At 50.2% G+C, this 71,074-nt stretch overlaps 2 protein-coding genes across 3 annotated transcripts in view; one reads left to right on the forward strand and one right to left on the reverse strand.

Annotated features, from left to right (window-relative positions):
- Positions 1 to 21,351: 21,351 nt before the first annotated feature.
- Positions 21,352 to 57,032, reverse strand: CALY (calcyon neuron specific vesicular protein). Of its 2 annotated transcripts, XM_039481428.1 has the most exons (6): positions 57,017 to 57,032; positions 55,737 to 55,848; positions 38,094 to 38,243; positions 30,189 to 30,308; positions 25,938 to 26,051; positions 21,352 to 23,189 (listed from the first exon to the last, which is right to left on the reverse strand). In XM_039481428.1, the coding sequence occupies exons 3-6, from the start codon at positions 38,229 to 38,231 to the stop codon at positions 22,986 to 22,988; spliced, it is 576 nt and encodes a 191-aa protein (XP_039337362.1). In that variant the 5' UTR covers positions 38,232 to 38,243; positions 55,737 to 55,848; positions 57,017 to 57,032; the 3' UTR covers positions 21,352 to 22,985. The 2 variants fall into 2 exon arrangements, with proteins under 2 accessions (XP_039337362.1, XP_039337360.1); XM_039481426.1 differs by lacking the exon at positions 57,017 to 57,032 and having other exon boundaries at positions 38,094 to 38,246.
- A 10,898-nt stretch (positions 57,033 to 67,930) lies between these two features.
- PRAP1 (proline rich acidic protein 1) overlaps positions 67,931 to 71,074 on the forward strand; it is a 13,334-nt gene continuing 10,190 nt past the window's right edge. Inside the window, exon 1 of the mRNA XM_039482916.1 lies at positions 67,931 to 68,220. Within this exon, the coding sequence (XP_039338850.1) occupies positions 68,213 to 68,220 (8 nt within the window). The 5' untranslated portion in view covers positions 67,931 to 68,212. The remainder of the gene's footprint in view (positions 68,221 to 71,074) is intronic.

A 71,074-nucleotide genomic window follows, 5' to 3' on the forward strand; every position in this document is an offset into this window, starting at 1 on the left:
CTCTGGAACAGGGCGGAGCAGATGTTATTCAAGGGTAGACGACAGTATCGATAAAGCCCCTTATGAGTCACAATAGTCAACAGCTCTTGGGACTTTTCATCGACGTGCATCTGTAAATATGCTTGACTCAGATCAATCTTACTGAACTTTTGTCCCCCAGCCAGGCCTGCGAAGAGGTCATCGATGCGGGGAAGTGGGTATTGCTCTGCACACAACACTGGGTTGACAGTGACTTTAAAATCACCGCAAATCCGGAGAGAGCCATCTTTCTTCACGATTGGAATGATAGGAGTGGCCCATGAGCTATGGGTAACTGGTATTAGGACTCCATTGGTGACCAGGCGCTCCAGGTCTGCTTCAACTTTTGGCCTGATGGCATATGGCACAGTTCGGGCTTTCAGATATTTTGGTGGACTGCCAGGTTTAATGTTCAATGTCACAGTGATTCCCTTCATACTTCCCAAATCATCTCCAAAAACAGCAGCATGTTTCCTTAGTATAGGGGTTAGACTGGTTTCTTCTTTAGTCATCCGGTGCACTTCTGCCCAGTTCAGTTGAATCTTCCCAAGCCAAGGTAGTTACCTCTCACCACAAACAGTGGCAATTTAGCCACCTGTCCATTGAGCTCCACCTTAACATCAATAGTGCCCAGCATAGGCACAGCTTCTCCCGTATACGTCTTCAGAACAGTTTTTGTTGCCGTAAGCGGAAGATGCTGTAGCTTTTCTTTATACACAGTCTCGGAGATCAGTGAGACGGCTGCACCGGTGTCCAGTTCCATGCGTATACGTTTGCCATCCAATAACGGGGTTACCCAGTATTCATGTGAGCCCATTGCCAAAGACAAAACATGCAGTGGCACTTCCTCTTGCGATGAGGTGTCACCTTGATCATCCTGGGTCTGCTCTAGGGTATGCAGGGTTCCTCTTTTTGTCGGCCAGACCACAGGCCTCTTTTTCTTTTGTTTACAGGCACACTGAATGTGTCCCTTTTTGCCACAGTGTCGACACACCAGGTCCTTACACCAGCATTCTGATGCCTGGTGACCCGGCTTACCACAGCGGTAACATTCTTGACTCTGCACAGTTTTGTGGGTCGGTTCTTGTGACACTTTTTGCACCCTAGGGGGTGCACCGATGTATTGTGCCTCCCTTGTAGCCAGTTCCATGGAGACAGCAATATCAACAGCCTTCTGTAAGGTAAGCTGAGCCTCTGTCAGTAGGCACTTCCAGATAGCTTCACTGTACAGGCCACACACTAACCTGTCACGCAGGGCATCATGTAACATTTCTTTAAATTCACAGTGTTCTGCTAGCTTTTTTAAAATGGCTACAAATTGTACAACTGTTTCATCTTCCTTTTGGTCTCTTTTGTGGAACCTATATCTTTCAGCAATTACCAGTGGTTTTGGGGAGAAATGAGACCCCAGGATTTCCACAATGTCACTGTAAGATTTAGTCTCAGGCTTAACAGGGTGTAGTAAGCTGCGTAGCAGAGAGTAGGTTTTAGCCCCTACAACAGTTAAGAATATTGGCACCTTCTTCGCTTCTGTAATGTCATTTGCAATACCAAAAAGCTCAAAACGCTCAGTATAAACATGCCACTGCTCTGTATTCTCATCAAAAGGCTCCAGGGGCCTGGTCAGAGTAGCCATGATTTTTAGTTTCACTTTCACAGTCAGTGCAAAGAAGCAGCTTTTTTCCTTTGTTTGGTCTTTACCTTGACTTCTACTTCCTTCTGTTACTGGAGCAGCACCGGAGTCCCATCCTCGTCGCCAGTGTTATATCCTTGGGGCAGCCGGTGTAGGAAGCAATCACTTGAGGCCAGAGAACAGGCAGCTAACCAAAACCTCCATTTTATTTACATATATACAGAGCTCCTCAACCGGTTGAAACCGGTTGAGCTAACCCATAATAATCTAACTCAGTTGCCATAGCAACAAAACCATGACAACCAAATACACAACAGTTCCTCCTCGCACTCACATATACTCTCAGTCCTCAAAGAGAGGCCTTGAGAAGGAGACTTGCTGAAGCAAAGCCACAGGGGTCTCTGAGGTTTCCCTGGCCCTGCACCCCTGTCCTGCCTGGCTGATGTCAGCATCTCTCTGTGAGGTCACCACCTCCCCACCACCTCTGACCAACAGGCTGAGGTCCTGCAAAAGGTCTTTGTGATGTCACTGCCACACCCACCCCTCCCCTGCAGTGCTAATGTCCTGCTGCTGGACAGACACTTTGGGAGTCTGAGCTACTCCCTGTGGATCACCTCACTCAATGAGTGTTCATTCTAGGAAGCAAGCCGGCTAGACAGTAAAACATCAGAGGCTGCTCCCAATGCCACACTCAGTTTTTCAGAAATTAGTAGACTTTATGGCCAGAAGAGACCATTAGAGCATCTAATCTGACCCCCTGCATATCACAGGCCTCCTGTATACCACAATAGCTACTTTTGGGGCAAACATCCCAGAAAGGCATCTAGTCTTCATTAAATGACATCAAGAGGTGGATTCTCCATCTACTTCCTTTGGTAGCTTGTACCTGTGGTGAATCATCCTCGCTGTTGAATATTTGTGCCTTATCAGTAATATGAATTTGTCTCTTCAACTTCCAACTATTGGGTCTTGTTATGCTTTTCTCTGCTAGATTAAAGAGCCCTTTAATATCCCAAATTTTCTCTCCATTAAGGCACTTCAACATTTCAATGAAGTCACCTTTCAATCTTCTTTTGATAAGCTAAACAGGTTGAGCTCTTTCAATAGCTCACTAGAAGGCATTTTTCTCCAGCCCTCAGAACATTTGGTGGCTCTTTGCTGCCCCAGCTCCAATTTCTCACATCTTTTTCAAATGAAGATACCAAAACTGGGTGCAGTATTCCAATATCAGTCTCACTGATGCTGTGTCACCTCCCTATCCTACTCATGGCTCTGCTCACATGTCTAATGATGGCTTTAGCCCTGTTCATCACAGCATCACACTGGGAGCTCATGTTGAGTGGCTTCTCCACTATGGCCCCTAAATCCTTTTCAGAGTCACTGCTTTCCTGGATACACTTCCTCATTCTGTAGGTATGGCCAGCATGCCTTGTTGCAGGTATAGGACCTTGCATTTGGCTCTGGTCAAACTTGTTTTCTTTGGATGGGCCGAATGATCCAGCTCGCTCTGTATCACTGCCCTCTCCTCATCAGTAATTACCACTCTGCCAGTAGTTTGTCACTCACCAATCTTATCAGCAGTGAGTGTATGTTTTCTCCCCGTTCATTGACACAAATTATTTAAAAAAATTAGTCCTTGAGAGCTTCTTCAGACCCTTAGTACCCAGGACCTTCTCCCCACAGCACAGTGAGAAAAGGCCGTCCGGCCCTGCTGGTACATAGAGGATAAGCACAGAACACACACACATTTAGGAGCTGTGTTGTCCATAGGCTTTGAACAACATGTGGGGGTCAGCAGCTTACAAATGTTCTACAGACCTGTAGTGTAGATAGGTCCCAACTGTGTCTTGGTTTCCCACCCTGGAAAATGGGGAGAACAAACAAAACCTTGATTAGCTCTTTTTGATAGTCGGGGAAACCAAGGCACCCTGCTGTGAAGAGACTCGCTCATGGTCCCAAAGCCAGGAATAGAAAATGGCAGGTTTTCTGATAGCCAATCCTGGGACCTAGCCCCGGTTATCCTGGCCTCGGTACTCTAACTTTAGTCACAGTCTCCATGTCTTTTCCTCCATGTCCCTTAATCCCCAATCACTGCAGAAGAAAGATTTTCTGTTAGTCAGCTGGCTCTAATGCATGTGGATGTCGTTCCAAAAGACATGCTCTGGCTCAGTCCATATTATGGTTGACTGAAGGAACCACTTGGTGACATTCTAGGGCCTGAGTTATACAGGAGGTGCGATTAGATGCACATAATGGTCCTTTCTGACCTGAACATCAATCTATACATTTTCTGCTGCTAGGAAGATAACTCTGGACCTATTTTCTCTCATTCACTTTCAGTTGGAATAATTTAAATCCAGGTCAAAGAATTTCCTCTTCCATTGTGTCTTCAGCACCTTTGAGAGCAAACAGTTACTGTTAGCCTGGAGATTTCCAGTTTCAATCTGTCCCAGGGTGAGATGGCCAGGAAAGGGGTTGGAGCTCAACTGCACATAGCCCAGGTTATGCACCTCCCTAGGATGGAGGGAATAAGTGTGGGGGTCATGTGATAAGAAGCAGCATGTGACTGGGACCCAGGGCTGTGCTCAGCCAGGAGAGAGACCCCAAGGGAAGCAGGCATGGGAGGGGCTTGGAGAGTCCTTTAAAGGTCAGATACAAGCTGGGAAGGGGCCAGGCTGAGCACTTAGGACAAGGCCCTGGGAGGGAAAGAAAGGGCAGTTTAGGTGATGGAGCAGATAGTCCTGCTGGTTTAGGCTCCCAGGGCCAGACACCCACAGGTGAAGGTGATTGTCAGGGCTTATGTCCTTCTTCCCCAGGGTAGATTTGATAGTGGAGAAGACTGATGCCATAAGGAGGAAGTGACTTAACCCCAAGGTCACCAGTGAGTTTATCTCACAAATGCATACTCGGAAGGATCCAATAGAAACATGGATTTTCCAGTCTCTTCTTTCTAGGAGTCCCCAGGGCTAAGGTAAAACCCCTGCTGCCCCTCCCCATTCTGCTCACCTCCAAGATGTGCTGGAGTTTGTCTGTGCTGTCAGCAGGATCTAAAGCTTGTCATCTATGTTCTCTGGGCAGGCCTTGCTCAGAGCCTGCCAGCGGAGGGAGACCATGAGTCAGGGTTAAGGAACCTGGGGCTACACCTGCCAGGATGACAGCTGGCTCTGCAGTCCTTGCCCAGAACAGCTCTCTGCAGATGGTCTGGTGCACAGCAGGGTAGGGAACCATTGAACTATCCTCTTTTTAATAGTCCTTAATATATTTGAAGACTTATCAGCTCCTCCTCCCCTCCCCCTCATCTTCTTTTCTTGAGACTAAACTGCCCCTTTTAAAAAAAACTTTCCTCACAGGTCTGGTTTTTAAAACCTTTTATCATTTTTGTTCAAAGATTCACAGATTCCTAGGCCAGAAAGGACCACTGCAGTCATCTAGTCAGACTCCTTGTAAAGCACAGGCCACAGAACTCCCACAAATAATTCCTAGAGCAGATTTATTTAGAAAAAAACCCACTCAATCGTGATTGAAAATTGTCAGTGACAGAGAATGCACTCTGACCCTGAGTAAATTGTTCTGAAGGTTAGTTACCCTCCCTGTAGAAATTTATACCTTAGTTCCAGGCTAGATTTGTGTAACTTCAACTTCCAGCCATTGGATCATGTAATATCTTTCTCTGCTAGATTAAAGGGTCCATCATCAACTATTTGTTCCCTATTGAACATTGAAGTTACTTCTAGACTGAGCAAGTCACCCTTGGACTTTCTTTGTTAAACTAAATAGCTAGAGTGATTAAGCTCTTGGAGTTTAAGGCGGGTTTTCTAATCCTTCAATCAGTCTCATAGCTCTTCTCTGAACCCTCTCCAATTGTTACTTTCCTCTGCACTCTCTCCAATTTATCCACATCTTTCCTAAAGTGTGGTGCTCAGGACTGGACTCAGTCCTCCTGTTTGGGCCTCCCCAGTGCCAGCTAGAGCACGACAACTACCTCCTGTGTCTTATATATAACACTCCTGTTAATAAACACCAAGATATTAGACTTTTGTGCACCTTCACCACACTATTGACTCATATTCAATTTGTTTTGCACTATAACATCCAAATCCTTTTCAACAGTACTACCATCTAGCTAGTTAATCCCCATTGTGTAGTTGTGCATTTGATTTTTCCTTCTTAAGTATAGTATTTTGCACATCTGTTGAATTTCATCTCATTAATTTCAGACCAATTCACTAAATTTGTCAAGATCATTTTGAATTAATCCTGTCCTCCAAAATGCTTGCAAACCACACTCCACCCAGCTTGGTGTTATCTGGGAATTTTATAAGCCTACTCTCCACTCCATTATCCAGGTTGTTCATGAAAATATTGACCAGACCCAGGACAGACCCCTGCAAAATCCCACCAGATACGCCTTCCCAGTTTGACAGCAAACCATTGATAACTACTCTGAGTATGGTTTTTTCAGTTAGTTGTGCACCCACTGACATTTTAGGGTTCAACCCAGACCAGTGTGAGGTTGTGGCACTGTCTGCCCTGTAAACATTGGTGCCTGAAAAGCTCTGCTACTGTGGTTCACAGCCTGGACACCAACAGTCAGCAGATGATCATGCAGTTTCTTGAGTGTCTGTGGGCTGTGCAGTGCTCCGACCCCAGCAGCCTGCCTACAACACAACAGCCCCACCTTGCTCTCCACCAACCTGGGTTTCTACTTGTGGGTGACCCCAACATATCCCCAGTCCTGAATTTCCTCAAAACCATATTTCCGGCTGTGTCCAGCCTCCTTCTGGAACACTCAGAGAAGTAACAAGCATTAAAGAGACCAAAGCTTGGAGTTAACAATCAGGTCAATTCAAACAGCACTGGGGTGGTTTAGATTAACAGTAAAACGTCCATTAACAAAAGCAAGAGGTTTTAAGTGTATTTAAGTACAAGGGATAAAGAAAAAAATGGTTACAAGCAAATAAAAGTGAAAATATGCTTCCTAATGGCTAAGACTTAACTCAGGCTACAGTCTGATTCAAGGTAGATTCCTTACCAACTTTTTTCTTTCCAGCCATCACTGTCTCTCTCTCACATGGGACCATCCACAGAAGTACCAGGTGCTGGTTTCTCTGGTCTTCCTAGATGAAAGATGCCAAAATGACTCTGTTTCCCCTTATCTCTCTGAGATTTCATTGAACTTGTATGAAGAGGTGTGAGGACCTCCTGGTGTTCTTCCCTTCCTGTGGGCTTCCCACCCTCCTGCTGATTCACATGTAAATGGGGTTTCCACTTCTCTGATTCCACCATGCTACCTTCCACACCTGTCTGGGAGAAACCTGTATTTGGTCACAGATTTCAAAGCATAATGTCAATGCTTTTCAAAAATTCCTCTGGAAGTATTAAAAATTGATATTTCACAGATATTTATCACCAGTGTGTCACCAGCTTTCAGAAAAAGATGTTATTTGAAACACTTTACTACAGTTTATTGTATATAATCAGTTGATTCAATTGCTTATTCTCTGCAGTCCAGACCCCCTGGCTTTATAGGCCAGTAAACCTTTGAAATGTATCCTCAAATAAAGTTCCTTTTCTCCTGCTAAGAAGAGATGTCATGTGGTCTGGTGAAGACTTCAGACTAGTTCCTTCCCTGCTAGTAACAGCTGAGTGATTACCTCCTCCCCAGTTAGCTTGATGGCTTTGTTTACCTTTTATGTAAATGCCACCTTCATGGTCTCTGCCTGATGACCAGGCTGGTCAGACAAGCAAATACACATTCTCTTATCCAGGGGCATTGTAAGGAGGTGGCACCCACCTCTTGCAAGTGCCCCCTTATTTGGGTATGTGTCTGCACCTCTTTCCGTCTGTGGTGAACCCTTCTGGCAGTTTCTCGTGTCTCAGCCCTCTGGCTGAGTCACACATAGTCTGCATAAAACACAACCCAAACAGACCCCTTCTGGGGTATTAGTTCAAAGTCTTTAAGCACTGCTGACCCTGGTAGGGGGCTGTGCTCCCAGGGCTTCCTCCTTGGAGACTTTTCACCCACTCTGGCCTGTTCTGGCCCCAGCTCTCCACCTGGGCCTCTTACCAGTTCAGATCACCTTTGGGGGTTTATCACTGGCCAATTGTAAGCCACTTCCCCAGTGTCTTATGGGAGGAACCTGGGCCCACCCACTACTCCACCAGTGCAGGGACCCTAAGAATAGCAGCCACAGGCCACCATGTCCCTTTAACTCAACTGCTTTCAGTTCCCTGGCCACTCCCCTGTGGCTCCAACCTTCGCCAATGCTTCATCCTTACCTCAGGGCTGTTCTACATTCAGGCCCAGCAGAGAGCAAGGAGCTCTCTCACTCCCCCAGTCCCTGCCAGCACTGAGCTGTCCATGGTGTTGAAGTCCTTCAGCCCACTAATAGCACCATCTTTACTCCTCAGGCTCCAAGCAGCAACTGCCTGACTCTGGTTCCTTTTATATGGCCCTGCTTGGCCAAGATTGGCTGCTCCCTGCAGCCTCTGATTGTCCGCTTCCCACGCAGACTCTCTATGAAGCTTGGAGGACTCTTCTACTCTTTTCGTGGGACAGGTGTGGCAGGACCCTGAGGCCTCCAGCACAGATCCATAACTTTGTACACATCCCACACAAGAATATTAATGATCAGAGAGTTATTAGTTTTCCAGGCCATCTTTTGATATATATATCATGACAACAGCGTGTTAAGTGTAGATTGCGTGCCAGGCCTGACAAGAGTTGCTGACAGAATAATGAATCACCAATTGACCTCTGTGTTGCACTCACTTTATAGTAATTAGATCACAATTCCTTACTTTGCTCATGAGAATATCATGTGGGACTGTGGTCAAATGCCTCACTAAAAATCAGATAGATCACATCTACTGCTTCTCACCTATCCACTAGGCCAGTAAACCTGTCAAAGAAAGAAAATAGGTAGGTTTGACATGATTGGTTCTTGACAAATCCATATTGGCTATTATTTAACACCTTATCATCATCATCTAGGTGCTTGCAAACTAATTTTTTAATAATTTGTTCCAGTATCCTTCCAGATATCAAAGTTAGGCTGACTGGCCTATAATTCACTGGGTCCTCTTTGTTCCCCCTTTTAAAGGTAAGTACTATGTTTGCCCTTTTCCAGTCCTCTGGGCCCTCACTCATCTTCCTTGAGTTCTCAATGATAATTGCTAATGGTTCTAAGATTACACCAGCTACTTCTTAAAGTACCTCAGGATGAATTTCATCAGGCTCTGCTGATGTGAATGCATCTAACTTACCTAAAAGTTCTTTAGCCTGTTCTTTCCATGTTTTGGTTTGCATTCCTTCCCCCTTGTTGTTAATATTAATTGTGTTGAGTATCTGGTCACAATTTTTAAATGAAGATTGAAGCAAAACAGGCATTAAACACCTGAGCCTTCTTGATGTCATCCATTATTAGCTCTCCTTTCCTGATAAGTAGAGGTCCTACATGTTTCTTCAGCTTTCTCTTGCTTCAAATGTATTTAAAGAATATCTTATTGCCTTTTGTGTCCCTCACTAGATACAACTCATTTTGTGCCTTAGCCATTTTGGTTACCAAGAGACTGATGAACCTGGCCTGGCTGCTAGTCCTGTCCAACATTGCCCCTTCTCACATCAGGTGACAAGTAACCTTGCAGAATCTGTTCCTTAAGGTACAGGACATGCCACATGTACCCTAGTTTATAGATGTGTCTAACCCACTGATCTACCATCTTAGCACAAGACACTCCATTTGGATAATTCCTGTAATGAGTTTTCAAGTCACCTCCAGATGGTGTACTAGGTGGCAAGAACAAGCTTCAAACATAGCCAATGCCTATCTCAGACAGGCCCGATAGTCCAGCCCCCAGGTTTTGACCTTGCACGCCATCTGTGGACAAAGATCAATCACTTCAGATGTAGAGTGATCATAGATATGACAAATGACTCTAAGTGGGACTTTCGTGATTCTCCCCTTTGTTGCTGTGCCTGGTTAGAAGATATAGGCCACATTCTTGCAGGCTGCACATATCGGCAAGATTCCTTCATGATTTGCACAATACCCTTCGAGTCCGGCCCTGCACCCCTCTTCCTGGGACTTACAGTGACTCTCAGCCAGCCAGTAAAACAGAAGGTTTATTGGACAACAGGAATACAGGCTACAGCACAACCAGGTCCCCTCAATCGAGTCCTTCTGGGGGTTCAGGGTGCTTGGATCCCAGCATAGGATTCCCTGAACTCTCACCCCCCAGCCCCAAACCGAAACTGACTCGACCCCCTCCAGCCGGCTCCCTGCCTTTTTTAGTTTCCCGGGCAAAGGTGTTGACCTCCCCTCCCCCCTGCCTGGCTCAGGTTACAGGCTCAGGTCCTGTCCCTCACCTAAAATCCTCCCCGGCTCTCCCAACCCCCACACAGACAGCCCCTACTCCATCACACCCTTCCCTCAGCTATTGACTGGTTAAGACACTTAGACTAACATGTTTGACTCAAACGTGTATGTAAATGCAATCACAATACCAAAGTTACATGAACTAATCCAAACTGTGGGGTTAGTCCAGTTTTCCAACTTTTTAGTAATTTTAAGGCTATATTAAGATATTTAAAGTATCTGTTATTATGGCATAGGAATTCTGCTGATTGTGTGTGGGGGTGGCAATAGACAGACAATGAGAATATTTTTTGGGGGGGCGGGCTAAATTATTCACCACTGTGTGTTACTTCAGTTTTACACCTATGCAACTGCACTGAAATTTAGTGAGTAACAGAGATGAGTCAGGCCCAATATTGGTTATAAATTCAAGCCAATTCTCTGTTCACAAGTTGTCTGCCAATCTGCCCTGATTTCTGCAAATCTCTAGTTCTAGTGCTCACTCCTCCATTCCAAGCTCCTGTCAGGGGAAGGATCTATGACAAGGCAGCATTTGATTTCCATGGGAGCTGGTGTCCCAAATACCAGCCCCGTTTTTGCCTCCCTCTGCAGTCATGGCATACTGGATCCCCCTCCAGAACAGGGGGCCTTTGCTGGGGAGCCCGCAGGCAGCCCCTGACTCTCCACCTGAGGTTTCTGCATGAGCATTGACTTTAGGCCAAGAAGTAGGCTCCATCTGGATTGGATGATGTTATCCTTAAAGCAGCTGGCAGGAGTCATTGGCCCCGCCACGATGACTGTTGGGGGGGAACCCTCACTGACTAGCTGCCATGGTGGGATTGATCAGCTCTGACTGGTTCTTTCTGCAAGCTGCATCTCATGTGGGATCTGACCCCGACCTGGAACGGTCAATCCTGGGTTGTGACTCCAGTCGATGGCCCCTGCATACAGGCTAGGGCATGTGATCCTGAGGTTCTTGGGAGACCGCTTTTTGCCTCCAGCAACAGCTGAGCCAAAAAGCACTGGTGGGGCTGCAGGTAGGCCCAGCTCTGGACCCTGATCCAACCAGCTGCCCAGGACACCCCACTTTGCACACACCCCTCCCTCTTGCAGAGCCTCTCCATGCCTGGGTGCTAGATCTGAAACAGAAGCAGAGGTGGCTGGGAGGGTTTATGGGAACAGAGTGCCCCATGCCCTGAATCAGCCCTTAGAGTGGCATTCACTGCCCTGTGCTTCCTCTCTCTGCTGCAGTCTGAGAGCTCCCACTCCTGCCCTGGGGCAGCAGGTAGCAGTGCACCCTGCAGTAGATCAGGCCTCTACACAGCTGGGATGTTTCAGACAGGTGGGGGAAGGGGATCAGCCCCATGAACCCCTTAGGCCAGCTGTTCCTATCTGCATCTTATTCTGAATATGTTAAATTTCAAGTGGGTTAACAAGTGAATATCAACCTACGCATGGGGCTGAGACCAGGCAGAGCTCGCCTGTGACTGGCTTCCTGACAGCCACTCATTTCTTCTGCTCCAGAGCCTGGCCCTGAATTTTCTGGGCGTCGTTTGTCTGAAATCCTTGGCTTGTGACATGCTCCATAAATACTGGCTGGGCAAGGGTTGTTCCGGTCTCTTTCAATGAGCAGCAACCCAAGTAACAGCAACGGCAATCCAGGGACAAATATTCTGCCATTTGGAACAGATGAGAACTGTAGCTCTCTCTGCTGCAGAGGTCCATGCTGTGAGACAGATTTATAAAGCTCAGCATTCAAAACCTTGCACCTTAAAATGAGGCATTATACTTAGGAAACCTAAAGGTAGCATTTGTACGGAACAGAGAGGCTGCCAGCAAAGCATGGATCTCCTCAGGAGAGCCAGAAGATGAAGTAAATGATTGATCTTTTGAGTTCTGAAATCCATATACGTAACAGTGCAGCTCTGTAAATTGTAGGGGTGCTAAAGCATTTCACACAATCATCATCTTTCATAGTGCACAGAGGCCTGTTCGTTATCTGGCCTGCAGGAAGATAGCTCCTGAGGATTATGAAAACGCTAACAGCTTGAGCCAGGAAATGAACCAAGAAAAACACTGAACCTTTGAAAAAGCTGGAAGCGTTTTCCCTTGTTTAGAGGTTTTACTGAATTATTCCTCACAGTCCAAGCTAGTTGTACAGTAGAGTCTGCTCTGGAAGAATAGCTTGCGAGGCAGCCCTAGTTCTGCACTTTCATAGGGTAGCTGAGTTAACATAGTATACTACAGCCGTGCTCAAGCACTATAATCTGGTCTCGTTTGCTTGGCCTTTTGCACCGGCATATTTATGCATATTTTATAACTGAATAATCCACCACTGCAGCATCACACTCAGCAGGTCAATGATAGAGGCCCAAAATGGGCAGACAATCAATTTCTAATGTAAAATGTCTTCCTACTAAGTAGACTCTCATGAAGAAATTAATACATCTGTCTTCAGAGCAGGGTTTGAATAGTGAGCAGTAAATATGGCCTAGAATCATACACTGAACAATAAGAATAAAACAAAATATTGAATAGCTGCTCTGTAAGTGAGCACCATCCACCCTGTGCACTGAATGAAGCAGGGGTCCCATGGAAAAAAACAGTATGTGATTGTTGTATGCAGTGTAGTTGTAGCCATGTTAGTCCCAAGGTATGAAAGAGACAAGGTGGGTGAGGTAATATCTTTTATTGGACCAGCTTCTGTTGGTGAGAGAGACAAGCTTTCTAATCACATAGCTCTTCTTTGGGTCTGGGAAAGGAACACCTAGCTTCTCTGCAAAAAGCAAGGTTACTCCTGGCGGAATTCTGCGCCACTGTGCAATGCAGAATTTTGCAGAAATTAATGCTGTGCATGCAGAATTTCCTTCCCCCACAGAAATGGGCTGCAGTGTTGCTGGCCACCACTAGGGGCCACTGGACCCAGCAGATCCCAGCTCACACACAGAAGACACTGCCGGGAGGGAGCTAGGGTTCCTGGCCACTGCAGTTCCCAGCATTCCCTGAGGGAAGGATAGGGCGGCATGCAGGAAACTCCATGCAAGCCTGGGACCGAGCATCAGGCTGTTTCTTCGTCCGGATCCCTGGTCTCTGGGGCAGGAGGGGGTGCATGTCTGTGGCTGTGCTCTGGGAGGGAGTGGGGCAGGTGTCTGGCCCCCTGGCTGGGCTTGGAGAGGTAAGGGGGACAGAGAAACAGGAATTGGGTTGTCATAGGACTTTCTTTAACTCTACTCGTGCAGGGAATTTGTGTGTCTATATTGCTACAGACATACTTGCTGACAGGTATTTTGAAATAAATTACCAAAATAATTGAAACTGGTGTGATTATATAGTGTTATTTTAACAAATAAAATTTGCAGAATTTCAAATATTGTGTGCAGAATTCCCCCAGGAGTACAAAGTGGAACAAATTGTCTAGCATAAATAGTTAGCACACATTGTAAGGGACCATTCCAGGCAGAGTAGCCCATTAACACCTATGCAATTATAGGACAAGAAGAGTGACTATTATAATACACACCTAGGTGGTGTAATGGGGTACACTCCCCTCTCACAAGCACCCCATCTCAGTGTGTGCACCTGCACTCTCTCTCTCTGTTTGTGGTGGGTCTTTGATGACTCAGCCCTCCAGACAAGTCACACAATCTGAATGTGAGATAAAAATCAAACCCCTTCCAGGATATACATCCAATAGGGGGCCTATTTCAGCACCTTCTATAAGGTCCCTCAATCTTCAGCCCTATCTCTGGGCTCACCTCTCAATCAGTCCAGCAGGACCTATCAGAGTATCCTGGTCTGAACTGTTTCTCAGCCCGTTCTGGGATCTCTCAAATTGTCCCTGCTCTGCAAGCAGTCCCAACCCTGGTGTGGGGCTACATCCGCCACAGCTCCCTCCCTGGAAACTCTTCACCTGTTTGGGCCTTTTTGGCCTCAGCTCTTCAGCTAGGCCACTAAAAGAGTTCAATTCCCCTTCTGGGGTGCTTCAAATTCCAAGCCACTTTCCCAGTGGCCAGTGGAGAGGACCTAGGCCTGCCCTCTACTCTGGGTCCCAGCCCAGGAACCCTATAGATAGCAGCCACCCACTATGTGTCTTTAAATAAACAGCATCACTGCTACAATTCCCTGGGCCACTTCCCCATGGCCCCAGCACATTCTTCACCCTTACCTCAGGGCCTTGTCCTGGTTGAGTCCCAGCAGCCAGCCGAGAGCGCCTTCAGGTCCCTCCCTGGCCTCTGCCAGCACTGCTCTCTCTCAGGTCCTATAGCGCCCTCAGCCAGCCAGCACACCATCCACTCTCCTGCAGCTCCTTTTATAGGGGCCTGCCGGGCCCAGATTGGCTGCTACCTGCAGCTGCTCTGATTGGCTGTGTCCCACCTCACCACTCTAGGCAGCATTTGCTTCTCTCCCTTCAGTGTGAACTTCCACTGCTGTCAGGGGGATGTCAAGAAGGACATCCCTGAGTCATGAATGAGTCTGAAGCCTGAGCTAATTTCCCAGCACACAGATGCATCAGACTTACCATGCAGTATAGTCACACCCTGCCAGGCCCTGAGTTTCCATGAGCATTTGCTTTCGTATTGTCCCGGTTCATATTTATGGATCTCACTTGGCTCTTGGACGGTCCATTCTTTCACTGTAGTAAAGTGTCCTAGAATCATCAAAGTTAGCAGTGGGAAAAGGCCTAGAGAGAGCAATTTCCAAAGACATCCTCTAAGATTGCTCCTGCAGCTGCACTCTCACAGTTCCTGCTGGCTGCAATTTTTGCAGGCACGGTCATTTGAAGGCAAGTGCAAATATTCAAAGTGAGGCTTCTAACTACAAATTGCTCCTTTATACCAGCTAGCTAGACATCCTGGCTGGGATTTCCAAAGACACCTAGGGGATTTAGGTGCCCAGTTTCTATTAATTCCTATCCTTAGGCAGCTTTGTAAATCTCTTTCCTGCATTCTGTTATTTGCATATGTGACTGTATGTGCAAAATCACAGCCATAAATAGTTACTTGTGCAAAATTGCAGCTGCAGTCATAGAAGCGGCAGAATTGAGGCTCTTTTGAAAATGTGGCCCTTTATGGTATGTCTACACAGCAAAGAAAAACCCGGGTCAATGGCAGCTGACTCGGGCTTGCGGGGCTTGGGCTGAGGGGCTGTTAGGGTGGACTTCCAGGCTCAGGCTGGAGACAGGGCTCTAGGATGCTGCAGGGGTGGGAGGCTCCCAGAGCTCGGGCTCCAACCTGAGCCCTGAAGTCTGCACAGAAATGAAACAGTCTTGCTGCCAAAGCCCTGTGAGTGTGAGTTCGCTGCGCTGGGTCAGCCGCGGGTTTTTCTTTGCTGTGTAGACATACCCTTAGAGCATTTACTCTGATTCCATTAGCATTAGCTCACTGTTCTCTTTAGTCATCTACTCCCTACCCCCAATTTGGAGTACTGGTCAGAATTTTCTGTGCAGAAAACGTTTCTGATGGAAAATATGGTTTCATCAAAAACACAATTTCCCGTGGGAAAATTGGAATTCCAGCAGGAAAACTCCACAGTGAGAAAAAGTGTGGGCAACCCATTTTCTTCCACTTTCTGACTGATTTCCAACTGGTTATGGTTGCAAAGCAGTAAGAAAATGTAGGTTTGATTCGTCTTTCTTACTTTTTCAAATTCTCCTGTGTAAGACTTGGAAACTCACAATCAGAAAATCTTGAAAGGGGATTCAAAAATCCCCATGGGAAAAATTCCTGCTTTCCAGGCAGCTCTATGAATGTGTTTCAAGATCTGATGCAGCTAGAGTCTCAGGCCTTGTCTACAACACATTCTTTTGCCAGTCCAGCTATCATCTATACTAGCTGTACTGGCAGAGCCCTCTAGTGTAGAGACAGCTTATGCCAACAGGAGGTGGTTTTGCCCAGCATAATAACACCATTCTTATGACATTGGATATGCTGACAGAAGCCCTTTTCTGTTGGCACAGCTGCATCTATGTGGAGGTTTTTGATGGCATAGATATAATGGCTAGGGGTGTGTGATTTTTTTCACACCCCTGACCGAGGTAGCCATGATAAAAATACTTTGTAGTGTAGACCTGGCCTCAGAAATCTCAGACAACAGAAGCTGTGAAGGTGTGGTTGGTTTTCCATCTGATGATTATAGGAACAATGAGGGTCTTATGTGAAATGGCCAGAGGCTTCCTGATGTTTGGCCAGTGTTAAATTAAATATTTAAACAGCTGACCCGTGCTCTCGATTGTTCAGCTCTCAGTCATTATGAACCCCGAGGATTAACCAATAAAGGTGGGCTGGTGTAGCTAAGCCAGATGTGCCAAAGTCAGAGCTTTCCCTTGTGGCCTCCTTCAGCAGTAGTTCAAAGAGTAGCCAATGTTTGCTTGTATTGCAAATGCACCATTTCAAATTGATTTTTCCTGTGCCTCAGCCCCTTCCTTGCATTGTAAATCTAACAGCCTGCCTTCTCAGCAGCATTGATCTCCATGCTAAACAGAGCCCTGAGCATGTCCCTCTAACTCAGTCCAGCATGGCTGTGTGATGCACATGGAGAAGTGAGTTCTCCTCGGCACTTGAAGGGTCTGTTTATTCTGCTATGCAGCCTACACCTTAACTGATTTTCCCCAGTGAACTTTTCAGATTAATTTGTGCCTGACCCTGCACTCCTTACTCTGCCAGGCAGTTCTTACTCATTTCATTGGCCTAGTGGGACAGCTAAGGTTGCCAACTTTCTAATCACACAAAACAACCCCCTAGCCCTGCCCCTGCCCTAAGGCCCTGTCCCCTGCCACGCCCTCCCAGAGGCCCCACCTCTACATTCCTCCTCCCTTGGTGGCTGGCTCTCCTTCACCCTCACTCACTTTCACTAGGCTGGGACAGGGGTTGGGGTGCTGGAGGGGGTGAGGGCTAACTGTGGGTGCTGGCTCTGGGGTAGGGTTGGGAATGAAGGATTTGGAGTGCAGGAGGGGGCTCCAGGCTGGGGGGGTGGGGCCAAGGGATTTGGAGTGCAGGGCTTCAGGTTGAGGCAGGGGGTTGGGGTGCAGGAGGGGTACAGGCTCTGGGCTGGGGATGGGCGTTTCAGGGTGTGGGAGGAGGCTCTGGGCTGGGGTCGGGGGTTGGGGTACCGGGGGGATGAAGGATCCATCTGGGGGTGCAGGCTCTGGGGTGGGGCCAGGGATGAGGGTTTTGGAGTGCAGGAGGGGGCTCTGGGTTTGCGGGGATCTCATGGCTGGGGCAGGGGCTTGGTCGTGGGCTTACCTAGGGTGGCTCCTGGTCTTCAGCACAGTGGGGCTAAGGCAGGGTCCCTGCCTATCCTGGCTCTGCACTGCGCCCCAGAAGCAGCCAGCAGATCCAGCTCCTAGGTAAGGGGTGGCTAGGAGGCTCCGCTCGCTGCTTTCACCCACAGGCACCCCCCACCCCAGCTCCTATTGGCCGCTGTTCCTAGCCAATGGGAGTGTGGAGCTGGTGTTCGGGGTGGGAGCAGCGCGCAGAGCACCCTGCCCCCACCCTCCCACTCAGGAGTCAGACCTGCTGGCCAGGGGCGGCTCTAGGAATTTGGCCGCCCCAAGCACAGCGGCATGCCGCAGGGGGCGCGCTGCCGGTCGACGGTCCCGCGGCTCCAGAGGACCTCTTGCAGACGCACCTGCGGAGGGTCCGCTGGTCCCGCGGCTCCGGTGGAGCATCCGCAGGCATGCCTGTGGGAGGTCCACCCGAGCCGCGGGACCAGCGGACCCTCCGCAGTCATGCCTGCGGGAGGTCCACCCGAGCCGCGGGACCAGCGGACCCTCCACAGTCATGCCTGCGGGAGGTCCACCGGAGCCGCGGGACCAGCGGACCCTCCGCAGTCATGCCTGCGGGAGGTCCACCGGAGCCGCTGGACCAGCGGACCCTCCGCAGTCATGCCTGCGGGAGGTCCACCCGAGCCGTGGGACCAGCGGACGCTCTGCAGTCATGCCTGCGGGAGGTCCACCGGAGCCACGGGACCAGCGGACCCTCTGCAGTCATGCCTGCGGGAGGTCCGCTGGTCCCGCGGCTCCAGTGGACCTCCCGCAGGCATGACTGCGGAAGGTCCGCCGGAGCCGCCTGCCGCCCTCCCGGCAAAATGCCGCCCCAAGCGCACGCTTGGGTCTGGAGCCGGCCCTGTTGCTGGCTGCTTCTGGGGCGCAGCGTGATGCCAGGACAGGTTGGGACTCTGCCTTAGCCTCGCTGTGCCACCAACCAGACTTTTAACGGCCCCGTCGGCAGTGCTGACCAGAGCCGCCAGGGTCCCTTTTCGACTGGGTGTGCCATTCGCTTGGCAACCCTAGAGACAGCTCATGGAAGCATGGACTACATGCATATGCAGCAGGAAGGCTTTCATATGTGATCCCCATTCTTACAACATTCTGTGGGATGAGTGGGACAGAGCCTGTGTATAACAGGGTGATGCTCAGAGAGGGAGGAGCCCCATACTCGAAAAGTGAATAGTGTTCCGTGTTAATGTCCCTGTTTTCTGGAGAGGGAAGGAAGTGTAGGAACTGCATGATAGAGAGCTCAGCTGCAGTGCATGGCTCTTCAGCTATAAGGGACTGGATCTACTTTGTCTGTTCGGAGTATGTTTTCTTCTTAAAACCCAGCATTTTCCCAAAGAAAAGAATCAGTAGATATCTGAGTACAAGGTGAATAACAACGCCTGTAACTCCAGTGCTCTAAGCTCTTTGGAGTAGTGACTTTATTATTTAGTTCCATGAAATACAGGGACACTGATCACAGTACAGTTTCTTTGTAATTCAGGGTGGTTCTAATTTTTGATACCTGTAATTAACACTATTGCACATAACAAGAAACGTCACTTTAATGCCTGAATTACTTAATGTTACCCCTTTGGTCTCATATTGAACACATATTTGTAAGAATCCTGGTACATTACCTACATGGCAGCCAAAGGGTAATTACTGCTGAGTTATTCTTTTTGATACATGTATTTATCGCAAAATCCTACAAACCAAAGTTTGATCCCATGGCTTAACTTGGTTCATGGCAGCCAGTGCCTGTTAATCACCCTCCCACCACACTTTCCTAGACTGACATGGAATTCCCAGGCAGATACTTCAATTTCCTTTGTACAGACGTGGTCCTAGGCACAGATAGAGAAACAACTCTGGGAAAAGGCCTGATGTTTAAGTGTTACAAGGCCCCCTTGGAAATGTACAGCAGTTGAAAGTGAACCTTTGTTCCTGTGTAATTCCTGACTGAGCTGTGTACTCACATCTATAATTGTATTCTGTCAGTGAATATTTCTGAGCAGAGTACTTCAAATTGGTTTCTTACTGCACTCATGTCATTACATGGAGTATCAGGTACTTATTGCTATTTCCTGTCTATTTACATGTAAATGTAACTGTACATAGAAAGAAATAGGAACATAAGAACAGCCAGACTGAGTCAGACCAATGGTCCATCTAGCCCAGTATCCTGTCTTCTGATAGTGGCTGGTGCCAGAGGCTTCAGAGGGAGTGAACAGAACAGGGCAATTTATTGAGTGATTCATCTGCCACTTTAAGAGCAACAAAGAATCCTGTGGCACCTTATAGACTAACAGACGTTTTGCAGCATGAGCTTTCGTGGGTGAATACCCACTTCTTCGGATGCCACTTTGTTGTCTAGTCACCCAGTTTTGTGAGACCCCTTTGTAACTCTTCACAGTCTGCTTTGGACATCTACAAACTTTGCCACGTCACTGTTTACCCCTTTTTCCAGATCACTTACGAATATGGTGAACAGCCCTGGTCTCAGTACAGATCCTTGGGGGACCCTGCTATTTAGCTCTCTCCACTGTGAATTATTTATTTATGAAGGCCTGAAATTTGTGCAAGTCCATGGAATTTCTGCAGAAGAGAAAAAGAAGGGGAGATTGCTGGGAATTGTAGCTATAATCTCTGCATACAGGACAAAATGCAGCTAGCAGCATTCATCACTTCTTGGTTCTCCACCAGCCCTGAGGTTCAGCAAGATTATCTGTATCCAGTGCAGAAAACTCCTCATTCACCAGCCAGCCCAGAGGACAGAGCACAGACTCATGTGGATTGTGCCTGGAACTCCAAAGGGGAGCCACTTCCTAGTCACAGCCCTTCTCACGGCACCTGCATGGTGCTCTTCAGAGAGTAAGAAGTGGAGACTTCTGCAAGCTGTGCATATCTCCCACCTGCCTGAAACCCCCCTGCTCCCAACTTCTGCATGACTGTACCAGCTCAACCAGCATTTGGCACAAGCACGCTGAACTCTGCTTTGGGGACAAGGAGTTCAGCAGATGCTGGGAGCAGGGTTATCCATGTAAACATGAAAAATACCAAACCCTGTTGGGGAGGGACATCCAAGGCAGCTGGCAGACCAGAGAGCCTCTCAGGGAATCCTGATCTTCACTCATCACTGTAGAGAGTGGGGTGTCTCCCCCACAGGTGAATGACGGGCCCAGAAGCCCAGAGTGAGCTCTCCCTGGCTGCAAGCCCAGGGCAAGATGATGAGGGACTCTCTTCTAGGTTACCATATGGAAGGACCAATGAAAACATGCAAAATCAAAAGCAGATTCAAGAAGCTGGGCTCTTTTACCAAGACTTGGAAAGTCTTTCTGCCAAGTACAGCTCAAAGCCTTTCTGTCTGCGCACGGGGAGAGATTGCAATTGGATTGGTCTGTCGTCTTTGGCAAAGGAAGAAAACCAGACGGAGAACCCACCGACAAACTCCAAAGGTGCAGGAAGTGACTTTAGCAGCTGGCTGAGGGAGTGTTTGTTCTTTTCCTGCCGTACTGTACTAGGCCCGAGAGGGCACACTGATGATTGGAAAGGTCTTATGTTACTGCATTAGCTGTTACATGAGTCAGCGCCATGGAGCTAGGGGTTCTCCATTGCTCCAGGGAACAGCCAGATAACACGGGCAGCATATGGGCCAGTGGCTAAGGCAGGAGACGTGGGTTCGAGTTCTAACTCTGCCACATCCCCTCTCTGTGAAACAGGGTGACAATACTGGGCTCCTTTGTACAGTGCTGTGCAGCATCAGAGCCAGGAGAGTGTCACAGTCACGGATGACTTTTGTCCTAGTGCCAAATGAGGAAAATAACGAACGACGCCAGAGGTTAGTGAGAGAGACAGCCCACACAGCGGCACACACTGAAAAACCTTGACAACCCTGCAGTATTGTGAACCTTCTCTATGGCGCCTGGCAGCCTCAGAGGTGCCAAGAGCCTGTTGCTATTGCAGAAAGGCTGGGGAGGTTGGTTCTCTTTGGGCCTTTTCCCAACCACTCTGTTTTACAAGCAACTCCCACAGCAGAAAGGGAGTAAGGAAGTGTTTTAATCTAGATTAGGCCAAGGTCTGGGCGCTGATTTTGAGGCTCAGTCTGGACAGAGTCTGGGTTCAGACTCCAAATGAGCAAAATTGGCCCTTTTCAGATTTGCTTTGAACCCAAAACCAAGATCCTGTGGGCGAGCTTAGAGCTGTGGATGCAAATGAAATATTTAACAGCACAGATGTTTCAACAAGGAGGTCAATTGTGTGGGGCATTCCTTGAAATCAGACATGCCCTAGCTCAGCCAGGAGTTCTGGGCTGGCTGCAAGAGTCTCTGGGTGCGGCTCTCTGCCCTGTGCTATACAGGAGGTCAGTCTGAGTGATCAGCATGGTCCCATCTGGCCTTAACATCTAGGTCACTCTAAAGCTATTAAATTCCGTGGCACTTTCCCCCATGCCAGAGCTATTACTGCACTGGGCTCCTGACGCAGGACCGTGCTCCAGTGACGGTGCATTTGATTATCACTTTTTACACTTCCGTGTTAGGTGGCTGGACTTGGCACAGCTGTCAGCATTGCTGAGCTCTTGCAAAGAAAGACTCAAAAAAAAAACCCCAAAACCAATTACAACCAGGAGAAGAATGAATAAGCCATGGTGAAGATGTACATTTATTTTTACTTACAGGAAAGCTGCTGATCACCACATTCATTTTGGCACTTGGAGACACTTGGAAGTGCTTTGCTGCAAGGTGACAAATCACAATCTCTATAAAAATGTACAAAGTGGTGTAAAATCGCCAATGATGTTCCACAATGCGAGGGCCTAAAAGCAGTACACACACACACACACACACACACACACAAACACATGGTGCAAACGAGAGTGGCACAGTGATTTCACACCAACCAGATCCTACAGACTTGAAGATATGTTAATGACGAAACAAAAAAGGTACCCTAGCCAGCAGCAATGTAATTAAATGGTGTCAGATTTAGCCTGGTAATTAGCAATCAAATTGCAACTGAGACTAGCGAAGCATAAATGACATTTAAAAGCTTACTCAAATTAAAGTGCAATGCGTGTTAACATTTGCCTCCATACAGCACTGGATAGCAACACTGAAGCACTTAGCTGCTCTAAAAGGTTGCTATTTTTGTGGTCTGCCCATAGCCTATTTTCTTCCCTCCTGACATGAAGAAGGTCATGGGCACTCAGCAACCACCGTGTCGAAAAACCATTAACGAAACACTACTGGACAGGGACCAAAAGGTCCTTCTGGGGTTAATGCAATGTGTGCAGACAAAAGCTAACCCCTGTATAGCACGAAGAAGAGTATTACTTCAGTCCACCTCAAATTATCCATGGAAGTGCAGAAAAACACTATCTCAGCCTTGGCGTGGCATGGCGTTCTAATGGCTACTCGGCCGCTGCCCCGACAGATTCCCCTGGCAGCCCCCATTATAAATACAGAAATAAAGAAAAGCAAAGAATAACCGTTGGACGTTTTTATGCTCAAGAGATTGGGGGAAGGGGCATCTCTCAGAATGGAGCAAAATCTCTTCTCTGTGCTAGAAAGAAAACAATTTGTTCCTGCTCTAGGCGCCCTTTCAGCATTGTCTTTTTGTTGGTTGATTTGGGACACAAAACTAGCTTTGAATGGGTTAATACTCTCCTTGAAGTTAATACACGCACTCCCGGAACCACAGTCCAGGTGTGTCTGGCTCCTGTCCCTTACTGCTGAATTCCAGCCAGATCCTCTTTGCCTTTCTCAGATTTCTTCAAGGCATTAATGACTGGTAACCAAGGGGAAGGCAGTTCAGGGATGGTTTTCTTGCCTTGATTTAAGTGGTTAATGGCTGTGTAGAGACTTCCTTGGGGTCCCACTTCCTGCTCCGAATAGTACATCTCCAGTGCGGAGGGAGTGCAGTGCTTATGCTGGGGAAAAGAACAGAAAACACCATGAGCAAAAGAGACCTACAGGCCTTGGTTAGAAAGCAGAGGGAGCACTGACACTGGCTGGGCCCCAAGCTCCCTTGTAACCAATAACTGTGCTGGGTCATGCTCTTCCATGCGGCAAGAGAAAGGATGCAGATAACTCGACCCCCTGCAGTGCCTGCTGATCCACTCCCTGGGGCGGTGTCTCTTTACACTGACATAACTCCACTGACAACACGGGTTCCTCTGGATTCGCATCAGGAAGCAGAATTCTGCTCCCTGTCCAATTGTCCGAGCTGGGAAACAGGGGCTTCGAGTTCTGCCTCAGTGACCATTCCCCTATATGTGCTGGGTTCCCTGGCCTGCCTACATCCCCCATGCTCCCCCTCTTGGTGCTGGGAGGCAGCCACATCATGGGAGTTTGTGGCTGCATTGCATTATGGGAGATATCATCTGGTCAGGAAGCCCGGCCCATAGAGGACATGAAGCAGTCAGGACTTGAGGCATCTGACCTACAACTCTCATGAGGCCCTGCATCAGGATCCCCAGATTGAAATATTCATTTTAGGAGTATCTGTTTTTTTCACAGAAAACAGGCACTTTTCATGAAAAACCCAAACCCCCATTTCTGTCAAAAATCATTTCAACTGAGAATTTTTGACCATGCCAAACTCCTGAAGCCAGGTGTTTTCCCCTGAATTTGGGGTTTAATGCAAACATCTCATGCAGATTTGGTTCCAGCTGCTGAAGGGTCCCCAGTCTTGTGGAGCCGTTCTCCCCACAGGAAGCACACACAGTTAGGACAAGAGAAAGGCTGGGCCCACCCTGGGAAGGTGCAGGGTGGGGAATTTCAAAAGCCTCTAAATGATTTAGTAGCAGGGTCCCGGCTGCTGTCCTACATCAGATAGGGCCTTTCCATGCCAGGACAGCAAGCGTATGCTTAAACACAGCAGCTAGCCCCTTTGAACAAACCCTTAAAACCCTTGTGCAGGCAGGGCAGATTGTATTTTAACCCATGTCTGCTGGTGTCTCCCCGCTAGGGTTCACCTTGACCAGCTAATCCTAACTGCAGCCTACCCCGGCTGCCCTAGGGTTTGAGAACATATTAGTTAAGTCTGCTAGGGAGCATGTCTTTAAAACTTGCCTTTTATCCTAGTGGGGAAAAGCCTCAGATGTCCTTAATGTGCTAGATGGGCCAAATCCTGCCTGCCTGAGTGGGGTAAACCTAGATTATTAGTTTCAGCGGTGTCAGCGTGGGAGGCAACATGGTCTGGGTGGTAGATGGGGGAAGGGAGGGGGGGCTATAAAGTGAAGGAAGGATGGGGGGACCTTCTGCCTCAGCTCTGCCCCAACAGTGCTGTCACTTGTGGGGGAGCCTCTCCAGCAAGCTGTCATAAGAACATAAGAACATAAGAAAGGCCGTACCGGGTCAGACCAAAGGTCCATCTAGCTCAGTATCTGTCTACCGACAGTGGCCAATGCCAGGTGCCCCAGAGGGAGTGAACCTAACAGGCAATGATCAAGTGATCTCTCTCCTGCCATCCATCTCCATCCTCTGACGAACAGAGGCTAGGGACACCATTCTTACCCATCCTGGCTAATAGCCATTTATGGACTTAGCCACCATGAATTTATCCTGTCCCCTTTTAAACATTGTTATAGTCCTAGCCTTCACAACCTCCTCAGGTAAGGAGTTCCACAAGTTGACTGTGCGCTGCGTGAAGAAGAACTTCCTTTTATTTGTTTTAAACCTGCTGCCTATTAATTTCATTTGGTGACCCCTCGTTCTTGTATTATGGGAATAAGTAAATAACTTTTCCTTATCAACTTTCTCAACATCACTCATGATTTTATATACCTCTATCATGTCCCCCCTTAGTCTTCTCTTTTCCAAACTGAAGAGTCCTAGCCTCTTTAATCTTTCCTCATATGGGACCCTCTCTAAACCCCTAATCATTTTAGTTGCTCTTTTCTGAACCTTTTCTAGTGCTAGAATATCTTTTTTGAGGTGAGGAGACCACATCCGTACACAGTATTCGAGATGTGGGCGAACCATGGATTTATATAAGGGCAATAATATATTCTCAGTCTTATTCTCTATCCCCTTTTTAATGATTCCTAACATCCTGTTTGCTTTTCTGACCGCCTCTGCACACTGCGTGGACATCTTCAGAGAACTATCCACGATGACGCCAAGATCTTTTTCCTGACTCGTTGTAGCTAAATTAGCCCCCATCATGTTGTATGTATAGTTGGGGTTATTTTTTCCAATGTGCATTACTTTACATTTATCCACATTAAATTTCATTTGCCATTTTGTTGCCCAATCACTTAGTTTTGTGAGATCTTTTTGAAGTTCTTCACAATCTGCTTTGGTCTTAACTATCTTGATTCCTTTGTTTGTAACAGGCATGTGATTGTTCACTGCAGCCAAGGCACCCAGCACTGCCAATAATCAGGGCTGTGACCAGAGATGAAAGTAAGCCGGTACGGGCCGGTACAGAGGACCGGTAAGAAAAGGTGCAGTAGCTACTGGCAAGAAAATGGAGCATTCTCTCTCTCTCTGACTCCTCCTCCTGGCTGCAGCAATATTGAGGGTCCGGGGGCCCAGCTCCATGAATGCAAGCCAGGGCACAGCATAATGCAAACATTTGACACTGAGGAGATGGCAGTGTCCTTCCTTTCCCAGCACCACCATCAGTAAGGCGATAACTGAGACAGGCTGGAGGGAGACAGGGGTCATTTTACCTTAAACACAAAGCCCTCAGGGCAGCTTAGCTGGTCGTACCACAGTGCCTTGTACATGACCAGCATGAGCAGGCAGGCCAGGAAGGCCATCGTGATGAGAATCAACCCCGTCAGCTGGAAGGAAAGGGAACAAAACAGAACAGCTGGCATGAGCCCAGATGAAGACATTTTGTGTGTTTTTCGCAAAAATCCCCAAACCTGAAGACATCGACAAACAATGAGAGAGGGTACCCTGCCTTGATGAGCCTGTCACCGTATCCAGGCCAGGTGTCCACACAGACCTTACAATGAGAGGGGCGGTGTTAGCTCTGTATATGGCACTGGTGGGACCATCACTGGATACCACGTCCAGGTCTGGTGTCTGCATTTCTAATCAACTGGACCAACTGGAAAGGATTTGGAAGAGAGCGATATGAATGATTCAGGTCTGGAAACCTGCCTTGCGGTGAGAGACTAAAGAAACTCAGTCTGTTTCATTTATCTAGGAGAAGGTTAAGAAGTGACTTGATCATGGTCTACAAGCATCTCCTTGGGGCAGAAATTTCCAATAATAGAGGGTTGTTTAATCTTGCAGAAAAGGGCAGAACAAGATCCAGTGGGTGGAAGCTAATGCTGGACAAACTTGAAATAAGGAGCACATTTTAAATGGAGGTTAGTTAGCCCTTGGAATAGCTCACCGAGAGACATGGGGGGTTCTCTGTCACTTGGAGTCTGGAAAGAATATCTCTTTCTAAAGGATTTGCTCTAACTCCACTGTATGTTCTGGGCTTCCTGCAGGAGTCACAGGCAGGTGGGGGGCTCGCTAGCCTGTGGTGGGCAGGAGGACAGACTGGATGGTTGGAACTATCCCTTCTGGCCTCTATGACTCTATGGATTCCAGAGGGAAGCAAATGGCCATTGCAGCTGCAGCCGTGGGGAGGGGAATACATCTAGGCCCAAGATAAGTAGATAGAGTGACGTCACTGGCAAGTTACTCATACCCTGGTGGGAGAGAAACGGGCCCCAGGAACTGGCCCTGACAGAACGTGTGTGACATCATTTATAAATCACTCAATAAAGCCGCTTCTTTTTCCACAGCGTGGGATGGAAATGCCCGCTGGTGCTGCAGAGCATGGGTAGTGTCACGGTGCCCAGCTCAGGCACACCGGCTGAGGCCAGGCACCCAGTCTGCATGGATATGAAGAAAGAAAGTCAGCAAGGGAAGGCTCATTTTCACTTCCAGACCTTGCCTGGCTGGCTCTGGGTGGCACAAGGCCTGATGTTATTTGTCTTATACCCAGTGGCTCCAAAGAGCTCTCCCGGCTTCCTCCAACAGAAAGCTTCCGGGGAGGGGGCTGGCTTGTTGGTTCTGAAGTTCTATTTTTGGCTGTGACTCATAGTGTGAGAGCTGCTATTTACAGCTGCATTGAAGCACCAGGGCCCAGGTGTGAGTCAGACAGCAAAGACAGGGATCTCTGCCCATTCCAGATTGTGTCACTTGTGCAGAGCCAGCCTCTGTGGGCAGCTCAGCCTCTGGCCTCTCCATCACCTGCACCAGTGCAAACTCCCTGATCCCACAGAGGTTGTACAGTGTAGATGGGGGCATGGTCAGAGCTCTGCAAACACCTGATTTTCCAGTTCGCTGCCCTAACCAAAATGTTCCCCCAAAAATGGTTTTGAGTCCAACTAAATGTTTTGTTTCATTTTCACAGAATGTTTTGGTTGATCTAAATCTGCCTTTTTCAGTAAAATAATTCTGGCCGGAAATTTTCACCCAGCTCTGGGACCGACCCCCCGCCCCTGCTCTGAGCGGGGATGTTCTGCAGCTCCCAGATGTATGAGGAACTCACAGCTGGAGCTCAGAGCCAGGAGAAACTTTGTGAGGGTCACACAGCTTCTGAAGACAACTTGGGCTTCCCCCACGCCCCACCACTCCCTAATAGACCCAGCTTCTCTCTTGCTTCTCCGGCAGACCCAATGGATTCTAACCCAGCCCCTTCTGTCTCTCCAGGAAGCGGCCAGGCAACCCACTCCCTTCATTGTGATTCCTAGGTAATGCTAGGTGAGTGCTACATGGATCTCATGGCTGTTTATTTTGCCTTGATGCTGAGATGTGTTGCAGAGCTCTGTGCGGGAAGCAGGAATTCCCCACTACCAGCACATGCTGCATTCAGGTACATGACTTATCAAAGAGAAGGGGAAGAGGGACTAGGTCATGGTCCTGGTTTTTATAATGCCAGAGGGAGTTTTCCATATCCCCCGGGACCCTGGGGGAGAACTGGGCCTCTGGAACCAGGCCAATGGACAGAATACACCAGTATACCAGGGAGATGCTGGTGAGGACACCAGAGTTAAGGCTGAGTTGAGATTTGCAGTCATACCAGGGACACATCCTCTTTGGAAGAGCACACCATATCCTCAGTGCTCAGCCTTTGAGTATCGAACGGATTGCCTGGGAATTTACAAGTGTGCCCATTCATTAGTTTAGAATTTAAAATTAAACTACAAATGAGTCCTTTAGGAAATGGAGCATACTGCATCTGACATGTTCTTGTCCCAAATGGCCTTATTAGAACAGCCCAGCCTCTTCAGACTTCTCATGTAGGTAAAACTCACTGAAATCTAGTGCATAGGCTCCATTTGAAGAAATTAGGTTATAATTAAACATAGTTATTGATGTATCAAATTGTTGTGATTTTTTGCAGACCAAAAGATATCTCAAGATGGAGTTAAGTCTAAGAGTACATCAGTAATTTGGGGTAAAAACATTATAGGGATGGTGCAATTATCCCCCAAATAAGTGTTATAAACCCAGGAAATTCAGAGGGAAAATTTAACTTAACAGAAATCCTACCATTGTAATACGATATGGAAAAGCATCCAAACAACCTTAACTCGGCTCTGTAGAGATGCTGTGCAGTCACCCTACATTTATGCACATTAGTCCTAAAACGGGCCCTAAAGAACATGCAGCTAAGGACAATGACCCTGGAAAATCAGAGGAACAAGAAACAGCCAATGTGACTTCTCAAGGGACCGGAGACAAAGCGCACCAGGAAAATCGAGACACTGCAGAACGTTTGGCCTTGGGCCCCCCAAACAATATGCATGTCTGGAGGCAGAAGACACGGGACAGCCAATTAGCCCAGTAGCAGTGAGACCGGCTCATATGGAGCGTATTATGCCATTCCACGTCAGCCATGTGGAAGGGAGTCTGCTGTCACTGCCCAGTCCACATGGTGTTCACTGCAGATGTCCCTGCCAAGTGCATGTCAGAGCCAGGGGGTGTGTGAGCCTGTGGGGCAGGAACAGCAGCAGTGACCAAATAGCCACGCCCTTGTGCTGAAATGGCTACAAACCCCTCGTCCCCGGGCTCCATCCTGTCTCTCCTCTGAGCCGAAGGTAAATGAACTACAGGGACCCGCAGTGTCCAGGCTCATGGCACTGCCATATGCCCAGGGACCCCACGGTGGAGGGGCACAAGGGATGGGCAAACGCCCCAGCTTTGGCCCTTGGTTCGGCCAAGCACTGAAAATTCAAACCCAGTTTGTCTGAGTCTGCCCCTCACCCACAGCCCCACTCCCCTGCCGTCCCTTGAACAAGCCCTTTCCCAGCAGGCACAATTTCCCTCTCCCTCTTCCATTGCCACCTGAGCCTCCGTGGGATGCAGAGGGGGCTTCTCCTGAAGAAAACCAGATCCTGTTCCAGGGAGCAGCTCCCCCACTCCACCTGTGCTGTTGGACTAGGGCATCTTCCTGACATACTCACTGCAGTGACCTCCTGGGAGGGCCAGTCAGCACCAGGGCCTCCTGGCCATCCCCAGGGAATCCCATGCTAGCCACCTCCTCCGGGCCTGTCTGTAGGACTGTTAACCCTTTCCACTCTCCAGAAGAGGAAGCAGCCCCAGGCACAGACCGTTCTACAGCCTCAGGCCCCCCCTTACCCCTCCTTTTCTTCTGCCCTTTCCCCCTCACACCGGCCTTGAGAGAGGTGGCATCTCCACCAGCCTCCTGCCTGTGGAGAGCACAGACCGGCCCATGCACTGTTCTGTAAGGAATGTAAATTGACTTGCTCCAGTTTCAGGCTGCTGGCTTCTCCTCTGAGGGCAGAGAGCGGGAGATGACACGCTGGCCCCTCTCCTGGCTAAAACAGGCCTGGTCTGAGTTAATCTGGATTATTCACTTTTCCCATTTCAGTGTCAATGTGAGAGACAATTCCCCCAAACCACAATCCCTGCTGAGGCAGGCGGGTGTGGGCAGGAGAATGCTTTACCTTGACCTTTTCTGATACTTCATCGTATAGGTTTATGTTCAGCTTTTTAATTCCAGGGACATGTAACTTTCTCTTCTTCTTCTGCTGGAGCTGGTACTCTGTTCTGGTCTTGACGATCACCTGTGAGGAGAGGAATCAGTGAGCGGTGACCTGTATACGGCCAGACAAGGTTGCGTGGAACAACTGCTCAGATAGGCAAAAAGCAGAGCAGACTCATTGCTGGAAGATGCCTGGTATTTGAGCTCCCAGGGCCTGGGGGAATGGGCTAGGGTGACCAGACAGCAAATGTGAAAAATCGGGACAGGGGGTGGGGGGAATAGGAGCCTATATAAGAAAAAGACCCAAAAATCGGGACTGTCCCTATAAAATTGGGACATCTGGTCACTCTAGAATGGGCCTGGGCCACTCGCAAGTAGGGACTCACCAACACCATGTTTGGGGCTTTCCTAATGGATCATCACAGCTGCTTGGGGGCCGAGGGCAGAAAAAGCAGTAAGGCAACAAAGCTCTTACCAAGAGAGAGCAACCTGTAGCCTCCTCTTACCCTAATCCCCCCAGCCCAGAGCTGCTGGCAATGCCAGGAGGGCTCCGCATATTTCAGAAGGGAGTTCTGCTCCCAGTGGCACCGCAATAAGTGGCCTCCCAAGAGTCCTGCTCATTTGGTAGTGAGGCCAATAGCGAAAAAGCAACCTGACCTCCATCCGGATTCATGCAGCAGTGCAGGGCAGGTCACCATTTGCTAGCATGTGTGCCTAAAGCTAGGCACCTAACTCAGGGGCGGACCTTTGGGCGCCGCCGCCCCAGCCCCAGGCGGGAGCATGGGGGCGGACTTCCCGGGAGCGCACAGGCAGAGGGACCAGCTGGTCTGGCTGGGGCTGCTGACCCTCCGCTCGGGCGGACGCGTCGGACGCGGCGGCTCGCTCGGCATGCTGCCGCCGTCATGCAGTCCCGCCGCGAAGCGCAGCAGAGCGCCCCGCCGCCAGTCATGCCATGCCCGCGGCAGCAGTCGTCCCTCCGGCCTCCTCCTCGGCCTCCGCAAGGCAAGGCGTCGGTCGCCCGCCCCCGGCCCCCCCCCCAGCCAGGGGGGGCGGCGCTCTCGGCGCGCAGGGGATGAGGGGGGGCCCCAGCCTTGCTGCCCCCCCTTTTTTTTTGCGCCTAGGCACCAGCTTGTTTTGCTGGTGCCTAGAGCCGCCCCTGACCTAACTCCATAAGCTGTCTGATTGTCAGAGGTGCTGCGTACCCCCTGCTCCTACCGAATGAAGCCCGCAGGAGCCAGTTATTCAGTGTCGCTGACAATCTCTGACTCACATGACTGGGTGTGGATCTAGGAGCCTAAATTCTGGTCCCTATGTTTGCCAGTGCCGGCCTACGTTCAGATTCCACAGTGCGAGCTGTGGTTGACTGCAGACATGGTATGTGGTGCAGAGAAAACATACCATGGCCATCAGGAGCCAGGCTGAGCTGGGGCTAGCAGGAGACAGAAACCATGGTCATTATTGTCACAGATGACTTGGGGAGCCTGACTTGAGGCCCTTTCAGAGGGCCTGGTTTTCAGCAAATTCTGAGCAGTAGCTCTCTGGAAATCAGGTCTCTGCAAGGCATCTCCAGGCCTCAGAAGGGAGGCACTCAGAGTGACTAGTCACCTGTGAAATCTTGGACCATCCTTTCTGTACTTGCCGGCTGAGTGAGAATGACCTGGAAATCATCAATGGAGAGGGATGGTTAGCGAGCGGCGCCAGTGGGAACACAATGGGCCTGCCAGCCGTGAGTACAATCTCTTGATGTTGACGCACCATTGCACTAGAAGTAACTTCTGAATGCCCTACCCCCTTCTCTGCAAGGCCCCCCAGCGCAAGGGGTGTAGTTCTGTGGGGAGCAGTGGGTAGGGAGTCCCTCACAGCCATGACTGCAGCCCGTGGTGTGGAGGGGTAGCAATTCACATCTAAAACCGGGCACCCAAAAGACCTTTCTGAATGCAAACTAGGGCACAAGGCACCTTATAGCAACACAGAGTCCCCAGCAGAGCAGCCAGGCAATCCCCAGCCACACAGCCAGTGAGGAAGGATCATGCTTTGAATGGTAAAATGATTGTTTATACACTGCCACAGATGACGAAAACCTTGGAACCCTCCAGCAGGGAGAGCCACTGGATAGGCTCACTACAACACAGCACCCTGCTCCAGCAGGAGGGAGTCATTCCGGCACCGAAACCTGAATCTTAAACCACTACAACATTGAATCTGTGGGAAAACATATGAGCTGATTAAATTCATGAACCGATCCAGAACGGTATGGTACATACACAAACCATGCACACCAGTCAGGGAGCTAAACTCAGCCCTGCTCTTTCCACTACGTACACTGAGACTTGACTGACCCTCATGGAACAGATTCCTCTGCCTGGGTCCCTGCTAAACAATTCAAATTTAAGGGGCCAAAATCTTAGGTCTGGCTGAGCTGTGCTTGGCTCAGAACTGGACGGAAGGGAGCAAAGGTGGCTTTAAGCCATCCCCCTTTACCCTAGGGGGTTGCCAGGAGCACAGCATAAATTAGAGAGCCCTGTGATTGCTATTTACACAGTGGTAACAGCCTCCTAGGTACCATGCCACTGGGTGGTGATGACTGGAGCACAAGGCCCCATGCCTCTCCCACACACTTCAAAAATACTAGGATATGATGCAAGTAGTGAGACGCCAACAGAAAAGTTTAATGGTGGATGTTCCCTATACCAAGAGTGACCCAGGCGCCTCTTGATGCCAGCTGGCAGAGGGGATGCATGGAGCTTTACAGGGATCCCCTGGGTGAGATACATCCCTAATAATTCACCAAGAGTGGCATGTGAGGTCTCTTCAGAGAGCCAGTAGCCCACTGGTCCTCCTAGTCATAGTGAAATGCACATATGGGTAATAGTTAAGAAGTTATGCATTTATAGTGGGAATGATGTCCTTAAAGCCTCGACATTAAAAGCAGGCCACCAGGAAGTGACAGGGCTTGGACAGATTCTGTTCAGGCAGGGGCAAAAGACACTTATCTCTCTGGCTGGTCAGGTGTGTCCCATGCATTGTATGTATCACAATGGAGGCCTCCCTGCATTACCGAGCCTGATGCTAATCAAAAGAGTGCAAAACCTAGGAGAGGAACGCTGCAGGAAAATACAAAACCAGCAGGGGGTGACCTGTTAACAAGCAAAGACAATGGATTCTTGGGGTGTAACTGGGAGTACTGAGGTACAGCCAGTATCCTTTGCCAAGAAGCTCAGCATCTTCCATCTTAGGAAAGAGGTGTGGGGGTCAGAGCCAGCCAGGCTGGAAAATGCTGCAAAGACTGTGTGAGGTACAACGAATTAGATAGGACAGCACCTTGTTAATTCAATCTGAACTCTAGAGGTGTGTTTTGATTTGATTTTACATGTAACCATTTCTTTCCAATACTTTGGCTCGCTGCTGCTTGACTCTCTACACCTTGTTCAATACACTTGTACTTGTTTTCACGATAGTCAGATCTAGGTGGTGTGTGTTAAGCAGAACTGTGATCTGAGATGGAACTGGTAGGCTGGAGTCACTGTTCCTTTGGGAGCAGTGTATCTGTGAATACTGTGAGTGTCCAGTGGACAAGGACTGGACACTCCAGGGGACGTTTGGAGGACTCAGTGGCTGGAGCGTGCCCATCGCTAGCTTGCAGAGGCACAGCAGAGCCTGCATAGGCTGACAGCCCTGGGCACTGCGTCACAACCAGGGGATTCATGTTCACAGTGTCATAGATCCCAAGGCCAGAAGGGATCACTGTGATCATCTAGTCTGACCACCCATGCGGCACAGGCTGGAGACCTGCCCCTGCCCCTAGAGCAGATCTTGTAGGAAAACATCCAAGTCTGATTTAAAAATTGACAGTGATGGAGAATTCACCATGGCATTTGGTCAGTTGATCCAATGGTTAATTATCCTTGCTGTTAAAAACATGCACCTTATTTCTAGGAAGGCCAAGAGGAAATGAGATACGTCCGGCACACCCAGGTCCACACCTGCCAGGGAGTCACTGTGCAAAGGGAATAGCCTGCTGGCCTGTCAGGGCAGTTTTCTGTCCCTAAAGCTCTGCAGGAGCAATGTAAATGGGATGGAGTGGAGCTTAGAAACCAGCCCAAAAGCCTTCCCTGCACCTGAGGTGGTCAAACCCCAGCGCGAACCTGGGGTAAGCACTCTACCCTCCCTTCACTTGGGGAACCAGGCAGCCGAGCACTGGGGCCACAGTGTCTGCAGGATGCTGGTGACAGGGTCCTGCTGTTGTGACAGTCAGCACCCTGTGGATTGAAGTGGGGACCTCCAGGGCAAAAAGCACAAGGCTGCATAGCTGGGGCTGTAACAGGCACATAGCCTCTGCAGATCAGCACGGTGGGGATCTGTCACACCCACTCCCCAGCAGGTTACACTAGTGTCCTCTCATGGCAGCCCACAGGAGAATGTGCCAATGAGGGATAACCTGGAAAATAAACCCCAGGATAGTTCAGAGTCAAGCCCTGAAGGGTCCCCGTGTCCTGACCAAAGTCCTCTCTGCCGGCAGGCACCCAGCAGCAGCTGAACACAATGTGTGCTACATGCACGCTTCACCAGATGGATGGAGGCCTGGTCTACGTTACACGTTTAGGTCGGCGTACACTGCCTCGCATTGACCTAGCTGTGGAAGTGTCTTCACTTCAATTTGGCTCCCGCCCATGTCAGTGCCTCTCGAGGCCAATTTAGTAACGCCACCTCTCCAAGCTGCATGGAGTCACAGTCGATGTCATTCAGTTTATGTGGTGTCAGTGTAGATGCTGTGTTGCTTATCTTGATTGTTACTGGCCTCCTGCAGCCATCCGACAATGCCTCACGCTGACAATGCAATCGACACAAGCACTCCTGGTGAGGATGCACACGGCTGACACAAGAAGCTGAGTGTGCACACACAAGCGATTTAATAACCGCGGAGGCTGTATGTGACATAAGTTAGGTCTTCATAATTTTGTAGTGTGGAAGTGGCCGAGGAGCTGCAGACTTTCTGTTACAGTGCCAGAGAAGCCCTACAGACCTCCTGTGCCATAAAGAAACCACTGGATGAACACAGCCCTTGGTTAATGACCTTCTGCAGCATCACCCAACTCCTTCTCCGATAAGGAGTGAGGTCTGGGCCCAATGGTAACAGCCGATCATCCTGACTGGGAGAAAACTCCCAAAAGCAACTGTGCCAACAAAGTCTGTGCCCTGAACTCACGGTAATAACAGCTGTGATCCCCGACCAACACTGCACGAGGACACCAGCCCCTTGGTACCACCCCAGCAGCAAACACCCCCCAACCCAAAGCCACACGCTCACTCCGGAGCAAGGCCTCATTCATTTCTGTACAGTCGCACCCCAAAACTCGCCTCCTCTCCAACTCCAGAACCAATGACACTGGAGACCAGTACATGAGTGACTGGCACCAACAGAGACAAGGCAACAGCAAACCATGGCTCCCTGCCCACAACTGGCAGCCTGGCATCGGACCACCAACAGAGATGTGCGCAAAGCCAAGCAAAACTCTCACCACAGGCCAAGGGAGAAGTGGGACACTGGAGACACTGGGCCAGATTCTCTGGTCTGATACAGCCTCTTATGCAGCGTGGAGCAGCTAGAAATTCCCAGCAGAGCTCCCCATACTGTGGACTCTCTGATCGCATAGCCACTTTCCACACCCTCTCCCTACATCAATGGGAGGAGGGGGCAGGCCAGGGTGTTGTGGGCCCAGGCTTATTCTGGTGACATTACAGTAAGTCCCCTCTGGTCTAACCTTCTCCAGGGCTGGGCAGCCAAGGGGCAGGAAGCTGCCACTGGCTCTCTGCACTCCCACTCTCCGCTATGTCCAAGCGCTGCTCTGATGCAGCGGAGAATGGGGGCCACAAAGCACAAAGCAAGAGGAATGATGGAGGAGCCAGGGCCAGGGGAGACTGAAATGCAGAGACACTCGCTCCCCCCAGTGACTGACCCCAGGTTAGCAGAGAGGAGCAAAAACTGTCCATCCAAAACACAGAGCTGAGAAATTGGGTTGAAGGAGAGAGACCACAGAGACAGCATCACATGGGGCAGCTCCAAGTACCCAACCCAAGGGCCCCAACTCTGCTATTGGGCAGAGGGTGCTCAGCCAACAGCTGGTTGGCAATTTTTCCGACAATGTTTTTTGGTTGGAAAAAGCCAACGGCATGAGCATTTTGATAAGGCCGATATGGGAGCCTGAGTCCCATCTGGTTTATTCTGGTCAAAGACTGTTTAACATGCATTCCTGGCAGACACTCATGGATGTTCCAACCCACATTCAGGACCAATTCCCTCACCACTCCCAACTGCTCCTCCCACAAAGGGTGCCCTAAGAGAGGGGATCATGTGAAGGATGGCAGGCCTCGAACCCAGGCATCCCCAGACAGTATTCAGACCATGGCCACTACCCAGCAATTCACCTGAATGACTGGAGAAGGGGGCCAGTAAAGCTCTACCTCACAAAGGGCCCCACCCACAAAGCTCCTGACTGGGGGAGATGTCCAGCCCCACTGATTGGCTGGGAAGCTCTATATAAACCAGAAAAAGACACATGAAGTTGTCTGAGCAAATAGAGGAATCTTGACTAGCTGCTACTATGGACCCCGCCTACTTGCCTGACTGCTGAACCCTGCCTTTCCACCTGTTCCTGCTTCCTACCTTCCTGCCTCACTCCAGCCTTGTCCTCCAGCCCTCCCCAGAGGCCCCAGCAAACACATGGGGCGGAGTCTCATTCACACCAATGCTCCTTTCCACCAAGTGCTCTGGCAGGGTACATGTGCACACTGTAAGGCCCCTTTACAGTGGCACAGCAACGTATAGCGGCCTTAGTGCAAATGAGAATCAGGCCCAGGGCCTTCAAGACTTGTTGTTCCTCGTGTTTCCCAGGCAAAGATGGGCTGCTCACCTCTGCCACAACCGATGGCTTGTTTGGTGGCTCTAGCCCAGTATTGTGTTTGCCAACTGTTCACAAAGAACTTTGTATTTCCCTGAACTGGCTTGTTTCTGCAAAAGTGTCCATCCCTCATTCCTGGGAAACAAAAGTGTTGCACAGAACCAGAGACCTATTTGCACACTTTGGCTTGCACACTGACTAGCTAACATGCAGATGGCATGTTTGCTCAGTGAGCCCCAGGGAGAGGAACCTACCTTGGGAGAGCGAGGGGCCTGTGGTGAGGGGGTGATGCAGCTGCTATCAGCGTGCTGTCAGGTCTGAACATTAGCTTTAGTCTCAAAGCTTAGCTACGGGCTAAGCACGGTGTCTGTCCATGTTCTCAAACCAGCAAATAAAGAGGCACAGACACCATGGCCAGAGAGCAATTCTGGGCCAGGTTCCCAGCTGGCACAAAGACCCCCAATTTACACTATCTAATAGCCTGGCTCTACTATAGGAAAAGGTGAGGTGCCCCTGGCTAATCACGCCCCCACATAACTGAATCCAGAAGAAACTCAATTTTATTCACTTCATTGTTTTTTTCCTTTTCGAAAAAAAATGGTGTGAGGTAATTTTCACTCGCGAAGGAAACTATGGACCGGGGCGGATTCTGCTGCGCTGACTATCGTTGAGTTCCCCTGAACGCGTTGGAGCATGGCCGCACCCATCCCGGCTGGCACAGTCCAATTCCCCTTGAGCAAACCCAGCCCCAGCAGCGGGATTGTGGGAACAGGGGGTATGCTGGGCTTGGCTGCTGGTTTCACACACGGCACAGGGTCCCGGGAGACCCGGAAAGTGGTTAATAGCTCCTGAGGGCAAATGAGGCAGCAAAGCGCCACTGCTGCCCCATCAGACAGGGTGAGGGGGCCAGCAGGGGCAGAGGGGACTTGCACTTGGTGTTGGCCACCAAGGGGCACTGCTGGTATTACCTTGTCAGGGAAGGGCTGCTGTAGCTGGTTGACGTCCAGCGGCGTTATCAAAGGGATGTTGTCAAAGCTGTCATCACCGCTGCCGGTGCCCTGCTCCTTGTCCAGCTTCTCACAGAGATTGCTGCCCAGTTTCACCATGGTCAGATAATGCTGCTGAGAGGGAGGGAGGGAGAGGCAATAGGTCAGACAGTTGCTTGGTTTCCAGAGACAGCCGCGGGTTACCCAGAATCCCGTTTTCTCGGGCCGTGATCACTGCAGCATCCCTCTGTGCTGAGCTAACTGAGTCCCAGAGCCCCAGACGGGGCTGCTGGGGTGTTGGCTGCACGTGGCATAGCCGTGGCTGGGACTGCCCGGAGAGGTGCTGGCGAGGCCCCTTCACTGATCCAAGGGAGCTGTGCAAGCTGTTCCCCGCTGGAAATCCCACTGTGCAGCCCTTCCAACTACCTTCACTAAGAAATGGATTAAACCATCCCGTCCCTCACCCCCAACTCCTCTGCTCCCAGCTGGTCTCTCAGCTGTAGATGCCCCCCCCCCCACTGCAGTGTTCCCAGAGAGAGGCTGGGCCCCATGTTCAGATTTGGGCTCAGTGCCACCAGGCTCAGAGCTGGGTGGATCAGGGACTTTGTACCATGCCTGTTGCCAGCTGTTTGCATATTAGGGTGACCAGATCGCAAGTGTGAAAAATCAGGACGGGGTGGGGGATAATAGGTGCCTATATACCACAAAGTCCACAAGATCGGGACTGTCCCTATAAAATCGGGACATCTAGTCACCCTACTGCATATCCAAACTGCAGTAAGAGGACTCCACCCACCACCAGCCTCCCCTTCCCAGACCCCTAGCTGCGCCCAGTGCCAGGGGAGCAACCGTGGCCCACGGAAGGGGTCTAGTCGGAGAGACTGGGACAGAGCAATCCCTCTGCCCCTTGCTGCTTGCACAGCTCCCCTACAAAGAAACTGCACCACTGATGGAATGACTACACAGCCTTCCTTCCAAGACTGAACACAGCTGGCAGGCGAACAGGAAATTGCAGGCTGTATGTAACAGCACCTCCGGTGATTCCTGCCATAACATTATGAATGTGCTACTGGTCAGCTGCCCGGGCCTCCCAAAATCTCTCTCAAAGCCATAAAAACACACACAGCACAGCCTGAGCCCAGCTCCCAGTTCTCCTGAACTAGCCAGAGACAAACTACAGCTCAGAACCACTCTGACTGGAGCGAGGGCTCATGCATGCATGTGCCAATGTCTCCAAGGCCAAGTGTTCAAAACCCATCAGTCAGGTCCTAAAGTCAGGGGAGTGGGTTAAAACCAGGAGCTTTGTTTAATAGTCAATGCTGGGTTTGTTTTCGTTGCCCTTAGGACACACTTGGGTTATGCTTTCCTCCGCAATCAGAAGGGCTAAAAATTTTTTTTAAATGAAAGCTGAGATTCCTCTGACTCCAGGAGCTGGGGCTTTACGAAAAGCAACAACTACTGCAAGACTTATGACAAAATTCCCAAAGTTGGCAGGACGGGAAGTCCATGGATTTCGGCAGGAGTTTAGCAGGTGCTCTGAGGGCATTGCCAGGCCCCTAGATCAGAACCAGCCCATACGGAGATGTTAAGTATTTTGAGATTCAGTTCATGGGATATGCAAAAGACTAGTAAGCACAAGCTCTTCAGCACTTAAATACAGAGGCCAGGCTTGCAGGCTGCTCAGCCTCTCCTGTTATTCTTCATATACTCTTCTGAGGGTTGGTCACTTTAAAAAATCTGTCTGCTCCATTTAGGTGCTTTAAATAGGAGCTGTCAGATGCTGAACTCTTTGAAAATCTGGGCCCAGGTGCCTAGATATGGGTCTAAGCAACAGTGGGCTTTGGAGCCTGACTTTAGGCATTGTGCTGTGCAAGTGTCGGCTGTATTTTCAGCATGGTTTTATGACGTCGTTCAGGAATGTGAGCAGCTCAAAGGGACTGAAGATCAGCCCCAAAGAGCTCTTTCAAAACACCTGACTTTTTCAGCCCTAGGATGCAAACACCTGAGAGACATGGTGACAAAAGGTGTCAACGAGAAGATGAGGCTGGGAGGGGCCGGGTCATGGGACAATTATTCCTAGATTCCAAGGCTATAAGGGACCACTGTGACCATCTAGTCTGACCTCCTGCATAACACAGGCCAGAGAACTGCCCCACAACAATTCCTAGAGCAGATCTTTTAGAAAAACATCCAACCTTGTGTGACAATGCGGTTCTGGCGGGACCCAACTGAGAGTGCCAATTCAGGACCAATTGCTTAAACAGGGCAGTTACAGCCCAAGGCTGGGGATTTTCCACATCTAAGGCAAACCAAACCAGCCAGACAAAAAGGACTTCGGTTTCACCCCACTGGCTAACCACAAGTCACACACGCAATTTCCTTAGACACTTCAGTCTTCCAGTATCACCACCAGTGCCACTCGTCCTGGGGATGAATGGTTATGAAAACCAACACCCCAATAAAAGAAAATGGTTCTCTCGATTCCAAAGAATCAAGCCCCAGACCCAGGTCAATATACACATCAGATCTTACCCACAAATCACGCTGTTGCCAATCCTTTAGAATCTAAAATCTAAAGGTTTATTCATAAAGGGAAAAAAGTAGAGATGAGAGCTAGAATTGGTTAAATGGAATCAATTACATACAGTAATGGCAAAGTTCTTAGTTCAGGCTTGTAGCAGTGATGGAGTAAACTGCAGGTTTAAATCAAGTCTCTGGAGAACATCCCCCGCTGGAATGGGTCATCAGTTCTTTGTGCAGAGCTTCAGTTTGTAGCAAAGTTCCTCCAGAGGTAAGAAGCAGGACTGAAGACAAGATGGAGATGAGGCATCAGCCTTTTATAGGCTTTACAGCAAAATGGAGTCTGGAGTCACATGGGCAAGTCCCTGCATACTTTGCTGAGTTACAAGGCGTATCTGCCTTCTCTCCATGGGTGAATTGTGTAGCTGATGGTCCTTAATGGGCCATCAAGCAGGCTAGGCAGAGCTAACACCACCAGAAACACAGCACAAATTTGAAATACAGATAGTACAGAGCCAATACTTATAACTTCAACTACAAAATGATACATACATATAGACACCATAAACATAACCAGAAACCCATAACCTGGTCTTAGACACCTTATATGACCCCCTTTACATAAGATTTGGTGCCACTACAGGACTTAGGTTGCAACCATGTTCTATATGGTCCCAGATAATATCAATAACGTCACACCTTGATTTAAAAATTGCTAGTGATGGAGAATCCACCGTGACCCTTGGTACATTGTTCCAATGGTTAATTATCCTCACTGTTAACAATGTACGCCTTATCTCCAGTCTGAATTTGTGTAGCTCCAACTTCCACCCGTTGGATCACGTTATGTCTTTCTCTGTTAGATTGAGGAGTCCATTATTAATATTTGTTCCCTATGTAGGTACTTATAGACTGTAATTGCATCACCCCTAACCTTTTTGTTAAGCTAAATAGATTGAGCTCCTTGAGTCTATCACTATAATGCAGGTTTTTTAATTCTTTAATCATTCTCATGGCTCTTGTCTGAACCCTCTCCAACTTTTCAACATCCTTCTTGAATTGCGGACACCAGAACTGGATACAGTATTCCAGCATCAGTTGCACCAGTGTCTATGTGGATTAAAAAAACCTCTGTTCTTAAGATTCCCCTGTTCCATCCTGTTAGATTCCATCAGCCCTTACTGTTCTTTCATTGGACTGTGCTTTGGTTGATTATCCATCCCAACCCCCCTCCCCCCCATGTCTTTTTGAATTTCACTTCTTTCTTTCTTGTCTTGTCTCTACCAGGGTCTTGCCATGTGTTGAGTGTCTGACATGTGTCACCAACCCAGCTTATGCCCCATACATCTGTTTCTCTTAATGCCACAGGACTCTTGCTTGCTTTTTTTTTGCTTTTGTACTAACTTATAAACCATACTTACTATAACTTTACTGGCTTCCAGGCAGGCCCTGGGCCTCAGGCTGGCCTGCATGATCCCAGCCCACTTATGAAAGAGCCCCACCCCCACCCCCCCCAGCACCACCCCACAGCACACAGGGTCACATAAATAAAGAAAAAAAGAAAAAGAAAAAAAAAAAAAACCAGAGGACAGTGCACAGAGGTTAGAGCAGTTATGGCAGTTTTAGAGCACTTTCACGATTCTTCTTCTTTTCTTTCACATTTAGATTTAGCTCTGAATCTCTCAGGATTGCTTTTCTTTTAGGAATAATAATAATAATGTCCCTGGAAGGAAAGTCCCCAAACCACTATCATGCACTCTTGCACTCTCCTCCTCACTCCACCCTCACTCTCCCTCTCTCCAGAAGAGGGGCAGGGGGGGGTGGGTGGAGGTTCAGAACAGCCCCAGTTCCAGTTCTCTGCTAATTTCAGTTTGTTGCTGTCATTGTTTTGTAGGCGATTATATATTATTATCCCTTCCTCTGCCCAGCTCAGGGCCCCCCCCCCTCCTCCCCCCTCATTGATACATCCTCCTTCTTTTTTGTGAGGGGGGCAGTGTCACAGGGTCAGTCAGAATCAGATTCTCTAGGAGAAGAAGAGGACCAGCCAGACCAGCCAGAGCCATTCATCTGTTCCCTGATTCCCCCTGATCCCTATTGGAGCCCTTATGATGTGGGATAATGAAAAATGATCCCAGGCTCTAGTGTGCAGCAACAGGCAGGACAGGGGGGGGGGGCATGGGGGGGAGGTGGCATAGCAGCATCATCAGTCACCAGCCCCCCAAACTACTCCCTCAACCCATGAGCAGCAGCAGTGACCACACACACATCTCTCTGTCTGCTGAAAAAAGTGCTGTGTGTGTCCATGTGACCCAGCTCAGCTCTGTACCAGCTGGGATCCCACACCCACAGACAGACAGGGGGCCTGGGGGATTACACAAGATCTCTACAGTCTGGGGTTCTAAACCCCAGGTCCTTGGCTAGTACCTCATTATTTTATCCACCAGTTAGGCCTAATCACCAACCAGAGCTGGGGAATGTTTTCTTTCTTTCTTTCTTTCTTTCTTTCTTTCTTTCTTTCTGTGAATAGTATTCCTGAAAAATGCATTTTTTGGTCAAATTAAACTATTTGTGAATTTGGGTCCAATTTGGTGAATACTTTTGGCCCAATGACAATGGAGGAAAATATATTTTGGAAAAGCTGGAACATTTTGGTGTGATATTTTTGAAACAAAATGTTTCAAATTTTCATTCAGAGAGCACTGACAGTGTTGTCTGGGTGTGACTGGATTGCCTGGGTGCACTGACAGTGTGGTTTGCGTGTGGTTGCAGTGTTCTCAGAGTGTGACTGGACTGTCCGAGTGCAATGACAGCCTTGTTAGGGTGTGACTGGACTGTCAGAGAGCACCGACAGTGTGGGCTGTGTGTGATTGGAGTGTCCAAGTGCACTGACAGCATTATTGGGGTATGACTGGACCATAAGAGGACACTGACAGTGTTGTGGGGTGTGACTGGAATGTCAGTGAGTGCTTAAAGTGTAGTTGGGGTCTGTGTGTTGCCAGGTGAGACTGAAGTGTTGAAGTGTACTCTTAGCAGGGCCGGCTCCAGACCCCAGCGCGCCAAGCGCACACTTGGGGTGGCATTTTGCTGGCAGGGCGGCAGGCGGCTCTGGCGGACCTTCCGCAGTCATGCCTGCGGGAGGTCCACCGGAGCCGCGAGACCAGCGGACTTCCCACAGGCACGACTGCTGAGGGTTCGCTGGTCCCGCGGCTCCGGTGGACCTCCCGCAGGCATGACTGCGGAGGGTGCGCTGGTTCCGTGGCTCGGGTGGACCTCCTGCAGGCATGATTGCGGAAGGTTCGCCGGAGCCGCCTGCCGCCCTCCCAGCGCACCGTCCGCAGGCGCGTCTGCAAGAGGTCCCCTGGAGCCGCGGGACCGGCAGCGCGCCCCCTGTGGCATGCCGCCCTGCTTGGGGCGGCCAAATTCCTAGAGCCACCCCTGACTCTCAGCATTGTTGGGGTGTGATTGGAGTGTCAGCGAGCACTGACCATGTTGTTGGGTGTGAGTGGAGTATGGGCAGCATTCACGGTATGGTCTGGGTGTGACTGGACTGTCACAGAGCACTGACAGTGTTGTTGTGGTGTGACTGGAATATCAGAGAACACTGACAGCATTCTTGGGGTGTGACCAAGTTGTCACAGATCACTAACAGTGTTGTCGAGTGTGACTGGAATGTCACAGAACACTGACAGTGCTGTTGGGGCATTACTGGAGTGTCACAGAGCACTGACAGTGTTGTCTGGTGTGACTGGGGTGTCAGAGAGCACAGACAGTGTTGCTGGGATGTGAATGGAGTGTTACAGAGCACTGACAGTGTTGTTAGGGTGTAACTGGGCTGTTAGCGTGCCCTGCCCATGTTGTTGGATGTGACTGGAGTGTTGGAGTGGGCTGACAGCATTATCAGGGTGTTGTCAGGGCATGAACAGAGTGTCAGAGCACCGACAGTGTTGCCAGGTGTGACTGGAGTGTGGGAGCACACTGTCAGTGTGGTTGAGTGTGAGCAGCATTGACAGTGGGGTGTGGACGTGAAGATGGCAAGGAATGAAGGAGACTTTTCCTTCCCTCAAGATTTCTCTGCTGTTAGGGTTCAGCTGGGGGCAAGTCCTGATGCCACCCGTACTGTCACTCCACATAGCCTTCATTGGTGTTTTTATTTACTTGGCACTAGTCGCCCTAGTATCTGGGCAGGACCAGGGCCCTGATTCAGCAAAGCACAGTACTAGGTGATTAGCTGTAAGCAGACATGTTACGTTCTTTAGGGATGGATTGAAACACCTGTTCATGAATTTGGGCCTATGTGAGCAGTGCCTAGCTCCAGGAGAGAAGCTGCTGCCTGTCCCAGAGGCCTAGCTAAGGCTACCCCTGCAGCAAGGCTCAGACAGAGCTGGAGGCTCAGCAGAACCTGCACTAGAGAGGCCAGCCTGCAAGGCCTCCAGCACTGACAGGTGGCAACAGGACAGAGAAGAATCTGCACAGCAGGACTCTGATCTCAGCACTGATAGCAAGTGTCTCAGCCCTGCCATGGGAACAGGTCCAGCCCTAGATGAATCCCTGGACACACTGAAATCCAACTGAACAAGTGAAGCTCCATGGATATGAGCTGGTTGTTTCTGAGCTGAGTGCCTGCACTGATGGTCATACCAGTTTCACGACAGCAATTTAAACCTTCATTTGAGTTAAAATGGTGCAGCCTTTGGATGTAGACAATGTCTTCTGGGCACAGACGTGTCTTTCAGCACCAAAGGTTAATATGTGTCTATTTGAGAGCAACTTAAACCAAGCACCTAAGCTGTCTCCTTTTATAGTAGATCTTGGCTTTCAAATCACCCTTTTTAGTCCTGTTATGACAGTTATGAGCAGGGAGGGCAGAGACCAAATCTAAAATTGCTCTGAAATGAGAAGACATGAGGCAAGTCCCTCAGGCTGTCCACGAGTCTTTGCTCAGTGAAGGCAGAACTGCTCGCTGACTGCAGAGCTTTTATGCAAAAAGGAACACACACACACACACACACAAAACCAGAGGAAATCAATTTTGCAAGCTACCCCCTGCCTGAGGATTCTACATCTGCTCAACAACAAGGTGCAGCCGGCTGCAGGATCAAACCAGCAACAGAAACCACACTAGAAGAAGCCGAGGGATAATACATTCCAGCTGGCTGACTAGAGGGGCGGGGTTGTCACAGACCTGTTTGCTCAGCTCCATGAGGGATTTGCTCTGAATATTGTCAGACCCCTTTGGGGTTGCTTTCTGTAAACATTCTGTTTGCACAGATATTTGGCAAGGAGCTTTCATTTCTGAATGAGCAGATGTGTGTGCAAATGAGCGTGTTGATGTGTGAACTGGTGTACTTGTGCTGGGAGTGATTCCTGGCCACCCTTACTCTCCCCCTCCCACCGCCACCCACTTCCTTGGGGGGAATGGGATAAGAGGAAAGGGAATGTAAAATCTATTCGAAAGCAAATACATACTTGTTCTCTGTCCACCAGCAAGGAAGGAACCCAGCTATTTTAAAATCTGGGGTCCTCATATAGAGCGAAATATAAAGCTATTTTTTGTGCAAAAGAGATCAGGAAAAGATCCAAACTGTCCTAACATTTTCTAAATATATTTCTAAAGCTTGTCTACTATGACAAAAATGGATCAGCAAACTTTTGTGACTGAAACTGCCAAGTTTGTTCATTATTCTCTCATTCAAACGAGTTTACTGTTTCCAAAGTGCAGAAACACCACCATGTGACTTAGGTAATCAGTCCCACACCCAGAGTAACAAATGAGAAAGAGTCAAAGAGAACAGTTCACAACCCTCTGAAAATGGCGCAGTTCAGCTCTTCGGCAGAGGATTGCGAGGAGCGAGCAAGCCCCTCAGAAATCGGGGTCAGCTCATGAACAGTTTGAGAACAAAACAGGGAGGATAAGTTTGCGACGAATAATTCAGAGCTTGATCGCGTCTAAGGACAGAAGTGATCATTAGATCACCTAGCTCCTGCATAACACAGAGCAGAGAACCTCACCCCAGAATCCCTGCACTGACCCCCTCACCTCTGGGTGAGCTAGAGAATAATTTTTAGAAAGACATGTACAATCTTGATTGAAAGACTCCAAGTGATGGGGAATCCACAGTGTCACAGGGTGAGCTCTTCCAATGGGTAGTTCCCCTCACTGTTAGAAATGTGCACCTTTTCCCCATTTGCTAGGAATTGCAAAAAGACAGTGGCTAATGGGTCAGCGGCTAATGGCTGGGTGCAGCCAAACTGCACTCACTGCAGGACCTGAGAAAGGCATGGGGAGGGGGAGCAGTTCTAAGCCACTTTTCCACTCTCTCTCAACCCAGACTGATTTGGTTAAGATGGCAAAGCTGCTCTGAGCAAGCCACTAAGGGCCTCTCCACTGGCCAGGGATGACTGGAGCAAGTTAATACTCAGAACATGAGACCTGATTAATTTTTGTAAGTTACAGATTACCATAAATGGAAGGAAGGAGCTCTTCAAGTTGATTTGCCATTATTGGCAAAAAAGAAGCGGTTCAGTGGTATTGATTATTGGCTTTGTTTATTGTGCCAAGAGTTGTGATGAGACAAATGGTTAAAACATCAGCATCCAGCCAGAAATTTCTGGAGTCCATCCACAAACAGCATGCACATGGTTACATAACACACATTAATTCATTCTGTAATGCAAAGTCCCAAAGTAATTTACTACAAAATCCTTATTTTTACTTTGAGCTTGATCATTTTCAGGCATCAATAGGGAGACAAAGAGTACTGACTAGTAGCTGAAACTTTGGAGAAAACCATCTCAGAGGACCTAGTTAAACACAACCCTTGGTGGCACCTTAGATGCAATAAGAAGTGCACCTATAAACTGAATATGGCAAAGTTGGAGAGGAAGAGCATTGAGCGTCAGGAAAAAGTTGAAGATACCGGGACAAGTGCCAGTTGTGGGTGAGACTCGCCTCATACTAGGTCCCATGGCATGAATTTTGAGAACACCTGCTTCCTCCACAAAAGCCTGAAGGCATCTATAATGAAACTGCTGCCATACACTGTTCAGTGGAGTTTCTCCGTAGTTCCCATGAGTAGCCATCAGTGCACACAGAGAGGAGCTACTAACCTCCGGATTTTTGCACAAAACACAGGTTTTTCTAGAGTTCTCTGTGAGATGCTACCCAAGACTTCTACACGGTTCTGCTTTTGTGCCTACTGCTGGGGAACAGAATTGCTGTATATCCCTCCGAGATGTGTTCCTATCACTTAGGACATTAAAAGCCACTGCACTGCCAGGTCCCCATGTTCTTTCAGGATGTCACACCACTGGAAGGCTGGCTGGAAAGACCAAATTATCTTACTGAAAGGCATTTGATTCAGCCTCCAAAGTCTCTCTCCTTGCTCTCAAGGTGCATGGAATGGACAGTCACGGATGAGATCATAAATGCACTCGAGGTGTTCTTATGGCAAGTTTACCATTTGAAGGTCAACAGTACGACACTTGCAAAGCTACACTGGTGGATGTTTTCCAAGAAACAAACAAATGGAAAAGAATTGCCACCAACGAGGGGTGCATTTATACCTGCTCTCAAGAGAGCAAATTATCAAGCAATGGAATGGCTCTGGGATGACTGAGTGCAACCAAACTACCCGTTCCTACTGGACATGGATGGGGCTTGGAGGATGGACTGATCACATCAGTTATGTGTGAAATATGGTGGTTTCCAAATCAATCCTTCAGCTAACCAAATGCTCATGCGCAAAGACCAGATGCTCATCACCCTACAAATGTTTGACCTGCAGCCTGCCTTGCATGGAAATATACAAGTTCAGCTCAGATGAGGACCAGTATGAGTATCTAGCAGTGGTGCCCTAGACAGAGACAACACAACACTGATGATGACTTTGGGGAACACACATTTTCAGTCCTACATGTCAAGGCTAATTACTCAAGGATTACCAAAGAGCAGTGTCTTTTTTTGAGAAGCAACACATCCCTGTGTTAAAGCATGATTAAATAAATGTTGATTTTAAACATTTTCTCAAATGCATATCTACATAATTGTTCTAGGATGTTATGTTTGGTACCACTGTGTTCGTGGGAGAAAGGGCTTTCAAATGATACCCAGCTGGACCCATTTCCAATGATATTGTATTGTCAACATTTCCACCAACTGGAGGACCTGGCACTGGGAGCCAGAAGGTCTGGGGGAAAGGAGCGAGTTTCCCCTGTCACACTGCAGAGGGTGACACCACTGAAATGATGACTGTGTAGATTTTTACTGTTCTAAGGACACCTCCCTGAGCTTCCTCTCACTAACTTGCCCATGGAATGCGGTTTTACTACATTGTGTTCCCAGGCTGCTCCGGAAAAGCCTCATTGAAACGAACCTTGGCTTCAGCCACTGAGCCTGAGCCCATGTGGAGAACAGCTCTGCTTTCCCAGCTCTCTGCAGCAGGCTGTGGTCTGAATGCAGCGGGAGGCAAATCCAGTTCAGATCAATGCTCTGCATTTATCAAACGCATTTAAACAGTCACCCGGACCTGGCCCCTGGCAGTGAGGGCCAGCTCTGTGCCAGCACTGGGGGGCGGGCTGGCACGCTGCAGGAGCCACTCTCAGGCTGAAGGCTGCCTGCTGGTGATCCTGATGAAGATACTGCATAACCTTCCTTCCTGCTTAGAGCTGGCTTCCTAGTCAGATGCACTAGCAGTGATGGCAGCCTTCTGCTACTGCTGGATAGCCCAGACAGGAGCGCTCGGAGGGCAGGGCTTCGACATGTGGGCACATTCTGCCCTCAGCACAAATCAGCGCCAAAACCCTGCTTCCCCTGTGCGCACGGCTCTCCACTGGGAGCGCTGGAAGCCGGGCAGAGTTCTGTCTTAAAAGCATTTGAATGGGGCTGGGTTCTGATTTCACCTGCCCCACTGAGGCCAAGGACTGTGCAGGAGGGTAAGGGAGAACACAGAGCCTTGCTCCTAATAAGAGAATATTCTGTAGGTGTAACAAGCATTAGCCAGGGCTGCACGGTGTCACATAGTGCGGTGCAGGCCAGCGAGTGCAGTAGCTGCTGTGGGAGGTCTTAGCACCATTTGATCTTCTTTATGTATTCGTCTGGACTGGTCTCAGCTTTGGCCAGGCAAAGGTCCAGGCGCAGATACAAAACCTACTAAACTATCCAGAAACGAGGCAACTAGGCCAAGGACCACATGAAAGCCCCTCTGCAAGGCTACTCCTCTGTGCTCAGGCTCTTGTCGTGCCCACCCCCACCCAGCAGAGGTGAGCTGTGCAGAGAGCCCTGGGGGGCTGCGCAGTGCCACAGGGAAGCAACCGGCACCACTGAGAACACTTCGCTGAAGAGGCCAGCTCTAGGCTTAGACCTGGGATCCACCAGCCAACTGCCAGTGCCATGGCATGATGACAGGACGGGGTGCCCAGCCGCTGGGCCCCTGGAGACAATCTGGCACCTAGAGCAGGTTCCAGAGTCCTGAGGCAATGGGCTGCCTGCAAGAATCCAGCCCGATCACCAGGGGCACGGAGTAAGTGGCAGACCATGGCCACGGGCTCAGTTCTGCACATATGTGTAGCATTCACCCCACTGATGCCTGTGGGCTCCTCCACTGGCACCCCCGGAGAGGGCCAGTGGGTGCACCACGCTAGTCTGTGCAGCACCTAGCACACTTTGAATACGGTACCACTGAAATGCATTCCACCCGTCACTCCTGTGTCTCAGGATATGAGTGTGACCGTCCCTTGCTCTTTTAGCAACCAGATCCTGGGGGGAATCAGGATTCATATGTAACTAAGGCCAGAGAGCTATGTTTAATGATGATCGCAGTTATTGATTGAAAACATTCAGTGCCACCACGGAAGTAACGGCCAGGCAGTTCCCTCCCTGGGGTTTCCAGATGTGGGGCACCGGTGCTGAAATCACAGCTCATTACAAAGATTCCAGCAGTAACTCCCCATTCACTGGCGCTAACTGTATGGTGCCCATGCTCATACTCAAAGTACTTCATTAGGCGCCCATCGATCACCTCTAAATCTTGGGGTATTAATCTGTTCGTGCAGAGAAGGGCAATCTGTTAATGATGCATCCCTGTGTGGCCGGCCCTCCCCAGCCAGAGAAGAGAGACTGATTTCCTTATCAACCATACAAGGCGGTGCAGTCCCCGGGGCAGCTTAGCAATGACACCCCCCCAAGCAACCACCCTCTGACAATGGTTGGCTGACATTTCCAAAGAACATGGCTCATCCCCCCCATTAGCACCCCAAAGAGAAGCAGCTATGTACAATGGGAAATCACCCCTTCTGTTTCAGAGCAAGTTTGGGTGCATCCACTCGCATGCACTGCTGTATGCTTTCTCTCCACGCACACCCCACTAGATTTTGCTCTCTAGTGCGAATCTGGAATAACTCCACTGAAGTTGCAGATTTAAGGCCTGCAGCAAGCCTTATGGTCATGTCGTATGGGCTCCTGCATAGCACAAGCCAGAGAATTTCACCCAGTGATTCCTGTATCCAGCCTATATCTTGTGGTTGAGCTAGAGCATTTCTTTCAGGAAGAGAACCCAGTAGAACTATCCCGGGTTTACCACTGTGAAACTGAAAGCAAAATCCCACCCATCCACTTCTGACTTCAGTGGGGCTCCCCAGAGCATTAGTCAGGACAGAAATGGGCTCTGGTACATTGCGTCAGTGAACTCTCCAGTAGCTGTCATTGCTGGGCTAAACCTGGGAGAAATTCAGGTGCTGATTTGACTCTGAGAAAGGACTGTTGGGAGCTGCCTTATTTATTATTATAGCTAGTCCCAACGATCAGTTATAAACCATGGACCAAATCCTCAGCTGCTGAAATGCCCACAGCCCATTGATTTCAACGGAGCGATGATGATTTCCAACTTCTGAGGATCAGCCTCCATGTTTGCAGTGAGTTGAGCTGGTCTGAGGGGCCAGGTGGGTTTTCCCGTCACTTCTGGCAGAACACTGGACAGGCTCCCGGGGCCCGATTTTTACAGGTGTTTCGGTGCCTGTCTGCGTCTTCAGGTGCCCAAATGACCTTTGGGGATTTGGCCCCCAAGGTACATCTACACTGCAATTAACAACCCGCGGCTGGCCTGTGCCAGTTGACTCGGGCTAAGGGGCTGTTCAATTGCAGTGTAGATGTTTGGGCTCAGACTAGAGTCCAGGCTCTAGGACCCTGCCAGGTGGGAGGGTCCTGGAGTTCAGGCTGCAGCCCTAGCTGGAACACCTACACCACAATTAAACAGCCCCTTCGCCCAAGTCAGCTGGCCCAATCTATTAGCCAGATATGTACCATAATGGCAGGGCTGGATTTACACCTTACGTACCCCTAGGCACAGCATCTTCAGCGCCCCCCGTGCCTACAGCTGACTTTTGTGTCTTCCGTAAAAAATGAAAGGAAAAGAAATATAAACACAGCCAACCTGGGAAGGCACAAGACCCTCCACCATGCACTGCACTCCCAGCCCAAGTCGGAGCACAGCCCACCCACCCCAGGCGAGGTGCAAGGGGCAGGGACTGTACCACACCCCACAGTGAGTGGTCCCCAGGTGTCTTCTGTCCCTCCTGCAGCCTGGCGCAGCAGCTGTGTCCCAACTCTGCCCATGCAAGTGTATGGTGTTCCGGCCACACCCCTCCCCGGCACAACGCGGAGGCAGTGGGGCGGTCAAGATTGGGAAGGTGCTGTAATGCTCCCTGCACCTTCAGCAGCTGCCCCGCCTGGCTGTGGCTCACAGCGTCCCCAGGTGGGCTGGCTCAGACACTTACCCTGTTCCAGCCCCAAACGCTGGGCGGACATAGAGTTTCCAGGTGTCCGGTTTTCAACAGGAATGCCCGATCGAAAAGGGACCCTGGAGGCTCTGGGCCGTTAAAAGTCCGGCCAGCAGCACAGCAGGGACCAGGGCTAAGGCAGGCTCCCTACCTGCCCTGGCTCTGCACTGCTCCCGGCAGTGGCCTCCAGATCCCTGTGGCCACTATGTGCCTGGGCATCTAGGGAGGCTTTGACCGCTGCCCCCACCCCTAGTGCTGGCTCCACAGCTCCCATTGGTGGGGGCAAGGGTAGCGAGCACCACGGAGAGCCGCCTGGCCGCGCCTCTGCCTAGGAGCTGCAAGGACCTGGCTGTCGCTTCCTGGGAGCCGCAGTAAGCACTGCTGGGATCTTGCACCTCGCACCCTGTCCCATACCCCAACCCCCTGACCCAGCCCGGAGTCCCCTTCCACACCTAAACTCCCTCCCAGAGCCCTCATCCCCGCAACACCCCAACACTCTGCCCCAGCCCTGAGCCCCCTCCTGCACTCCAAACCCCTCATCCCCAGCCCCACCCCAGAGCCTGCACCCCCAGCAGGAGCCCTCATCCCTTTTGCCCCCCAACTTCCTGCCTCAGCCCGGTGAAAGTGAGTGGGGATGGGGGAGAGTGACAGAGGGAGGGGGGATGGAGTGAGCAGGAGTGGGGCCTTGGAGAAGGGGCGGGGCAGGGGAAGGGCCTCAGGGAAGGGGTGGAAGCCGGGGCGGGGGTGTTTGGTTTTGTGCAATTAGAGAGTTGGCCCATGCCAGGAGGCCGCCTGCCCACAAGGGAGCTGTATGTAGTCACTTTTTAACTTTTAACCCACTTTTAACTTTTAGACGCCCCTAGAATGCCGGCACCCCGAGGCATGGGCCTACTGTGCCTAATTGGAAATCCTGCCCTGCATATTCATTTATATATGAGGAACTGGAGGGGTCAGTGATCTGGCCAAAGCCAGAGAGAGAGACAGAGGCAGGATTGGCTGTAGCGTGTAAGCTGTGTGGTCTCATATAGACTGCCTTGCTTCCCTTCATATCTCTTGTCCTCTCGGCTGGCACAACCGGCTTCTCTGGGTGCAGGCGCCGCAGCAGCAAAGTCCGCGGGTCAGGGCAGCAGAGCCCTCGTCCAGGCGAGGGGACGTGAGTGGTGAGCAAAGGTGACAGTGGCCAGGCAGGAGTACAGTTACAGATAAAATGCCACACCACTGCTGGTTTTTGCCAGTTAAGGCTCGCTAGCAACATTAGTAATGCAGCAGTGCAGGGAGCTGATTGCAACGGGCTGGTAACCCCCCGGAAGGGAGAGCAGAGGAGGACATGCCCTGGGAAACTGGTATTCTCTAGGGCACTGCCATGCTTTCCAGCCAATTCAAAGCTGCCCTGGCTGATATCCTTGGCTATTCTACAAGCCCTCCTCCCTGGGGAAAGCCACAGGTGGGTTTCAAAGGAGTTACACCTGGGATGAAATTGGTCCAATAGTAACTTTCCTTAGAAAGGAGCCCAGCGTGATCAGTTGCTTTGGCATCAGGCAAGTCTGCTCCCTAACTGTCCCAGCAGGAAAGGCCTGGCCTAGGGGCATCCTTTCCATCACAACAGACATCAGTCACTGTGCATGGAACATGCTTGTGGTGGCTCCCAGGCGACAGGGGGCCTGGCGTGTCCAGGTATCTGATTGGCCAGCCAGCGCGGGCCACTCAGAGGTGAGCAGTGATGCACCGTTATCCAACAAACCCTGGATCATGGAGCCTCTGGCCAGGCCAAAATCTCATGAATACATTAAAGGTTTGTATCCACCTGTATGTGACATCTGTCCTCTGGAAGACATACAGGCTGTGCTCTCTAAAACACATGGGAAACATTTACTGGCCCACTTCCAATGCTGAGCCAGTGAGAATGGGCACAGAACACGACTGCTGGGGGACCCCGAGAGCAGCGGTTATAATGCTAGAGTTCCATGCACCTGCGATAATGCTGGCTGCACAATGCTTGCTTGTTTTTTCCCAGTTGATGCGACCAAAGCACTTGTCCAAACCTAACACGATGGCTGTGAAGGAACAGAACAGAGACAGAGTTCCTGGCAACCTTGCTTTGGGCTCGCAGCCTGGGCTCGACACCTCTCATACTGACTCCTTTGTGAGTGACTGGGTGGAAACAAGCTGGATCTGCTGCTCTGGCCCAACGTCCTACATCAGCTGTGTGAGTAAGGCCCAGCCCCACGCCCATGACGCAAACGAGGCTTGGGTTATTTCTGAGACCCACCACGCTAGCGAAAGGAGGGGCAGGGAAGCAAAGCACCTAAAAATAGGAATCACGGTTTGCTGATAACGACATGAAGCGATGAAAATGCTCTCCAGCCTTAGCCGTTCTGGTGCGGGGGACAGAGCACCAGTGGCTGTTATTGCAGAGGGGAAGAGGTAGAAGTCGAGAGAAGTGAATGCCTTTTCCTGCGCAAACACACAAAGCCCATGTCGGCATTCTGCATTTCATCAGCGAGGCGTACAGAGCCTGAGTGAGCCACACACACACCAGCGCATGCCGCAGTCCTGCATCCCAGAACCATTAAACGGGGGAGGGGTTGAACCTTTGGCTAAGAAGGGGCAAATAGCATCAATTTCATTGTCTGCAGCAAAGTGGCTGCTGCTCAGAGATGCAGTCTGCCATGGATAGCAGAAATACCAGCCAGACGGTATCTCGGTGTGGACTGCCACTGAGAAGGAAAATCCAGGTTCATTTGATCAATTTCCAGCATCCCCAGCTCTTTGTGTCTCTGAGCTCTGCAAGGGCGGAGGCTACGAGCACAGTGTGTAGGACACCCATGCACAGAGAAGTTTGACAGAGCATGTTTATAATCCCATGGAGTGGCACTGTGGAAACACCAGCCAGGACAGTAGAAAGAGAGAGCAAATATTCTGCTGTGGGCTATTTCCAAACCTTCTTGTGTCCCCGTGTGTTGTTGCAAAAGCAGCTTGCTTTTGGAGAAAGGCAATTCCCTTCAATCCTTGCGAGGCAATGGTGCCGCAGTTCCTCCAAACTTCACCTACCGAACCCTTGGATGTGTCAACATCATTTCCCAGCCCTGAGCCTATGCTGCCCGGGCTGCTGCCTGGATCTACACTGCCTCCCTCCCAGCCCTGAAACCCAGCCACATACCACTCCTGTCTCCTCCGGCTAGATGCAAAGGCAAAGGACAGAGAAAGCCTCCGGAGTACCATGCCAGTCCCCATCTATGTAATTAACATGCAACTGACACAGCGCCCCGGCTCCGCAGGGACCATTCCCACCAGCCCCGCCGGCCTGCTAGGAAGGATTCAGAAATCACTTACGTGGTGGAAAACGCTGCTGTTCTCCCTGCAAGGATTCTGCCTGTAAATGCTCTGCTGGGGTGAAGGCAGGCTGGCTGGTTAAGACTGGTTACCTAGGTGATGTATTCCAGGGCTGTGGGAAGAATTCGAAAGCTTCAAGGAGCAGCCTGGCGCTTTAAGAGCACAGCTGCTCACAGCCCCTGCTGGCTTCCTGCCAGCTGAGGACCTGAAGCATGAGGCCCTTGAGAGCCCCAAACAGCTGTCGCTCCCAGGTGTGATTGGTCTCCTGCATCATTCAGGGGCAGGTACAGGGACCCCAAGGCTGTCCCCAGGGCTGGATGCTACCTTCTTGCCCTTCCCTGCAGGGTTCTGGTAGCTCTGACTGACGACCGGGCAGCTCCGACCAGGAGGGCCGGGTACAAAGCGCCACCCTCGTCCCTGTGCACCCCTGGCACAGGCAAGTGCAGCCTGCCCTCTCCTGGACAGGGCTGGGCAGGAGCTGGGCTGCGGCACTGCAGGGCCTGAATGACAGTTCCGTGCGCCCACTCAGCCTGGGTCCAGGGAGGCTGCGGGTGGCATCATGCTTCCAGAGGGTGGCAACATGAGCCCTCACTGCCCAGCAGCACCAACCTGGGGCCTTCACTGTGCCCTCTGGCCCTTTGTGATTATGCTGCTCCATGGTCCCCTTCTCTTCCCCCGTCCTCGCAAAGGGCCTCAGCACAGGAGCAGCCCCGCTCACTGGTTGCTGTAGCTGAGTGCACCATCCACTGCCTTGCTGAACTGGAGTCCTACTGCAGCGCAGCTCCCCAGGGAGCTGACTGTGCACCTGGAGCCCACGGAGATGGGCCTCATTGGTCCTGGGATGGAGGGATTGACCCCGCTGTGTGACTGGGGCCAGGACGTACAGCTCTGTCTCTTCCCAGCGCGCTGTGTTTCACCCCTTTATTCCCGGGGCTCAGAAGAAAATTGAACCTATGCCAGAAATGGGGCAAATGAAGCCCCCTGGGGGGTCTCAATCAGGGGCTGAACTGGGGGCTGCAGTGCAGCCAGACCTCCCTGGAAGCAGTAGTTGGGGCCGGACTTGGCAACCTTAACAATGTTTTTAACATAGTTCTTTGGGGGGAATTTCCTAGATTTGTAAAATAAAACTAAACTGAACCCCCCAAGAAATTCCATCATGTGTGATGGCCTCATCCCCCTCTCACTGCCCCTCCCTGTGCTATCCAAGGGGTTCACACCCAGCTCTTCATCACCCCAGCACACACTGCTACCTCTTGAGCCAAAGCAGTAACCCTGCTCACCATTCACAGAGCTGGAAGCAAGGCAGAGAGCAGGCCTGGGAGAGCTTCCAGCCCTCAGCAGAGCTCACTGAATGGATGCTGCTAACCTTAGCATCATCTAGCTAGCAATATGTCTGACAGCGCTTAGATGGGGTGGCTCACTAAAATGCCTGCTTTAGCTCAGCCATTAGTGCTTGGATGGGATGCAGGTGTCCATGGGTGGGGCCTTCTGGCCTGTCCTAGCGAGAAGGTGAGACTAAGGATATGTCTTCACTGCAACTAGACACCCATGGCTAGCCCTTCCAGCTGACTCTGGCTCGCGGGGCTTGGGCTGCTTAATTGTGATGTAGCTATTTGGGCTTGGGCTGCAGCCTGAGCTCTGGGACCTTCCCACCTCACAGGATCCTAGAGCCTGGGCTCCACCCCAAGCCAGAACATCTGCATCACAGCTACACAGCCCCTTAGCCTGAGCCCCGCAAGCCTGAGTCAGCTATCACGGGCCAGCCATGGGTGTGTAATTGCAGTGTAGACGTACCCTGAGTGATCAGAATGGATCCTTCTGGCCTTAGCGTCTATGAATCTCTCCTTTACGCATCATGCACTAGACCATTTTCTCTCCACCTTCGTACTTTCTCTCCACCTTCATCTCCCCACCTCTGACCTGTCACCGCCACACTAACACCCCCCCCAAAACATGCACTGTGAGTATCCAGTTATAAATGTTTTTAATTCAGATTTCTTAGCCCTGTCTGATTTGATCTGACCCAAGTGCTGCCCATCTCTGAAACAGAATGAAACCAGCTCAACCATTAACCCCAAAATGACCCTCTCTTAGGAAGTCATTCTGGATGGATAGTGCAAGACACAGCAAGCCACCTCTAGGCATAGCACGCTAGGAGGCTGTTTTGTGTGCTGGGATTCTGTACAATGGAAAGTGTGTCGTAATACCACACAGCACAAGCTCAGAAATGTTGAGCATGAGCCACAGAGCACACCTGAGCAGTGAGAAGTACAAGAACATGGCACTATGCACCATGGCTACCACACTCCCATGATGCACCCCGGTGACAAACCATGAGCAGAGATCACTGTGCCATATGGGAGATGTAGTCTGGCTGGGGAGCCTAGCCCACAGAGGAGAATGCAGGAACTACAACTCCCATGAGCCCCTGCAGTGGTATTTGCAAATAAAAACATGGGCATTCATTTTTTTTGCTGAAAAGCTAACATTTCCCATGTTGTTTGCAGGATTGATGTAGCTATGTTGGTCCCACCATATGAGAGACAAATATTTTCCATGAGCAATTTTGACAAACAGGTTTTTTTTTTCATTTTTGTCAAAATGTTCTGCTAAACAATACCCATTTTCCAACTGGACAAAGTAACCAGGGGATGAACTATGTGGTTGGTCCCTTTTGGGGGTTCTTAACAAGGAGACTGTGAAAAAACATCTTTTCTCATCTTCCCAGTGCATCCCAGCTCATCTTCTCCCGCTTCATCTTCCCTGACTCTGGACAGAATGAGCAATAGGTCAGAGGACTTTCTTCCAGAGAAGAATGCCCACAGGCCTTGCTCTTCTTCAAGGAACTTGGTTTTTCACCTGTGAGCTGTAAGAGTCATCATATGATCATGGCATCCAGTTCACACCCACTGGGGGACCCTAAGTGCCAGCACTGCAGAGACACCAAGAGCCTGTTCTGCCTCCCTTCCCTTGCGTTACTTTCAGGGCCGCCCAGAGGATTCCGGGGGCCCCGGGTTTTCGGCAGCGGGGGGCCCTTCCGTTCCGGGACCCGCTGCTGAAGTGCCCCGAAGACCTGCGGCGGGGACCCCCCCCCCCCCCGCCACCGAATTACCACCGAAGCGGGACCTGCCGCCGAAGTGCAGCCCGGTCTTCGGCGGTAATTTGGCGGCGGGGGGGGGCCACCGCGGATCTTCGGGGCACTTCGGCGGCGGGTCCCGGAACGGAAGGACCCCCCGCCGGCGAAGACCGGGAGCGAAGAAGCTCCTGCGCCCGGCCCCGCAAGAGTTTTCCGGGCCCCCCAGAGCAAGTGAGGGACCCCGCTCCAGGGGCCCCGAAAAACTCTCGTGGGGGCCCCTGTGGGGCTCGGGGCCTGGGGCAAATTGCCCCTCTTGCCCCCCCCTCTGGGCGGCCCTGGTTACTTTCTGCCCCCCACCTTCCTTCCTCCCAGCCTCTCTCTCACTCTCTCGCCTTTTCAGCATCTCCTGAAATCAACTGCACTGCATCAGCACAGCCAGCTGAGAGGACCACAGTCCTGTCCTGTCTTAAAAAAACCCAGAAAACCAACCCAAGAACATCCCTGGTTGGAACACGAACCAGGGTCCAAGCAGAAGGTGTCGTAGTTGACCCGCCAGCCAGAGTGTCCATGTGTAACAGCCCAGCACTCCAACAACATCCCCAAAAGCCCTGCTGCCCCCATTTCTCTATCCTATATCTCTTCCACCTTGTGTCAGTCTGGGTGTTAGAAACAAGAGACATCAGGACTGGCAGGAAAATTAACTCTTTCCTGTTCATCACAAAAAGTTGTTAATAACATAAAAACCTTTAATATTTTGCCTCCAAAAATAAAACAAAGTGATTATGGAAAACAAATTTCATTAAAACCTATTAATGATTTTTATTCTATATTTCAGTATAAAAACCTCTTTTAATTTCTTATGTTTAATCAATAAACTTTCAACTTTAAAATAAATGCTATTTTTTTTAAACCAAGACGTCTTGTAGTGAGGCAGAGTGGCCTCCATCTGAGCCTGACAGGGAGGGACCATGCCACTTCCCCTGGTGGGGGGAGCCAAACCAGCCCTCCCCCCATGCGAAAGCAGAGGGGCATGGCAAGAAGTATAAAAGGCAGGCCCTGCAGCTCAGTCAAGTTGGAGCCTGAGAAGAAAGTAGACGGCTTTAGCCTGCTGCAGAACTCTGGAGCCAAAATTGCGCTGTGCAACACTCTGACCCCAGAGGAGACCATCCACGGAGAGGAGTTGCCAGGACTGCCACCAGCCGTGTACCCTGAGGAGATGGCGGACTCTTGGACTAAGGAGCCCTGCTCCCAGATGGAAGTAGCCCAGGGAAACCAGGCTTTAGTCTGGTTGTGCTGCCAGAAAACGAGTCCGTGTGTTTTGGTGGGATCCCCGCTGACTCAGTGGTGGAACCATCTGCCACTGTTAGGGCCCTGGACTGGGACCTGGTGGAGTAGATACACACCTACACACACACACACAAGCGCACACACATATATGCAAATACCTGCTTATATACACAGGCATATATGCCTGCACCCACTCTCACACACACAACATTGGGGCTGTTTGGGGCTGTGTGTCTGGCTCAGACCTGTCCCTGTATGTGACCCTGAGATGCCCCCAATGCTTGCTGGCAAGGGGGTTACAGGAATTCCCTGATCTCTGTCTGTACATGCTGGCTCAACACAGAATGTGGTTGAGGTCTCAAATGAAAGCTGGGGTCACGCTGGCCATTAATGTTGTGACAGGTATGTACAGATACTATGTAACAAGTTATCTCCAGATACAGAACAAACAGGTTCCTACCAGACAAAAGGTGTTTATTCACCTGTCTTTCAGTCAGCCATGTAAACTAAGCATTGTAAGTTGGCATCATGGAGGTCCCTTTGCATACAGCATCAATGGCGGTGATGTGAAATCACCATGGAGGCAGCACACTGGAGAATAAGCTATGGCGGATTATCCTGACTCAGGAAACAGACAATGACCATTGGGGATATGGGGGAAGGCAGCCCTCCATCCTGCACCTCAGAAGTAATCGGGTGGGGCAATGACACTCATGAAAACAGGATCACAACTGTGGTTGAAACACTACAGAGGATATGTGGGTGTTTCCACTAGCCTTACTCACTATCTCTTGAATCTCAAATGTTTCATAATAAACTTAGGGCTGTCTTCACTATAAATCTATCTCAGTGCTGTGATGTTATACAAGGAGCTGATCCTGAGTGACTCATACAAGCTGGGATGCACACTAGTCCCTGGGGAACAGCTGGCCCAGTATTTCCCTGAGTATTCAGTGGAGTAGAGGCTGGACATTACTGGGGAATGTTTAAAGGGGTGCATTGATTGTTAACCCGCAAGGTATAGTAAGGACTGGCATTGCCCAGAGGAGAGTGTTTGGGTGGCACACATGCTGATGTTGTCAGGGAACTGACGCCCAGTTAAACACAAGCAAGTCTCGCTAGAGGCAAGGGGGTAACTAGCTGACTCGCAGTCCTGGGCACCCCGAGAACTGTCACACCATAAACAAAGACAGTCAGAGCAAACTGAGTCAGAATATTGACTTACCTATAGACCGATGCTTGGAGCCTGCGTAGCAAACTAGAGGAATTGGAATTGCTCATTCATGTGCTTCAGTTCACTCTAGTTGCTATTACTGAAAGCTGGGTGGGATGATTTGCACCACTGGAATGTTAAAATCAATGGTTATAAGCTATTTAGGAAGGATCAAGTGGGCAAAAAGTGAGGGGGAGGGGCACTCCATGTCAAAAATGGTATTACCTGTTTCTGAGACACTGATAACTCTGATACATATACATTCAAGATAATTTTCTTCTATGTCCGACCCAGCAGCTCCACTTGCTCCCATCACCTGCCCCACACGGAGAGGCAGCCAGACCAAATCTGAGTGAGTGGCATTGTGACCTGGCATATGGGGCAGTGGACGTTGTGATGCAAGAGGTCAGGCACTGGGAGAGTTCGTTGCATGGAAGCTTGATGTTATTTCAGATGTTTCATTTGAAAATTGATCATTTCTAAAATGAAATAATTAATGCTGGAGTTGAAAGAGCAGCCTGGTATTCATTCTGTCATATGAATTTCAGACTGGAAAGTTCCATGTCATTGTAATGTACACCTCCCACATGCTCAAGGGTTAATGTTCTAAATGTTCTAATTGGAAGGACGCTGGGTAAAGTTGATGATAAAGACAAACAAATGCACACTCTAAACTAAAGATGTGCCATGAGTAAACTACCTGACAAGCCTTGGTTATCTAAGGACAGGGGTTGCTAGCCAGCCTTTGACATTGAAATGTGAGCATTCCATTCTGTTCCATCCATTTTTTTGTCCTTATCCAAACAGAGTCAGATCCAGATGCTCCCAGTCTGCAGGAACAATAAGCGCATATACTGCATACAGTGGCTGAGACACAGAGAGGGCAAATTTGTTAAATAGGAGAAAAAAATAGGTGTGGGCTTAGAGGGACTAAGGAATTGTGAAAGGAACACTGGAAATGTTACCGGCCAAGGCGCGACAGTGGAGCGTGTGCTGAAACACATAGCGGTCTGCTGTGACTTTGGGCCAGATAAAGCTGGTGATTGCTGTGGCTGGTTTGCAGCTGGCCCCTGGCTCTACATATGGGAAGGGAGGAGTGATCTGCAGAATCGTAAAGGCCGAATTTTTTTCACATTTTTGTTGCTCCACATTTTACACATTATGTCACTGGGCATATGAGTGTTTAACCCATGATGTCTGGTTCCGTTTGCACTGTGAAATCATCATTACATTGATCGCAATGCTGTGAAAGTGTAGCTGACGTTTAAGAGATTGCAGAGAGGGCTGTTGTCCTGTGCCAGTGAGTTCCAGGGCCGCCCAGAGGGGGGGCAAGAGGGGCAATTTGCCCCAGGCCCCGAGCCCCACAGGAGCCCCCACGAGAGTTTTTCGGGGCCCCTGGAGTGGGGTCCCTCACTCGCTCCGGGGGGCCCGGAAAACTCTTGCGGGGCCGGGCGCAGGAGCTTCTTCGCTCCCGGTCATTCGCCGGCGGGGGGGGTCCTTCCGCTCCGGGACGGAAGGACCCCCCCGCTGGCGAATTACCACCGAAGACGGAGCAGGACCCGCCGCCGAAGTTCAGCTCGGTCTTCGGCGGAAATTCGGCGGCGGGAGGGCCCTTCCGTTCCGGGACCCGCCGCCGAAGTGCCCCGAAGACCCGCGGCGGGGCCTCCCCTCCACCGAATTACCGCCGAAGACCGGGCTGCAGTTCGGCGGCGGGTCCGGCTTCGGCGGTAATTCGGCAGCGGGGGCGGGGCCTGCCGCGGGTCTTCGGGGCACTTCGGCGGCGGGTCCCGGAACAGAAGGGCCCCCTGCCGCCGAAGACCCCGGGCCCCCGGAATCCTCTGGGCGGCCCTGGTGAGTTCAGTAGCTCCTAGATGAGTTTGGAACTTTGGGTCTTTTGGTTTGTCACGGGGCCTCTCCTTCCCACACCCCCCTGCAGCATACAAGTGAGTGAAGCGGGGAGCATGTAAATTAACTAGAGAAGAACTGCAAGGTTTGGCTGAGCGACTTCTGATGTCACAAGCAATGACACTGCTTAAGAATGACCTGAACTATTGACCTGGCCCTGATTATAATCACAACAACCGCATACAAGAATCATTAATAGATTGGCTTGGTTACAACAGACTATTGGGAATTGCTTACCCACAAATTACCTTTTTTAAAAAAAAATAATTTTTCATTATATTTTTAGTGAAATATTTGTATAAAAACATTCTCTACGTGGTTATTTACATGTCTTGTTTATTGAAAGCCACTTTTTTCCAGTAAACAATGTTATTTCAATAATCAGAGGGGTAGCCATGTTAGTCTGTATCCACAAAAACAATGAGGAGTCCGGTGACACCTTAAAGACTAACAGATTTATTTGGGCATAAGCTTTTGTGGGTAAAAAACCAACTTTTTAGATTCATGGAGTGAAAATTACAGATACTAGCATAAATATCATATTAGCATAAATTATCATAAATTATCATAATTATCAAATATTTATGCCTGTATCTGTAATTTTCACTCCATGCATCTGAAGAAGTGGGGGTTTTTTCCCCACGAAAGCTTATGCCCAAATAAATCTGTTAGTCTTTAAGCTGCCACTGGACTCCTCGTTGTTTTTGTTATTTCAATAAATATTTTTATTTTAAAAATTTCACTACAATTTTTGAAAAAACAAAAGCCAGCTCTGTTTCCTACCTAGTGGAATGGATATAAATGTGAAATTTCAACATTTTTCATTACAAAGGTTGTTTTCCAACCAGCTTTAATCACAGCCTATTTTCTTCAAAGGAAACTTATGGCTTGTGCCAGCAATGACTGTGTATCTGCTCCTGCAACGACTTATGCATGTGCGTAATTTTACACACCACAAACCATGGGAGTTTCGTCACCGACTTCAGTGGGGCAGGACTTCATCCCATGAGCTGTCCTATTGAAATCAATAGGACTATCACAGAGTGTAAAATTAACTGCGTTCATAGATCTTTGTAGAATCCTGGCCTGGTTGTTCATGACAGATGGTGAATTTTTGCCTTTTTAGGGACTGTTAAAAAAAATCACAAAAATAAGTCTTAAAGGGCCCTTTTTATTTAATTTTTACTCAGAAACTAATTAACAGATTCACTTGAGTAGCCTTAGAAAATGTAGTCTTTACTCTCCGATTATGTGCTGTGAATTTGGGGAAAATACACTGTATTTGTTGCACAAAATAAAGACAGTTACCTCCTGCTTCAAGTGCAAATCTCAGTTCAACCTTAACTATGGAGCCACTTATGATGCCTCTAGAATAGATAAAAATACCAATAGCATTTCATAACTGCAACTCTATTACAGTCATTCATCTCTCTAGAATACAAAGTATTTTTAAATCCTCAAACGTTACGGCTGTTAGCAGCTAAATATAAATATTGAAATGTGCAGTAAACAGGAACTGGGATTTCTGTGCACATATTTATGTGCAGCTACCCTGGGGTTAGGCCGTGTTTGAAGTACGGTCACAGGCATATGATATTCTTTGATCAAGTTCTCAAGCTTTCAAGTTAATGCCTCTATCCCCTTTGGTTAGCGCAGCTCATAAAGTATTCATAGGGGCATCTTGTAACTAGAAAGATGGAATCCTGGCTGGGGAACGTTATTGACAATCAGTGTTGCTCTCTATGTAGAAAGCCAGTGCAGAGCAATCAAACGGCGCGGTCATTGAACGCCCAACGCAACATGTGCGACACACAGCAAAGCAGGCCACAAAAGCAGAGACGTTGTTCATCTCAGCCTCAGATCCCAAACTAGGGCTCATTCCTGGTGCTGAGCAGTCCCTGCTCAGCATGGCTAACAACCAGCTAAAACTGCCAGCATTGGTTCGGCCTGTGCCCCTCGAGAGGAGCTGGCAAATGAGCAAACTACCTGAAGGATTCTGTCTGGCCTGGGGGTCCCAGATCATGTGCTAGCCAGGCCTGTTTGCTGGCAGTCCATTCATTCAGCTCAGATGGACGATTATCAGACTAACAGCCACTCAGGAATAGCTGGCTAGTCACTTGCCGTGATTGTCCATCATTCCCTCTCTTGATGTCTAATTGGTTGCCTTGTCTCTGCTCCTGGGCTGGATAACCAGGGCTTTTCAGCAAGAAAGCAATCCATAACAAAGAGCTGGCTGGGCCAAACCTCCAACACTGTCAGGATCCGCAGTTTCCTGTTGTAGGAATAATCAAGAATCTGTGCACCCCATCACACCCTATTGTGCTCTCTCCCACCCTCGGATACCATACACGATATCAGGCCACTGCACTCCATCGCACTAGTTACACACCGCTATGCTCTGTCACACCCCACCGCACCGTACTGCGCTTGACCAAAACACCTGCCGTCTTCGAAAATTCCTCTTCCATGGAAAATTTCATATTGCCAATGTTTTGTTGCTAAATGTGGAAGTGTGAAATTTTCCACAGGATGGAAATTCCAGCCCCAGCACAGGGCTAGCTGGGCACCGGGGGCTCTGTGTTCAGTTCCCATCTCTGACACTGACTCGCCACATGACCTTGAGCTTATCACCTGACCTCTCCATGCCTGGGGCTCCCCAGCGGTACATGAACCTGAACATGGTAACTCACCCCGGAGTCCACCTCTTTGCAAATGCTGCCTGCAGCTAATGGCTCAGGTGAAGTTAGTGGCAACATTTGGAATGGATCTAACAGTATCTCCATAAGGGGGAGAACCACCATTCTGGATCCAAACCCTCTAGTCCCTGACCCAGCTCTGGCTGAAAATCTCAAAAGCAGCTTGTTAGGAGAGAAGGCCGGGGTGAGTTCATCTGCGTATAAGGAAATGTTCTCCTTCCTCAAATGCCAGCTATCCCCACCCTGCAGGAGCTCCCCTGCAAGGGGCACTTGTGCCCAAGAATTAACCCTGAGGTGTTGGAATGACAAGGTGAGATGGGAGGGCAAGGGGGAGAGGGCTCTGTAGCCATATTAGGGTTAAATGTGATGATTCGACTTGGTGTCAGCACAAGAGTGGGTGCCAGGGTTCAGTGGTGCTGGATGTCATGAGCTTTTGCACATGATTTGTCCCAGCAGGCAGAAATATCACAGGACAGCTGATTGCAGTGCTCACAACAGGGTGCAGGGAGCACATCAGCGTGAGAGCCAGGACACCAGGTTTCCTTGCCCTAGTCTTCAGTCCTGCTGACTCACTGTGTGACCTTGAACAAGTCACTGAGGCCAAAGTTCTCAGTAGCATCCACTTGGTGCCTGGGCCGAGATACTGGGCTACAGGCCCAGAGACAGGGAACACCCCCCTATTGGCCACTGCTGAAAAGCTCCCTGCCTTGGAGAGCTGTAGCTGAGCGGCATCATGTACGGGCCAAACGTGGTGTATCTCGGCCCATGCAGAGTCAGGGAGCTCTCTGGTCTGTGCTAGGCAGGAGCTCGGATTGGATGGGCAGAACTGTCCCCTCTGGCCTTGCATCTGAAGAAGTGGGTATTCACCCACGAAAGCTCATGCTGCAGAACGTCTGTTAGTCTATAAGGTGCCACAGGATTCTTTGTTGCTCCCTCTGGCCTTACCATCTCCAGCTCTGTGGCTTGTTGGATTCTAATGTCCATTTGAATGCACAGTCCCATGGTGATGAGAGGCCCCCCCCAAGAATGTTAGATCATCCCCCCAAAGACTGTCCATGTCAATCAGCAAAGCCACGCTCACATGGCAGGGGCGAGGGGAGAAATGAGTAGAGGAAACAAAGAGCGGCCCTGACTGGTCATCGAATCCTGACTCCGCAGTCCCAGTCCATGCTATCACCTGGAACAGCCATGCCCCATTAACAACCACCCAGCCCTGCCCAGCGCTGCAACCTTAACTCTGCCCCCTTGTGCAGATGCATTATGAGACAGTCAGTAATTATATGATCACATGCTATTCTTTCCCTTTTGCCTCAGCTCCCTTCTGCTCCTATCTCCCCAGCACCTGCCCCATCCCCACTCCTGCTGCTATACCCTCCCCCAGGTGCCTGCCCCTCCCCTTCTCCTCTGCTTCTTGCCCCCTTTCTTCTCCCACACATCTTCTATCCCCCCCATCCCGATCCCCAGATCCTGCCCCTGGATCAGATTATTCCATGACAATATGACCGTTGCCCCCTTTCAAACCAGTACCCCATCTTGCCCTGCAGTGTGTGCAATGCTAACTGGACAGCCAGAAAAATCTACACCTCACTTCTTGTAAGATGAGAAATTGCTCTTCAAGAACAGATGCAAATTAATTGTGGAATAATTAATGGGAGCAAAACGGCATTTCCCTCCCATCTTCACGTACACAGCCAGGTGCCCAAGCTCAGCTCTGCTCTTGGAGCCAGGCAGCAGATCCCCAGGCCAGGGTCCTGTTCTGAGTGGGAGCTGTGCATGGGCGGGAGCTCCCTGTGCCCAGGCTGGTCTGACAGTGAGAGTGGGCCCTTCCATTTCAGCTGGGGCTCTCTGCAGAGACAGCTGCCTCTTTGGGAGCCAGCCACTGCCCACCCCAGCTGGGAGATTTGCCTTGGACTGCTTTGTGCTGCATTGCTGACTCTGCAAAGGAGTGGCTGTGAGCGAAGGGGCGAGCAGCTGCTCAGGGTGTCAGGAAGACAGGGCAGGGAGAATATCCATGGGGATCAGATTGGGCCCCTATGCAGAGCCCAGCCTAAGGGGCAAAGGTAGCAGGCCAGATCCTGCACAGTGCTATGTGCCTGCGAAGAGGCTTCTGCACCTCCAGCCCCCATGCCCTTCCTGGGAGCAAAGGGAGCTCAGCACGCACAGATCAGGGCCTGTAATCAGCTCCTGGACTCTGGACGGTCTGCACAGGCCTCAGCGCCATAAAAGGCAGGAAGTGGCCACCGCACATCAGCCCCAGCCACCGGAGTTCTCTGCCCGTGCTGCTGTAGGGAAAACAGACATGGCCTGGTAAGACCCTTCCCTTCTTTACTGGGTGGCATCCAGGTCTGGGGGGGCCTTGGCCCCATGAGCCATAATTCCCCCATGGCCACAGCACCCCCCCACCCCACAAGTACTCAGAAATTACAAGCCAGACTCCAAAATCAGGAGATTTATTTATTAATGATGAAATCAGGAGAGTTGGAGTCTCCTGCTTGTTGACCCCCTGCCCTCCACCCCAGTGTGAGTGATGGTCACAACATCGCCAGTTCCCCCTGTGCAGCGGAGGATGCGATCTCGGCCCCTCACCTGAGATCGACTGTCACCCAGTGGGGTACAGCCCTGTGGATGGTGTCAGGGTGTCCCTGAGTCCAGCTGTGCCCACGCCTGCCCAGCTGCACTCCCAGCCCCACCTTAATTCAGTGCCTTCCCCCCAGCCCCACTAGAGTTAATCCAGGGCCTCCCAGCCCCACACCCGCCTTGCCTGTAGCCCTGCTTAGAGCTGGGTTCCACAACAGGGTGGTACCGTGTGCCTGGGTGACAGCAGTCCTCCCACGAGCTGACCCCGTGACCCCTGCAGCCAGCCCTATCTTGCAGGAGCTCACACAGGATGATCAGAATGGGCCCTTCTGGTCCTAACCTCTCTGGGTCTGTGACACCGGACCCATGCTGGGACAGGGAAGTTGCTCCCTCAGGGGGCTTGGCTCTCCTGTGAGGGGAGGGGGGCTCGGCCTAGGGAGCCAAGACCACTCACACCAGACTCCGTGCCCCCATGTTGCCATGCCCCAGACCTGCCCCCCTGGGGGGGGCGGTGTCTCAGTCTGTGGAGGGGAGATGGGATGAGCTGATACTGACAGCTGAGCAGCACTTAGTTACCTGCCGATTTCCGGAGCTGCTGGTGCCTGGTGTCCTGGAGACTCACAGCCTCGATTGCTGTGTCACCATCCCTCCCCCGGGGGCTCAGTCCCATGCAGCATTTGGGGCCAGGCTCAGGGGAATGTGCTTCTCTGCCCACCCCCCCACACCCAGCCCCAGCAGGGGACAGCATAGCCTGCCTGCCCTGATGGCGCATGGACAGGTACGTGCCCTGATGGTAATTGGAGAGAGGCCCTGAACTGGGGGTACTTTGCTGCTCGGGCCCATCTCCCTAACAGTGGTGAGGGTCATTAGCACCTGGCCAGATGTGTGTCCCTGAATCTGCAAGGCAACCAGTGGCGAGGTCCTGGCAAGCGCTATTTGCTATCCAACGTCCCTGTCTGGCAGCCGGGCTATGCAGCCTGTCATAAACAGATAGTTAAGGGTTAATGTCCCTTTTACCTGTAAAGGGTTAAGAAGCTCAGTAAACCTGGCTGACACCTGACCAGAGGACCAATAAGGGGACAAGATACTTTCAAATCTTCGTGGAGGAAAGTCTTTTGTTTGTGCTCTTTGTTTGGGGGTTGTTCGCTGTTGGGACTAAGAGGGACCAGACATCAGTCCAGGCTCTCCAAATCTTTCTGAATCAGTCTCTCATGTTTCAAACTTGTAAGTAACTAGCCAGGCAAGGCGTGTTAGTCTTATTTTTGTTTTCTCAACTTGTAAATGTTCCTTTATGCTGAGAGGATTTTACCTCTGTTTGCTGTAACTTTGAACCTAAGGCTAGAGGGGGTTCCTCTGGGCTATATAAATCTGATTACCCTGTAAAGTATTTTCCATCCTGATTTTACAGAGATAAAGCTTTTAATTAAAGAAAGAAAGGTAAAAATTCTTTTTAAGAACCTGATTGATTTTTTATCTTGTGTTAAGATCCAAGGGGATTGGATCTGGACTCACCAGGAATTGGTGGGGGAAGAGAGGGGGGATGGTTAAATTCTCCTTGTGTTAAGATCCAAGGGGTTGGATCAGTGTTCACCAGGAACTTGGTGAAAAAGCCTCTCAAGGCTGCCCAGGGAGGGGAAGGTTTTGGGGGAACAGAAAGTGATCCAGACACTGAAATTTCTGGATGGTGGCAGTGTTACCAGATCTAAGCTAGTAATTAAGCTTAGAAGTGTCCATGCAGGTCCCCACATCTGTACCCTAAAGTTCAGAGTGGGGGAGGAACCTTGACACAGCCATTGGCAGGCCCTGCAGCCATTCCTACAGCAGAGACAGGAGCTGCGTACCTGAGCTGTGGGCGTGCCTCCACCCTTACCCAGCCAGCTGCTTTAGCACTTTGATCGGGTGACTGGCGTCCCATTGCGTCTGCAGTTACAAAGGGCAGGTGTGAGCACACACACAGCCATGCCCATGGCAAAGGCTTCCCCTCCCCTCTTTCAGACAGAAAGCTCTCATTAGAAACTGCCACCTCCCACGGCATGGAGCTCATGGCCAGAGTCTCCCTCAGCCTCCAGACTCCCTCTGCCAAGCTGTTGGGTGGCCCAGAGCCTTTAGCAGCAGCAGCAATGTGATCTCTTGCCAGCCATGTGATTAGTGGTATTGCATAGGGCAGCCAGCCTCCACCCCGCCCCTCTGACCCCACCTCCCTTGGGGCAGCAGCAGCAATTTTACACTTTTGTACCTTCAGTTGCCACTGCTAAGCTCCTGCCTCTGTCCTCTGGGTTGTCCCCCATGGTGCTCTCCACAAACTGCTCCCCTGAGTGTTCACCCTAAACTGCTCCCTCAGGGTGGTGGCCCTGTGTCTGAGCAGCTCGCACACTATGGGGAGGAGGGGATGTGGCTATGCTTTTTTAGCTAGCGTGACACAAAAAAGTGGGCTGACGCACCAGGACAGTTTTCCCAAAGGGCTCATTTCAGAGAAATAGCAACTCATCACTTACTAGAGTTACAGCAAAGTTATTTAGAGTCCATCTTCCCTCCCAGACTATACACACAGAGGGTCAGCCCCGGTTTAAAATGGAAACTCAAC

Source organism: Mauremys reevesii, linkage group 7, assembly GCF_016161935.1.
Source record: "Mauremys reevesii isolate NIE-2019 linkage group 7, ASM1616193v1, whole genome shotgun sequence".
Lineage (NCBI taxonomy): Eukaryota > Metazoa > Chordata > Testudines > Geoemydidae > Mauremys > Mauremys reevesii.

What these genes read in the sequence shown, in the direction of transcription:
- CALY (XM_039481428.1), bottom strand. Translation starts at nt 38,231, where the DNA reads ATGGTGAAACTGGGCAGCAATCTCTGTGAGAAGCTGGACAAGGAGCAG. An exon ending in AGCAGCCCTTCCCTGACAAG is followed by an intron (nt 30,309 to 38,093) that starts GTAATACCAGCA and finishes CTCTCCTCACAG; the next exon opens with GTGATCGTCAAGACCAGAAC. An exon ending in AAGTATCAGAAAAGGTCAAG is followed by an intron (nt 26,052 to 30,188) that starts GTAAAGCATTCT and finishes CTTTCCTTCCAG; the next exon opens with CTGACGGGGTTGATTCTCAT.